The sequence below is a fragment of the Metarhizium acridum genome (assembly GCF_019434415.1).
Source record: "Metarhizium acridum strain ARSEF 324 chromosome Unknown scaffold_356, whole genome shotgun sequence".
Classification (NCBI taxonomy): Eukaryota; Fungi; Ascomycota; class Sordariomycetes; order Hypocreales; family Clavicipitaceae; genus Metarhizium; species Metarhizium acridum.
Genome location: NW_027094030.1, coordinates 142,516 through 213,784, shown reverse-complemented (window position 1 = coordinate 213,784; position 71,269 = coordinate 142,516). Strand labels below are relative to the sequence as shown.

The window sequence follows — 71,269 nt, the reverse complement described above, 5'->3', positions numbered from 1 at the left end:
ATTATATAAAAAGAATATAAGCTAGAATTTTAAGGGAATATTTAATTACTTATAATACCTTATAATAATTAATTACTAGATATAAGATTAATATAATTATTAAATACTTTAAAGTTATAAGAGATTAAATAAATAAGAAAGTTATTAATCTCTTAAAAGTCTTAAAAAAGATTAAAAAGAATATTATTATATTAAATTTAAAGAAAACACTTTAATAATAAAGTTTTAATAACTTTAATTAAAAGAGTAATAATAAAGAGAAATATATTTAAAGTCTTATAACTTTAAAGCTTTTAAAATTAATATTAAGAAAATTAATAAATTAACTTTTATTATTTAATATTAATTTATCTCTCTTTTTATTATTATCTTATAAAAGTTTTATTAAAGAAAAGAAGATAATAATATTAAATTAACTTTTAATTATTAAATACTTCTTTAATTACTTAAAAGACCTTAAAAAAACTAAAAAGACTAAGAAAAAAGTAAGGATTAATATTATATTATTAGTTATAAAAAATAAATACTTTAATTATAAAGAAAATATTTAAAGGGTAATTTTAAATATAATAACCTTTAATTAAAGTAAAACTCTTATAAATTAAGTAAAATATTATTATCTTTTTTTAGCTTAAAAAACTATATATAATATAATAAATCTTTTATATAAGTATATATAAGAATAATTAATATATAATAAATTACTTATAAGTATAAGCTTTATAAACTTAATTTTAAAAGAATTAATATAAAAAGAGTTTTAATATAATATTATTAAATATTATTAATTATTTTAAAAGGTAATTATTAAATCTATAAAATATTACTTTATAAAAGCCTTTAAGAGATTAAAACGCTTTAATATTATGAAGAAAAAAGAAAAGAAAATTAAGCTAATAATATTAAAGACTTTAAAGTTAAGTAAAAAGATAAGAGAGCTAAAATTATAATTAAATAATTAATTTATAAATTAAAGAATTATATAATAAATTTACTTAATTATTATTACTTATTATTAACTTATAAAAGTAATTAACTTTACTTATTTAAAAAGAAGTTATATAATAATATTTATACTTATAAGTTAAAGAAAATTAAATAAACTATTTAATTATAATTATATTACTAATATAAGAGAATAAATATACGCTTAAGTCTTTAATTTAATAAGTTTTACCTTTATAATTAATTTTATAAGGTCTTTTATTAATATTTTATTAAGTCTTTTAATTAATTTTATATAAGCTTATATTATATAATTAAATTATTTAAGTTATTTAATTACTTATTTATACTTATAATAAGCTATAGCTTATAATACGTATAATTAAGATTATAAGTATTTTAAAAGCATTTAATTACTTTATTTAAATTAATTTATTACTTATTTAAAAACCTTATTAGCCTTAAAAAGTAAGTTATAAGAATTAGAAAGTAATTAGATTATAATATTATATATAAAGTTACTAGTATATATGTGTATTACGTTTAAGCTAATAAAATAGATTCTTTAAGAAGCTAACAGAGCTAATTATACTACTATTAAGGAGACTATCTTAATTATCTTAAAGGGTTTTAATATCTTCTTATTTAGTTTCTTAACGGGTTACTTTATCTTAATATTTTAAGCATTTAATATTATAAGTTAATTCACTTTATATTTAAAGACTTTTACGCGTTATTAATTAAACTAGTCTTTTATTTATTATTAGCTTTATTTTAAATGTTTCTTAGCTTTCTTATATACTTAAACTATTTAATAAGAGTATAATTTACTTTTAGGGTTCTTAGGTTCTTCTTATAATATAAACGGGTTACTTATTAAAGGGTAAAAGCTATAATTCACGTAAAATAATATTATTTTAATTAAGGCTAATATAGAGTTATTTTATACGATTTTAACTATTAAGAGAAGGTTTTTTTAGTTTAATATTTTATAGTTTATAAAGGCTTAAAGATATACTTTAAGAGTTTGATTCGTACGCTTTATTTATTTATTTATTTACGAATAAAAGGTAATACTTATTTAGCTTTTAATTTCTATAAGCTTAAGAAAGTTAATTTATAAGTGTACTATAAATTATAAGTCTTTATTTAATATAATATCTTAAGGTACCTTATAATACTTTTAGTATATCTAGGTAAAGAATTAAGATACGAATTAGGTCTTTTATCTTCTTTTCTTCTATTAAAAGAGATATAAAGTAAGCTATTTTAATAAAGAGGTCTATTATAACTTAAATTAAGTTATATTTATTTAATAAGAGTAAGTTTATAATAAAGTCTATTACTATTAATTACTAGAGCTAATAATAGAGTTCTAGTAGTTAAAGAAGTTTAAAGGTTATATATTATAGGTTCTTATTTCTTTAGTATTTAAGGTAATTATATATATAGTTTTTAACTATTATTTTTATATTTAACTATTAAAAGTATCTTATAATTAACTTTATTATTTTATTTATATTAAAGTAGCCTATTATCTTAAAGTTATATTTTAACTTTAAGACTTTCTTTTAAATAGCTTTTAAAACCTAAAGATAACCTTTCTTATATAAGAGATTATTCTTAATTATTATTATTTTTATTAGCTTTCTTAATTCTTCTTAATAAATAAAGTTATTCTTTATTAATACTTAAAGCTATTAAAGAAAGTTAAGGTTTTATCCCTTTATTATTAGGCTATAAATTTAATTTAATATTAATAGAGTTATTAAGGGAAAGTTAAAGTATTTCTTTTATAAAACTATTAATATTAGCTAGTTTATTAGCCTAAACGCGACACACACACACCTATAACTCTATACGCGGTATTACGATCTAGTTACTCTTTAATTCTTATAACTTACTTCTTAAGAATAATAAGGTTCTTAAATAAGTAATAATTTAAATAAACTAATTAAATGCTTTTAAAATACTAGTAATTTTAATTACACGTATTATAGGTTATAGCTTACTATAAGTGTAAATAAGTACTTAAATAACTTAGATAATTTAGCTATATAATATAAGCTTATATAAGGTTAATTAAAAGACTTAATAAAATATTAGTAAAAGACCTTATAAAATTAATTATAAAGGTAAAACTTATTAAATTAAAGACTTATACGTGTGTTTATTCTCTTATATTAATAATATAGCTATAATTAAATATATTATTTAACTTTCTTTAACTTATAAGTATAAATACTATTATATAAATCCTTCTTAAATAAGTAAAGCCTATTACTTTTATAAGTTAATAATAAGTAATAATAATTAAGTAAATTTATTATATAATCTTTTAATTTATAAATTAATTATTTAATTATAGTTTTAGCTCTCTTATCTTTTTACTTAACTTTAAAGTCTTTAATATTATTAGCTTAATTTTCTCTTCTTTTTTCTTTATAATATTAAAGCGTTCTAGTCTCTTAAAGGCTCTTATAAAGTAGCGTCTTATAGATTTAATAATTACCTCTTAAAATAATTAATAGCGTTTAATAATATTATATTAAAACTCTTTTTATATTAATTCTTTTAAAATTAAGTTTATAAAGCTTATACTTATAAGTAATCTATTATATATTAATTATTTTTATACGTACCCTTATAAAAGATTTATTATATTATACGTAATCTCTTAAGTTAAAGAGAGATAATAGTACCTTACTTAATTTATAAGAGCTTTACTTTAATTAAAGATTATTATATTTAAAATTACCTCTTAAATATTTTCTTTATAATTAAAGTATTTATTTTTTATAGCTAATAATATAACGTTAATTTTTACTTCTTTCTTAGCCTTTTTAATTTCTTTAAGGTTTTTTAAGTAATTAAAGAGTTATTTAATAGTTAAAAGTTAATTTAATATTATTATTTTCTTTTCTTTAATAAAGCTCTTATAAAATAATAGTAAAGAAAGAGATAAACTAGTATTAAATAATAAAAGTTAATTCGTTTATTTTTCTAATATTAATCTTAAAGGCTTTAAAGTTATAAAACCTTAAATATTATTCTCTTTATTATTACTCTTTTAATTAAAGTTATTAAAACTTTATTATTAAAGCGTCTTTTTTAAGTTTAATATAATAATATTCTTCTTAATCTTTTTTAAGACTTTTATAAGGTTAATAACTTTCTTATTTATTTAATCTCTTATAACCTTAAACTATTTAATAATTATATTAATCTTATACCTAATAATTAATTATTATAGGTTATTATAAGTAATTAAGTATTCCCTTAGAATTTTAAGTTATATTCTTTTTATATAATATTATATCGTAAATATAATTATATTCTTATTAGTTATAATTTATTTAATTAATCTTAAATAATTATATCTTTATTAGTTAATATAAGTATTTTCTAAAATAAAGCCTTTAATTAACGTAATAGTATTTTTCTTTATTATAAGTATATATAATTTACCTTTACTTTTATAAAGACTTTAATTTAAGAATCTAAGGTTATTATCTTTCTCTCTTATTACTTTAAGGTATACTTTAAGCTTATTTATAATTATATCTTATAGAATTTATAAGACCTTATTTACTCTTTTATCGTTTATAATATAGCTTTTCTTTAATAAATATAATTAATCTTTTAAGTATAGTTTATAATTACTTTTAATTAAGGTTTTCTCTTTAAGTATTATTATTTCTTAGGTATAAATATTCTTTAATTTAGCTTATTTTCTTATTATTTTATTTAAGTAATAGCTTATAAGTTCTTTAAAGTAATTAATTAAAAATACTAGATATATATAATTATATTTTTAGTTTTTAATTTATAGTATATATAATATTAGAATATAGTTAAACCTATAGGGGTAATTTAATAGTTCAAGTATTTATTATTATCCCTTAATAAACTACTTAAACTATTAGTTTTTACCTCTTATAAAAGAGTTAAATATATATAATATCTTACACTTATAATCAAATGTAAAGTATACTTAATAGCTTAAAAAGTATATAAAGCCTATAAAGAATTATATTTTCTTTTAGTATATATAAATATCTTATAAATTATATTAAATACTATATATAATATTTATTAAAGTGTTATTAAGTCTCTTAATGTAAGGTGGTTAGGGAACCCCGCCCACCTGTAACGCGATTAAACCCTGCCTACCTATAACGCAATTAATAACGTTACGTGAAACGGGGGCTTTAGGATTATATTCCCTATATCTTGTATAACTAGAAAATAGGATAAGCTTTAATTATTATAATATAGCTACCCTTACTTTAGCTACCTAACTTCTAGTCTCTCTTATAGTCTTATAATTTCTAAAGCTTCTTAAAAAGTTACCTAGTTAAAATAATAAGAATAAGCACTTAAAGAACCCCTATTTTATAGGCGCCTTTACCTTTAATAGTAGAGAATCTAATAGAATTATTAAGTAACTAGAAGAATATAGTAGCCTTAAGTAAAGAGAAAACACTTAAATAATTAAATAAGGCTATTATAGCTCTTTAAAATTAAATCGCTTAATTAAAGAAGCTATAAAAGCTTTAAGAAAAGGAAAAGAAGCTATAAAGATTAATTCTTAGAACTACTTACTTAATAGTAAAAAAGAGGTATAACTTCTATAATTTAAAGGGGAGTAATAATTAAGAAGTATAGGTTAAGAATATTAACTCTCTTTATTATTTAATAAACCCATAAAAGTATAAGATTTAAATAAATAACTTAAACTATACTTTTAATAAAGCGAAACGTAAGTATTATAGGAATTACTAGAAAATTCTCTTTACCTTAAATTATATAAACTTAGAATATAAGGTAAGATAGAATTAATACCTTAATAAATAGCTAATAAATTAAAAGAAAGACCTTAAGAATAATTAGAATACGTTTTAAGGTTAAACCCTTATACTTTTAAAAGACGCGAAAAATTACGAGGCTTAAATAGCTATATAATTAGAATAAGTAAAGTAACGCGAAAATTAAAGCCTTATAAACTTTAATATCTACCTAAATTTATTAAAGAAACACCTAAAAAGAGCTAATAAAAAGTTATAAGTACTTACTCTTTTTATTAAGCTATAACTTAAACTTTAAGATTATATAAACCTATATACCTTTATCTTTAAAAAAACCTAGGAAAAAGTAATTTAAATTACCTAATAATTCTAAGATATTATATTAAAGAGAAATAAGCGAAAGGCTAACTTATTTTAACTAAGAAGCTCTTTAAAGATATCTTAATAAGAAAGGAGTAACTTATTAAAGGCTCGCCTTAATAATAAGAGGTTCTTATAATTAAATTACTATAATTAAAACCTAAACTTAATTAGGTAAGAAAAGCTACGTTATTATAATTATAATAATAAGAATTACCTTTAACTCGCTTATAATAAACCACTTAAAAATAACTTAAATAGTTAAGAAAACGCTTAAAGGTTAAAGTAGTTACTTTTACTTTAACCCTAAGCTAAAAAGTATTAATAAGCTAATACTTTAATGTAAAGGTTATTATATATAAGCGTAATATTATAGAAACCTACGCTAATCTTAATAGTTATATAATACTTAATCTTATTAATATTAACTTTATAAAATAATAAGAATTACGTTAAGTAAAGGTAATAGCCCCTATTTTATAGTTAATTAAAACCCTTATAATTCCCTAATATAATATATATAAAGTACTCGTTTAAGATACTAACTCTTACAAGTGTAAGCGTACCTTAAAACTACTATACATTATTATTAAGAGAAACTTAAACTTAAAGGGAAACCCTATTTTAATAGGGATATATATACTAGCTAAATAAAAGATATATATAGTTATATATAGCTAGAAATAGTAATATAAGTCTTAGAGAAGGGGTTTCTTATTAGATAATTCTCGTAGATTTACTAAGAAGTACTAGAACGTAGCTTAAATTTATACTATTATTAGTATACCTAAGAAAGACTTTCTTACTCTAAGAGGTAAAGAGCTAGTAAAAGGGTATAATTTTATAAATAATATTCTAATAAAGCTTTATAGCTTTAAGAATATCTTTATAAATAGTTATTTTAAGACCCTACTATTATATAAGAATATTAACTATAATATTAACCTTTTACCTAGTATTACGCTACCTTATAAACCTATTTACCCGCTATTTTAAGCTAAGCTAAAGGAACTTTATTAGTATATTAACGAAAACCTAGCGAATAGACGAATAAGACCCTTAAAAAGCTTAGCTAGGGCATTAATTCTATTTATACCTAAGAAGAATAAAACCTTAAGGTTATATATAAATTATAGGGGATTAAATAGGGTAATCTAAAAGAATTATTACGTATTACCCCTAATTTTAAAGTTATTTAATAGATATTAAGAGGCTAAGTTCTTCTTAAAGATTAATACTAAGAATACCTATTATAAAATATAAATAAAAGAGAGAGATAAGTAAAAGATAGCCTTTTAAACCTATTATAAGTATTATAAATACTTAATTATACCCTTTAACCTTATAAACGCGCCTATTACTTTTTAAAACTATATTTATTAAGCCTTATAAGGGCTAATTAACACTACTTATATAGTATATTTAAATAATATTTTAATCTTCTTAAAAATAAAAGAGAAATATACCTCTTATATTACCTAAATATTAAAATAAATACGAGTAACTAAGCTATTTATAAAGCTATTTAAGTGTACCTTTTACTAAATCTTCATAGAATTTCTAGGGTTTATTCTATTAATTAACGGCCTTTTAATAGATTTAAAACGAGTATAAACTATTTAAGAATAAAAAGAATTAATTACGTATTATAAGGTATAAGTATTTCCAGAATTCTATAACTTCTACTAATAATTTATATAGAGCTACTTTAAAATAATAGTACCTTTAAACGCCTTATTAAAGGGGAGCTAAAATAGTAAAAAGCCTAGTTACTTAACCTTTATAAGTAAAGAATAATTAGCGTTTAATCGTTTAAAGAATACTTTTATAAGAGCCTCTCTTCTCTAATATTATAATTTAAGTAAGGTAATTTAAATTAAGATAAACGCGTTTAACTTTATAATAGCTAGGATTCTCTTATAGCTAAATAATAAGAGATAATATTACCCTATTACGTTCTAGTCTTAAAAGTTTACTAATATAAAAAGAAATTATAAAATATTAGATTAAGAACTATTTATTATAGTAGAATTATTTAAATACTAGTAATATTATATAAAAGAGGTAATAAATCTAGTTAAGGTTTTATTAGACTATTATAATCTCTAAATATTTATAAGGTAGCTTAAGTTAAACGAGCGTTAGGCTTACTAGTATATATTCTTATTACCTTTTAACTTTATTATTAAGTATTAATTTAATAAGAGTAATCTAATAAATAGGCTATTAAGGTAACTTAATTATAAAGGTAAAGCTATATTTAATAGAAAGCTATTACTAGACTTATAAAAGAAGCTAATAATTACCTAAAAAGAAGTAAAGAATACCCTAAGAAACTATAAAAACTATAATAAGAAGCTAACGTTTAATTAAATATATAAAGCTTTAAGGCCTTTAAGAGAGGGGTATTTAGCTTATATAAGCTAAGTAACTACTATAAGTCTAGTAATTATTACTTGTTTTATTAACGAATTTAGGGAGAAAGTAAGTGTAATAAGTATAATTATATAAAGCTAAGTAAAATATATTATAAGATAATAGTTAGTTTATAAGAATAAATTAATTATACCACTTAAAGAACTCTTACTTTAAGCTTAAAGCTATAACTTAAATATATAAAAGTAATTTACTAGTAAGCTAATAGTAAAATAAAGAGAAAAGAAGAACTAAATAAGAGATAAGAGTAGTCTTTTATTATATAAGAATAAAGTAGCTATACCTTAAAATCTAAAGATACGTTAAAAGTTACTTAAGTTATATTATAATAATTTACTAGTAAGTTACTTTAAAATAAAAAGAATCTTAGAACTATTATAACGTAACTTTTACTAATTATATATATAAGATAAAGTAAAAGATTATATTATAAGCTATATAATTTACTAAGAGGTAGTAACCTAATAATATTACTTATATAGCGCGCTTAAATTACTATTAATTTCGTAGTAACCTTAAATTAAAATATTAATAGACTTTATAATAAGGTTACTTAAAACGGAGTACCTTAAGTAAAGCGTTAATATAATACTAGTAATAGTAGATTAATTTATTAAGTATTCCCTTTTTCTAGTAATTAATACTACTATTAACGCTATAAAATTAGTAGAACTCTTTTACCGTAAGCTTAAACTTTAATTCGGCGTATTAAAAGGTATTATCTTTAATAAAGAGCTAATATTTGCTAGCTAATTTTAATTAAACCTTTATTACCTATTTAAGATAAAAAGAAGGCTTTTAATAGCTTTTTACTTGTAAATAAACGGGTAAATAAAAAGAATAAATTAAACTATAAAGTATTACCTATACTATTTTATTATAGGTAATTAATTAATATAAGTGTAATTATTATTATAAGCCTAATTCGCTTATAATAACACGAAGAGTAATATAATAGATTACTTACTTAGCTATAGTTTAATAGGGTATAATCTAAAGTTTTACTTTTACCTTAAGATTAAAGCTTATTAAAAGAGAGTACTTACCACGAAAACCTATATAATTAAGTTTAAGAAAGTATAAGAATAACTTTAAATTAACTAGTAAAAAGCTATAAAATTCTAAGTAAAGTACTATAATCAATAGTATATACCTCTTACCTTATATAAGGGAGACTTAATAGGCCTAGCTATAAAGAATATTAAATTTAAGGTAAGGAAATAAAAGCTTATTCCCCGTTATATTAAACCTTTTTAAATCCTAGAAACTATTAGGAAATAAATATACCACTTAATACTATTAGAATAATATAGCTACCTTTATAACGTCTTTTATATTAGCCTATTAAAGTTATAAAAAAGGTAAGAAAATACTAGTAAAAACTTACTTTTAATACTAGACTTTAAAGAGAATAATAAAGAGTATAAAGTTAAAGAAGTTAAGGATTAAAGAGAGTTTTAAGAAGGTACTTATTACCTAGTAAAGTGAAAAGAATAGCTCTTTAAGTATAACTAGTAAGTAGCTATTAAAGATATAGTTAATATATTTAAGGTAATTATTACGTTTTAATAAAATAAAAGTAAACGAAAAGCTAATAAAACGTTATAAGAAAACTACGAGTAAGGGATTATTACACGAAAACTAAACGGTTATACTCTTAATACTATTAATTTTATTTACCTTAATCTTTAAGCTAATAAACTATTAAATAAAAAATAAATGAAATAGCGCTTAAAGCGTAGGAAAAACTAATAGAAAAGCACTTAAAGCGCCTTTTTTAAGTAGGTTATTATTAAATTTATTAATAATAATTATCTTCTTTACACTATTATAAAGGTAGTAAATTACTATTATTTAAGTAGTATAACCTAGGTTAAACGAGCGTAAACGTAAGACTTAAGTCGCTTTTTATTCGCTAAAAACTTAATTATAATTTACTTAATAATAATTAATAAGCGAAATAATAGGGAGTTACTAGTAAAAGAGTTTACTTATATTATTAAATTATAAAGAAGAAATCTAAGTAATTAAAAGCTACTCTTAGGCTACTATATACTAATAATAGGTACTTTAAGCGAATTAAAAGAAGAGGATTAATTAGTAAATATATCGCGATAAATTAAGGAAAAACGCACCTATAAGCTCTTTATTATACTAGTTAGCTTATAGGTAATATAGTAGGCGGTTTTAGTATAGTTAAAGCTATAAATAATTCCTAGTAAAAGCTAGGTAAGACGTATATAAGTTACGCGTAAAAAAATATAACTAGTATTATTATTATTATTATTATTCTTATTCTTTAAGACTAAAGCAATTATAAGCTACTAAAGGTAGCCTAAAAGGCGTAAGAGATTAATTATATTTTCGGCTATAATAGGGATAAGCTATATAAACGTTAGTAAAGATATAGTAAAACTATAGGGAAACCCTTTAAGTTATAAATTAACTAAATTACACGTGTTAGCGCGCGTAATACACTATTAATAGCGCTTAAAGAGGCTAGTATTTAGGCTTAAGTTACTATTAAAAGTATAAGGAATAGAAAGGAGTTTAAGCTTCTTTAAAAAGCTATAATAGTAGGCGTTTACTATTATACGTAGGTAATACATATAAAAATAACGCTTAATACTAATATTTTCTATTTTAATAGTAAATAATAGGCGATTAGCTTAATAAAATAAGGTTTCTTAAGTGAAAAAAGGGGGATTAAATAGGTAACGCAAGAAAAAATAAGGTAAGTAATAATATTTAAGGGAGAAATAACTAATAAAAGTGTAAAGAGGCTACATTAATTAATAAACCTTTTCTCCTTATTAATAAAAGTGTAAAGAGGCTACATTAATTTATATATATAGCTAATTACGCGATAATATAATTAACCCTAACTAAACGTTTAAATTATTTATATATTAATTAATAATACATTACCGTATAGCTAATAAGCGAGTGTTAAGGCTATCTAGCACCCGGCTAAAGTGGGGGGGGATAGTTGTAAGGTGGTTAGGGAACCCCGCCTACCTGTAACGCGATTAAACCCCGCTTACCTGTAACGCGATTAAACCCCGCTTACCTGTAACGCGATTAATAACGTTACGTGAAACGAGGGCTTTAGGACTATATCCCTTATATCTTATACAACTAGAAAATAGGATAAGCTTTAGTTATTATAATACAGCTACCCCTACTTTAGCTACCTAACTTCTAGTCCCTCTTATAGTCTTACACTTAACCTTATTATTAATTAATTTATATAGTTTTTACTTAATAAGTTACTTAACTTATATGATAAATAAGTATAATATAACGTTAAGAACCTTTTTAATTTCTCTTTTTATAATATAATCTATTATTATTAATTTAAATTAATTTAATTAATAGTTTAACTCTTTCTTAATATAGCTTTTAATTATAAATCTATAAATTTCTATTAAGTAATTATTTTATAACTCTTTAAATATTATTATAAATATAAGTAATAGTTCTTTATAATACTTATTAAAGATTTTTAAGTTCTTATAAACTTTACGCTTATAATTCTATTACTTTTAAGGTTAATATAATAATAATTAAAAGAGGTAAAGGTTAATAAGATTTTACTTAATAAGTAATTTCTCTCTTTTTATATAGAACTTATTAGTATATATAAAGTACGTTCTTTTATATATAATAATAGTTATATTCTTAGTCTTTAAAAATAAGTATACCTAATTCTTTTTTAATTTAATAACGTTAACTTATACTTATATTTAAGTAATTATAATTAAATACTTTATAAGTTTAATTTCTTTAAAGATACCTTTCTTAATTAAAAACGCTTAAAAAGCTTAAAAACTTAATTTAATTAATACTTAAATATTTTCTTATAAGGTTTCTTATACCTTATAAGTAAAACTTAAAGGGTAAGTAAGCTAAAAGATTTAATCTTTAATAGCTTAAACCTAATATTATATAAAATAATAAGTAAAAAAGCTTTATAATACTTTTAATAATAATAATATTAAGGGTTATAAAGCTTTAAGAAGAAAAGATATAAAAGCTATATTATATTAAAGAGAGAAAAAGATATTAATATATATAAAAGATAAGAAAATTAAATACTTAAGAGGTATAAAAAGTACTTTTTTATACTTATAATATATAAAGCTATAGCTTTAAGTGCTTTATTTAAACTTTATAGTAAATTATTATATAGTTTCTTACTTAATATTACTTAATTATTAGTTTTTCTCTTTTATAACTCTTTTCTTTTAATATCTCTCTTTTTTATCTCTTAATTATTTAATTATAAGTAATTAAGTTTATTATATTTATAAGAATCTTTTAAACGTTATTTTAATTATCTTAGAGGTAATTCTTAAAGATAAATTTATATTCTTTATTACTATTAAAATCTAATAAAATTATAATAATAAGCTTTAAGTTAATTCTCTTATTATTTATTAGGTACTTTACTTTTCTTTATTTAATTAAAGTTTCTTTTAGGTATATATTAATTTTCTTTAACTTAAATACGCCTTTTACTTTTAGGTTTATAATAAATATAACCTTAAATAAAATAATACTTTTATATATATTAAGATAATTATTTATATAAAGCCTTTAAAGAGTACTCCCTTAAATAAAGCTAGCTATTAAGGTAAGATAAGACTCTTTAATTATTTTCGTTAATTTATTCTTAGTAAACTTAAAGATAATAATCTTTTATACTAGAAAATACTTTACTATTAGCCTTATAATATAGTTTTTATTTCTATTAAAATAGCCTATTTAAACGATTAGTTTCTCTTAGCTATAATTAATTACTTTAAGCGCGTTTATACTTTACTTATTTTATTATATAAAAGATTAAATTATATTTTATACTTTAATTACTTTAACTTCTTTAAGAAAATTATTATTATATTTAAAGAATACGTTATAACTTCTTTTTATAATTATATATTCTTTAAGATATATTTATATAAGTCTTATAATAATTACGTTTAAAATAACTCTTATATTACTTTTTATAAATAGTATTTATACTTAGCTTATAAGCCTTATAATTTTAATTATAATTTCTTATTTAAGCCTTTTCTTAGAAAGAATTACTTATCTTTAACTATTAAGATACGTATTAATTTAAATATCTCTTCTTATATTACTTTAAAGAACGCTTTACGTATTATAATTAATACCCTTATTCTTATAATAATAAGAGACTTATTAAGGCTATTACTTATTATATAGCGGCATTTATACTTATAAGTTAAAGAAAGTTAAATAGTAGATTTAATTATAGCTATATTATTAGTATAAGAGAATAAGCACATGTATAAGTCTTTAATTTAATAAGTTTCGCCTTTATAATTAAGTTTATAAGATCTTTTACTAATATTTTATTAAGTTATTTAATTAGCCTTATATAAGCTTACGTTATATAGCTAAATTATTTAAGTTATTTAATTACTTATTTACACTTTTAATAGGCTATAGCTTATAATACGTGTAATTAGAATTATAAGTATTTTAAAAGCATTTAATTACTCTATTTAAATTAATCTACTACTTATTTAAGAACCTTACTAGCCTTAAGAAGTGAGTTACAAGAATTAAGAAGTAACTAAATCGTAATACCGTATATAGAGTTACTAGTGTATGTATATATTGCGTTTAGGCTAATAAATTATAAGGTAATTAAGAAACTTAACGAGAAGATAAAGAAGAACGCTAAATCTAAGGTATAGGCGAAATAAGCTATATTTTACTAATACTTTAGCTTTACTTTATATAATTAATTAATTTACATCTTATTTTATTAACTTTTATCTCTCTTTTAAGTGCCTATATTATCTTTTCTTAATACTAATATCTCTTACTTCTTTTAGCTTATTTAATTTACTTTATAGTATCTCTTATTAGTTATAATTTATAAAAGGTTTAGGTAATATTAGGCTTCTTAATAAGAAGTTCTATCTTAAGGTAATAAGACTTATTTACTTCTCTCTTTATAATTAATATAATAGATTAATTTAATAGTTATCTTTTTAGCTTATAACTATTTTTATAATATACTAGACTATTTAATCTCTTTATACTCTTAATTATTTTAACTTTAAGTACTTATAATTAAGGTTAATTATTAAATAATTAAGTCTATTAATAGTTAATACTATTAATTATAAATAATAATAAAATAGCTTTTATTTTTAAGCTAAAACCTAATACTCTTAGGCCTTATTTAATTATAAAGAATTAAAACTACTTATATTAAGGTTATACTTATATAAGTCTTATATAATAATTATATAGTTTTTAAAGTAAAATTATATATTTCTTATTAAACTTTTATAATTTTTAATATGAATTTATATAAGTTAAAATAAAGGTAAGTTCTTAGGTTTTTAAGCTATTTTAATAGTTCTTTTATTAGCTTACTTAGATTTAATATAAGTGTTATCTCTTATCTCTTATTTTTAGCGTTTATTTTTTCTTTAATTAACGTTTTCTTACTTTTTAAGAGTACTTAAATATTATTAGTATATTTATTAATCTTTTTTCTTTTAGCTTTTATCTTTTACTTTAATTATAACCTTCTCTTTAAGATAAAATAATTAAGAATAATAGTTTTATCTTTAAAATAAGTATTTTTAACTTTAATTAATTAATATATTTATTAAAATAAACTTATCTCTTTTTTTAATTATAATAAAGGGTAATTTAATCTTAAAGTATTATTATAAGTATTATTTAAGTGAAAGTATAACCTTTACCTTCTTATTTTTAAGCTTTTTTACTTAATTCTTAATTAAATTAACCTTATCTTTAATCTTAATTATTTAATTGCTTATATTATAAGTAAATTAGCTTAATTAAAGTCTCTTAATCTTCTTATTACTCTTTATAGTATTTAAGTTCGTCTCTTTTTATTCTTTTAATAGTTAATTATTTATTATAAAGAACTATTAACCGTTTTTATTAGGTGTAAACTTCTTTAAATAATTACTTAAGATAATTTTACTTAATATAACCTTATTTAGTATTTTAATTTAATAAGCTCTTAAAGTAATAGTGTAATTAATAATTTTAAATAAGCTATTTTATCTTATAATAAGCTTTTTAATTATAAATATATTAATACTTCTTTAAACGTTATAAATAAGTATAAGATTATTTAAATTTAATTAATCTTTATCTCTCTTAATTAATTTAACTTATAAGCGGTTAATTTACTTAATTAGTTTTCTTTTAAACTTATATACTTTTTTCTTAGCTTTTATAATATCTTTTACTTTTTATTATAATAAGTATACCTTTACTTTAAAGAGATCTTATTTTAATTTTATTTTATTTTATTTAATTAGCCTTTAAATAAGAAACTTAACTTTTAAAGGTAATATAAGCTTTTATTTATAAATAAAATAAAACGTAGATTTTCTATAAAATACTTAAGTAATTATTCTATTTATTAATAGTACTCTTATTAAATATTAATACTATTTCTTAATTAATTCTCTTATCTTAAATATAATTAAAGCTAAAGATTAATACCTAGCTTTTATAATTATATTAGCTTTTAAGTTATATTTAAATATTTAAATTCTATAAGCTTTAATATTCTTAAAAGCTTCCCTTAAATTATCTCGTATTTTTAAGCTATTATTATAAATAATATACCTATAAACTTTAAACTTAATAAGTATTTTATTTAAAAACTTTCTTATTATTAATATATTTACTTTATAAATTAATTTTACTTTAACCTAGCTAATAAAGTTATACTTAGCTTTAAGTAAGTAATTTAAATTATAATTAAATAATAAATATTAAGTATTAATATATATTTTACTTATAGGGTTTTTAAAGGCTATTAATATTAATATCTCTTATAGCTATTATAATATAAATTACTAATAAGTCTTATAATACGCTATTATTTCTTTAATTATATTTTATATTATTTACTATTAATACTATTACCTAGCTACTTAATAAATTATCTTAGCGCTCTTATAACCTATAGTTTTATAGATCTTTTTAATTCTTAATTATTAATAATTTACTTTATTAATTACTAATATTAGTCTTTTTATTATTTTTATTAATCTCTTTTAAAGTTAATTATTTTCTATAAAGAATTACTTAACTCTTATTCTTAGCTTTTTATATTTATTATTCTTAAGATTAATTAATCTTTTTAAAGTTAAGAGAAATTTTATAATTTAAAGGTATTTTAATAAGTAACCTTTATATTCCTTTAACTTAAACGCTAATACATTTAAATAAAGGTTAATAAAATCCTTTATATTTCCTTTAACTTTTTAATTTATTTAATTTAATAAGTTAAGCTCTTTTCTTAAGAGTTTATTTATAATTCTATTAATAGCTTTAAAGATATATTAAATTATAAAATTAAATTATAAAATATAGCTAATTTATCTAGTAATTAATAAGCTTAATACGTTATTAATTACTTTATTAATTTAATAAACTAGAACTTAAAAGTTAATCTTTAAAATAAAGTAAATATTATATAAATATATTTTAAGCCTTCTTAAAGTATAAATAGTAGCCTTATACTTTTATTTTATAGTATTATACTTCTTTTTAGGTTTTATTTACGTTTTACTTTTATATCTTATTAAATAGTATTTCCCTTTAATAATTTATAATAAAGCGTATCTAAAGCATTAACAAAAAAACTACACTACATGTAGTTTTTCAGTGTAGTTTTTAGTGTAGTGTAGTTTTTATAGTTTTAGTATAGTTTAACTACACTATAATTACATTTATAGTGTAATATATAATTATAAGGGCTTTAAAAGTAGACTTATAAGCTTATAAAAATAACTAAAAAATACTATAATTTTAGCTTATTATAATGCTATAAAAATATCCTTTATAAGTTAATTAATAAGTAAGAAATTAAAGTTTAAAGAATTCTAAAAATAAAGATATTAACTTGATTTATTTTAAGTATTTAATAAGAAATAAATGCTTTTTAAATGTTATTTATATATATATAATATATGTAGTTAATATAAACATTTAAAATATATTTTTTTTTACTTTAATTATATGTAAATAATATTTTAAAAATATTTTTAGTTTTTATTTATATTTTATTTAATTAAAATAAATCTATGAAAATAAGTAATAAGTATTTTTATATTTTATATAAGTTATCTTAATAACTTTTTAATATAAAACGTATAACTTTATTTAATATATATTTAATAAAATTTATATAAATTATTTTATATATAATTATATATGTTTTTTAATTTAATTAATATATATTATTTATATTAAAGTAAAATTATATATATTATTAATTTATATATTATAAAGTATTTTATAAGCTTAAATATATATTTAATATAATTAATCCTATATATATAAAGATTAATATAAATATTAAAAACTTTATTCTTAAGTTTTTTTTATTCTATATATTAAAACTATTATAACTTTATGAAAAAAAGAAGTTTAAAAATAAGAGTAGTATTATTTTAAAGCTTATAATCTTAGCTATTTAGAAATATTAACCCCACTTAATTTACCCGTTAATTATAAAGATAATAGCCGCGGTATTTAATAGGGTAAGTTAACTAAGGTAAAACGCTATAGCGTTTTACTTTACTTTAATAAAAAACGCTATAATTTCTATTTCCTAATATCTCTACAAATACTTAACTGAAATTTATAAGCTTATAACTAATTAATAGCCCTTAAAAAGCCCTTTAATTTAATACTAGTTATATAATTATAAGTCTAGTATTCTAGGAGTTATATTCGGTTAAAGTTTTAAGATATAAAGATTTCCTATAAGCTATATATACATGTTTTAAGTAATAAAATAGCATATTATTACATAATATAACGCCTTTAATATATTATAAGCACACTAGCTTTTTTAACTGTTTTACTATAATTACATTTTCTCGTAAAACTATTCTATTATTTTCCACACGAATATGCATGTTTAAGGGGTAAGTTAGGCATTAAAAAATGCCTAAATTTTAAGGTTTTTAAAACCATTTATATTATAAATTTATTCTATATATTAACTAGGTTCTCTCGCTTTAAAGTTCAGAACCTTTCTTTTTTATATTAATCTTCTTACTCTTATAACTTTATAAATACTTAACTTTTATTTAAACTTTTTTTATTATTAAATAGCCTTAAATTTAAGCTATCTTATAAAAACCTTTTATTATTTAAAACCTATCTTTATAATAGATTAAAACCCTCTTAGAATTACACCGCTTATTATTACGAATAATTTAAGCTTTTCTTAGTAAACTTTAACTAAAAAAGACTATATAAGTAATAAGAGCTAATAATTTCGCATAAAATTATATATTATTTAACATAACCTTTTTTCTTATAAGGTTTTAGTAGTTAATTTAGAAAAACCACGAGAAATCACCTTTTTTTATAGCTAGCTAAGCTATAACTTTACTTTTACCTGCCTAGCTAGCTGTTTTTAGTCCTTTAATAGTTTAGCATATTATAGGAAAAAATATCCTACTATTATAGTATTAAAAGTCGAAGAAAACGATAAAATAACTAGCAAGCTACTTCTTTTATTATTTTATATCTTATTATATTATTAATTTATATATTTATAATATTATAAATTTATAATCTACTAATATACTTATAAATAGTCCCTGTTATTACAGAATCACCTTTAATTTCTAACTTTTCAACCGAATCTAGCTTTTCTAGCTTTTTAAGAAGTAATAAAAGACCTAAAAATAATACTATTACTAGTAATAGTAATAGATTTTCTAAGGATACTACTCTTATATTAGCTCTTAAATTTATACTTTAAAATAACCTATCTTTTACTATTATAACTAGTAAAAGCTTTAAAAAGCTTTTAAGTTATTATTACAAGTAAGTTTATATTATTTTAATATATAACTTATATATTATACTAATATTAAGTTATTTTAGTTATAATATTAGCTTTTTTCATTATAAAGGCCTTATATCTCACATGAAAATATTACATTTAAATATAAAAAAGAATATAATAAATAAAATTTAAAATCAAGTTATTAAAATGGGTTTTATATCTATTTAACTTAATATTTAGACTTCTATTAATTCTAAATTATATTTAGGGGTTATAGCTAATTAATTAAACCCCTAATTTAACTTAGAATATTATTTAATTAGTAAGTATATTTATATTGATATTATTATTATTATTATTATTATTATTATTATTATTATTATAAATTTAAAAGCTAATTATATATTTAGGATTTAAATATTTACCTACTAGCTATACCCAGAGCATTGACAAAAAAACTACACTACATGTAGTTTTTTAGTGTAGTTTTTAGTGTAGTGTAGTTTTTGTAGTTATAGTGTAGTTTAACTACACTACAACTACATTTGTAGTGTAATATGTAATTATAAGGGCTTTAAAAGTAGACTTATAAGCTTATAAAAATAACCAAGAAATACTATAATTTTAGCTCATTATAATGCTATAAAAATATCCTTTATAAGTTAATTAATAAGTAAGATATTAAAGTTTAAAGAATTCTAAAAATAAAGATATTAACTTGATTTATTTTAAGTATTTAATAAGAAATAAATGCTTTTTAAATGTTATTTATATATATATAATATATGTAATTAATATAAACATTTAAAATATATATTTCTTTTACCTTAATTATATGTAAATAATATTTTAAAATATTTTTAGTTTTTATTTATATTTTATTTAATTAAAATAAATCTATAAAAATAAGTAATAAGTATTTTTATATTTTATATAAGTTATTCTAATAGCTTATCAATATAAAACGTATAACTTTATCTAATATATATTTAATAAAATTTATATAAATTATTTTATATATAATTATATATGTTTTTTAATTTAATTAATATATATTATTTATATTAAAGTAAAATTATATATATTATTAATTTATATATTATAAAGTATTTTATAAGCTTAAATATATATTTAATATAATTAATTCTATATATATAAAGATTAATATAAATATTAAAAACTTTATTCTTAAGTTTTTTTTATTCTATATATTAAAACTATTATAACTTTATGAAAAAAAGGAGTTTAAAAATAAGAGTAGTATCATTTTAAAGCTTATAATCTTAGCTATTTAAAAATATTAACCCCACCTAATTTCACCCATTAATTATAAAGATAATAGCCGCGGTATTTAGTGGGGCAAGTTAACTAGGGTAAAACGCCATAGCGTTTTACCCCACTTTAATAAAAAACGCCACAATTTCTATTTCCTAATATCTCTACGAATACTTAACTAAAATTTATAAGCTTATAACTAATCAATAGCCCTTAAAAAGCCCTTTAATTTAATACTAGTTGCATAATTATAAGTCTAGTATTCTAGGAGCTATATTCGGTTAAAGTTTTAAGATACAAAGATTTCCTGTAAGCTGCATATGCATGTTTTAAGTGATAAAACAGCATATTGTCACATAATATAACGCCTTTAATGCATTGTAAGCACACCGGCTTTTTCAACTATTTTACTATAGTTACATTTTCTCGTAAAACTATTCCATTATTTTCCGCACGAATATACATGTTTAAGGGGTAAGTTAGGCATTAAAAAAATGCCTAAATTTTAAGGTTTTTAAAACCGTTTATATTGTAAATTTATTCTATATATTGACTGTGTTCTCCCACTTTAAAGTTCAGAACCTTTCTTTTCTACATTAATCTTCTTACCCTTATAACTCTACGAATACTTAACTTTTATCTAAACTTTTTTTATTATTAGATAGCCTTAAATGTAAGCTATCTTATACGAAGTTTTTATTATTTAAAACCTACCTTTATAATGGATTAAAATCCTCTTGGAATTACACCTCTTATTATTACGGATAATTCAAGCTTTTCTCAGCAAACTTCAACTAAAAAAGACCATATAAATGATGAAAGCTATTAATTTCGCACAAAATCATATATTATTCAACATAACCTTTTTTCTTATGAGGTTTCAGCAGTTAATTTAGAAAAACCACGAGAAATCACCTTTTTTTGCAGCTAACCAAGCTGTAACTTTACTTTTACCTGCCTAGCTAGCCGTTTTCAGTCCTCTAATAGTTTAGCATATTATAGGAAAAAACATCCTACTATTGTAGTATTAAAAGCCGAAGAAAACGATAAAATAACTAGTAAGTTACTTCTTTTATTATTTTATATCTTATTATATTATTATTTTATATCCTATTATATTATTAATTTATATATTTATAATATTATAAACTTATAATTTACTAATTTACTTATAAATAGTACCTGCTATTACAGAGTCACCTTTAATATCTAACTTTTCAACTGAATCTAGCTTTTCTAGCTTTTTAAGAAGCAATAAAAGACCTAGAAATAATACTATTACTAGTAGTAGTAATGGATTTTTTAAGGATACTGCTCTTATATTAGCTCTTGAATTTATGCTTTAAAATAACCTATCTTTTGCTACTATAACTAGTGAAAGCTTTAAAAAGCTTTTAAGTTATTATTACAAGTAAGTTTATATTATATTATTATATTATTTATATATAAGTTATATATTATACTAATATTAAGTTATTTTAGCTATGATATAAGCTTTTTTTATTATAGAGGCCTTACATCTCACATGAAAATATTACATTCTAATATAAAAAAGAATATAATAAATAAAATTTAAAATCAAGTTAATAAAATGGGTTTTATATCTATTTAACTTGATATTTGGACTTCAATTGATTCTAAATCATATTTAGGGGTTATAGCTAATTGGTTAAACCCCTAATTTGACTTAGAATATTATTTAATTGGTAAGTATATTTATATTTATATTTATATTATTATTATTATTATTATTATAATTTAAAAGCTAATTATATATTAGGATTTGAATATTTACCTACTAGCCATACCGGCCATTTAATTAATTCAATTTTTAATGAATTATTAACTGAATATAATATAAACCCTAAAAAGATTATAAGGTTAGTAGTTTATAATTAATAATTATATATAAAATAATATTAATTTACTAACTTTTTAATTATTATAGCTTTACTAGAGATAACGGCTCTAATAATAACACCTTTTTATCTTCTTTTTTAAACTTATATTCTAAAAGGCATAAAAAGCCTTTAAATATTCGTTGTACAGCCCATATTTTAAATATAGTAGCTAAAGATATAATATCTATATTTATTAACGAAACAACAAATACCGAAAATATCGAAGATTATATAAACAGCGAATTTTTACATTATTCTACCGAAGAATTCAACGATTTATCTGCTAAAAAAAGAACAAAATTTAATAATTTAATTCCAGGTATTTATTATAATTTATAATACTTATTTTAAGTTATTTTATATAATTTAAGCTAATTATAAAATAGGAATTATTGGAAAAGTTAAAAGAATAGCTATTCTTATTAAAAATAACTAACAACTTTATTTACAATGGTTAGAAGCTTTAAAAGAAGCTAAAGATAAAGGATTTATTACTAGAAATAGTAATCTTATAAAAATACCATTAGGTAAGCTATTAATTCTATATTATAAATATTATTTAAAGCTTTAAAAGCTTATAAATATTATTATTAATATTAATAAGTTATAATAACTAACTTTACTTATATTAGCAAACGCAATAAGATGGAATTCAACCTATAAAATGCTTTACACAGCTATTTTATTAGTAGAACCTATTAAAATATTACAAAAAAAAACGAATTTAGCAGCTTTTAAAGATGCTAGCTTAACTACGTAAGAATAGGCTGATTTAAATACTTTAACAAGTATTTTAGAGATTTTTAATTAGCCTACAACACAATTACAAAGCTAATCTTATAATACTATAAGTTTAGTATGTTTTTTTCTAATAAGAAGTTATACTTTACTTTAAGATATATTAAAAGATCAAAAAAGTTGGCTTAAAAATGTAAGTTTTATAATATTTATAATATTTATAATTTTATTTTAAATTACTAACTATTTTATAGTTAAATACTTATAATTCATTAGCTAAGGTCTTTATTTCAGCTTTAGAAAAAGGCTTACATAAATTAAATTACTATTTTCCTAAGAATATTAATAGTAATTATATTTTTGGAAGCCTTATTTATTTGCTGCTATATTAGACCCTAGGCTTAATTTACAATCAATTAAAAATCAATTAAGTATTAATTCTAATACTATTAATCAACTATTAAAAGACTTAAAAGCCGAATATAAAGAGTAAGTTATAATTTATTATATATATATTTTAAATCCCTTAATAACTATTAACTAATTATATAATAGAACTTATCAAGAATATATAAAAGACCCTAAAAATAAAGCAATTCCTTATATAGAATTAGAAGAAATTTCTTCTAATTCTAAAAAATCGACTAAAAATATAAATAATACTCGAATCGAAGTTAATTTACAATAACCAGCTAATTTAACTTCTTATAATAATACTAAGCTTCAACCTAGCTTATTTAATAACTTATTTCTAAAGCAAAAAACTAAAGCTATTGAAAAAACTAGAAAAAATGAGATTTCGAGTTATTTAAAGCTTGATTTTGAAGAAGATACGGTATTTTTTATCTTTATAATATTATTTATACATTTATAATTATAAGCTAACTTTTAATAGCAAGATATATTTATTTGGTGGGCTAATTCCACTAAATCTTTCCCAATTCTTTCTATAATAGCTCGAAAATATTTAGCTATTTCAGCTACTTTGGGAGCTATAAAAGGGAATTTTAACTAGGGAACTAATATTATTACTAAGCGAAGAACTACTTTATTACATGAAAATATTCGAATTATTTTATTATTAAAAAACTGGGTTAAAAATAAGAATAAAAGGGTAGAAAATAAGAGATATTATAATTTATTTTCATATTCTAGTGGAAATTTAGAAGAAAAAGAAGAGGAAGAGGAAGAGGAAGAAGAAGAAGATTAGAATAAAGTTTTAACTAATTCTAATAAAAATAAGGATATTTCTAAGTCTAATTATATAGATATTAGTGAGGATATGGAAGAAGAAGAAGAGGAGGAAAATATTTATGATTCTAATACTTAATTTAATATTAAAAGGGTTTTTTTATTATTATTTTTTATTTTATATAAAAGAGTAAAATTTTAGCGTTATAAAAGTCTAAAAAGTAATATTTGAAGTTAATTATATAAAGAGTTATTTAAATTTATATTTTATATAAATTTATATATATAATATAACTAAAAGAATATAATCTCTTATATTTATAATAATAATTATATTACTTATAAGGCTAAAGCTAATATACTTAATTAAGAATATTATTTATTACCTTAATATATTACTTATAAGCTTTATATTTAATATTTTTATATTTAAGTTATAGGGTAATAAGTTAAATCTCTTTTTTTATAAAATATTTATATATAAGTAATAGGATTTTTTTCCTTTATTAAATTAAGTAAATTATAATTATAATTATAATATAAAATAATACCTACTTACCTAATATAAATCCCTTAAATTTCCCTTATACTTTCTCTTATTTTTATATTTTTATTAGTTTTTTAATCCCTGTTTTTAGCTTATTTAAGCTAGCTAATCCCTGCTTACTAATACTAATATTAGTAAGCAAATTTAGCTTTATTTTAGCTTACTAATTATATTAGCTAATAATAGCTTATAAATTAATTAATACTATATATTACACTAATTTTTAAAATGTAATGTAGTGTAGTAAAACTATACTACACTACATTACACTAAAATTCACTAAAAACTACAAAACTACACTACTTTTAATGCTCTAAGCGTATCCCTATTTTATATTATTAGTATTAATTATTAATATAATCTCTTTATAGTTCTTTAAGAGATTAAGTGTTATAAGAATAAAAGCTTTTATTATTATATCTTTTAAGGTTTTTATTATTATTTATTAAGCTTTATCTTATTCTTATTTTATATTCTTTTTTAATAGTTTAATAATTAAGCTTATTATTTAAGTATATCTCTTAATCTATATCTTATAATAGTTTATTAACCTTTAAAAGAACCTTATATTCTTTTAATTTTTACATGTTTTTTATTTTAAAATCTTAAGTATTCTTACTTTAATAGGCTTTTATTTATATATTTTATAAATAGATTCTATTATAATAGCTATTTAATAATAAAACTTTAATTTTAATATTAATATAATATAATCTATTAGCTTAAAGTTTATAAGTATTCTATTAATATTAATTAAATATTTTAACACGAATTTTCTTACTCTTAATAGCGTCTCTTTATTATTATAAGTAATTATAGGTTCTCTTATTACTACGTTATTTATAAAAGAGGCGTATATATTTAATATAAGGTTATATAGAATTCTTCTTATAATTCTTAGAAATTAAGCTATTAAGTTTATAGCTTCTTATAATAATATATATAATTATAATAAACCTATTAACGTAAAGATTATAGTTATATTCTTACTTACTTTTATAAGAGTTACTTAATTATAGCTTAAAAGTAAGTTTATAATAAAGAGAATCTTATACATATTAAATCTTTTATTAAATTCATTTACTTTTAATAAAATATAAGTATCTTATATTATAATCTTATTATAATTTTATTATTAAGAGAAAAAGATATACTCTTTTATGCTTCTTTTTTATAAGAAAGTAAGAATTTTAATATAACTTATAGCTTTCTTTTAAATACTTATACTTTATCTTTTTCTTTAATAATTTAATTAATTTAACTTAAAGTCTTAGTAATATAGAAATTAATTTTACCCTTTATACTTTATATTTAATTACCTTAATAACTTAAAAGAGCGTAATAATAGAATTTACTTTATTATAATAAAATAAGTTTTATATAAGAGTTAATTTATAGTTTTTAAGAATAGTCTTAAAAATATAAGCTTTCTTTAATTATAAGAAGTTTTTAACCTCTTTAAGCACTTAATTAAATATCTCTTAGCTTACTTTAAATTCTCTTAATTATTTAAAGAATCTTTTTATAATATATTTTAAGTTTTATTATCTTTTTTAACCTAATCTTTAACTTACTTTTATTTCTTAGTTTTTTAATTATAATTACCTTTTAAGTTTAATTTATTTAATAGAATATTATCTTTTAATTATACTTTATTAGCTTTTCTCTTATATATAGTATTTACTTAAAGATTAATTACTAATATCTTTTAAAGCTTTTTTATTATTACCTTTATTTACTTACTTTATTTCTAGTATACTTTCTTAACTATTAAGGCTAGTATTTTCTTCTCTTTCTTAATAAATAAAGAAATAAACTCTTCTTTAAGTTCTTCTCTTAATAGCTTATAAAATTTATTATAAGTATTAACTTCTTTATTAAAGGTTAAAAACACGTAAATAGCTCTCTTTTCTCTCTCCCTTAATACCTTCTTTAATATTATTATATTATTTCTTTAACTATAAATTTTTATCTCTTTAATCTTTTTAATTAAGTTATTAATTAAGATTTTAATAATATTAAGTTTATAATTATAATAATTAAGCTATATATTTACGTATATAAAACTATAAAATATATTTAATAGTTTAACTTTACTTTTATAAAGTTTTAAATTTAAGAATAAGTTTACCTTATTATTTATAGTTTATATAATGATATTAATTACTTATAAATTAATTAATATAAACCCTTTTTCGTGTATTTTAAGTTTATTTTAGCTATTAAAAGCTAAGTAAGTTAGCTTATCTTTGATATATTTAACTATTATTAGATTTATTTTAGCTTATATTATAGCTATTTAATTACTATTTAACACTTATCTTAATATATTTAACTTACTTAAATTAAATAAAGCTAATATTTTATTATATATTTCTTATATTTAACGTAATATAAGTAGCGTTTAATTATATTTAACCTTATTTAATACCTTAATATTAGGTAAATAATAGTCTTTTACTTACGTGTTTTCTTACCTTTTTAATATCTTTTAATTATTAGAATTAAATAGTTTAAAAAATTTTAGTATTTCTATTATAAGTAAGTAAGTTTTTAATTATATTTTATTAGCTATATTTAACACTTCTTATATAATTAATTCTATTACTTAAGATATAATATATATAATATTAAATTTATATTAAATAAGTAACTTTTTACTCTCTTTATTATAATTAAATAATACTTAAATAAGTCTTATAAATAATATACCTAAGATTAATAGAATATAAATAATATTTAACGTAATATATAAATAAATTAAAGTTTATATATTCTTAAGGTAAAAGTAAGTTCTTACCTTTTTATATATATATATATAGTTTTATTAAAGAATAAGGTTATAAATATATTCTTTATAAGTATATATATCTTTAAACCTACTTAAAGAGTAAACTTTATACTAATAATATTTTCTTATAAGCTATTATTTATTAAAGTATATATAAGAGATACTCTCTTATAATTAAGTTATATTTATAGGTATAATAACTTTTATATATACCTAAAAATCCCTTTAAATTATAAAATTAAGTTTACCTAAAAGTTAATTTAATAATTAATTAATTTAAGTATATCTTAAAGCCTTTTTATAAGTAATACTTAAAGCTTTACGTTTACGCTTATTAAGAGTATATTATTTCCTTTATTTAAGGTTTTTATTATATTTTAATTATTTATAATTAATACTATATTAAACATTAAAATCACTTAATTTAATTTTAAAGTATCTTTATTTATAAATTTAATAGGTTTTTTTAAAAGGGTTATTAATTTTTTATTATACTATTTAACGTTATTAATATTATTAGTATAATTATTAATTTCGTTTTTTATTAAAGTTATAAGGCTTAAAAGTAATTAATATAAGTCTTTTAATAAAACGTTAATTTTTTTAAAGAGTATTTCTTTATATAATTATATTATAATTCTCTTAATTAAATAATTTCTCTTTAATTATATTATTTACGCTTACTTATTAGCCTTATCTTTAATAAGTTTAATTATTTTTAGCTTAACTTTATTATTTTAAGCTATAATTTCACTCTTTTTATTTTTATTCTTAGTATTATTTTAATTATTTTTAAGCTTTACTTACTTACGCGTATTTATATTTATTAAAAGGTTAACTTTAAATTTAAAATTATAAGTTTAAGCGCTTTTTATTATATATATTTTAAATATTATAATTATTATAATAAACGAGGGTTTAATTAAAGGTAAATTATAAGAATTACTCTTTTTTAATATTTACTTAAATATATTAATTTACTTTAACTTCTTTTATAGTATTTTAATCTCTTTTTATAGCGTATTTTATTTCTTTAATAGGGTATCTTTAAAGCGTTTTACTTAATTTAAGTATATATAAACGTATACATTTAAAAATAATTTAACTTAAAGTATAATAAGCCTTCTTATATAGCTTTTAATAATAAAAAATTAAAATAAGAGTTATAATAATATAATATATTTTTATACTTTAATATTAATTATAAGAATACACGCGTTTACGTTATATTAAATAAAGTTAAGTATTTAATTATACTTTAAGTAAGAGTATTTCTTAAGAAAATATTTTATATTATTATAGTAATAATATTAAATCTTTTAATATTCTTTTATATAAATATAATTAATTTTAAAGTAATTATTAATACTATTATTATTTAATTCTTTATTCTTAAATTAAATATAATTAAATTAAATTAATTTTTAATTACTTTAATTAAGCTTATTACTTTTTTAAGGTAAGTTCTTTTAATATTACTTAAGTTATTCTCTTAAATTAATTTACCTTTTAACTTACTTAATTAACGCGATTTTTATCTCTTTAAGTTACTTTATAATTTTATTTATTTAATTAAAAGAAAAACTAATAATAAAGCTAAGTTCTTTACTTTCTTTTTAATTTTTATTTACTCTTTTAATTATAAATTTATTTTAATATAAGCTTTACTTCTTATAATTATTTAAGTTACCCTTAAAAATACCTTTTATTAGTTTATAAATAGTCTTTAAGGTATACTTTTAATCTTAAAGTAAGTACTTTAATTCTAATATAATTAAGTTATAATTTATAAGTTTAAGCTTAACTTATATATACTTATTTAACTTACTTTAAAGTATAATATACTTCTTTAAGATAATTTTACTTTATAAATACCCTTTTTTATTTATAAAGCTTATAATTAAATAATTAAGTATCGCTTTATATAAAGTATTTAATTAAAAGATAGATTTTATTTACGTAAAAGATTTAGCTTTACTTTATAAGCTTTAATAAAGGTATAACTAATAAAGAGTCTTAAAAATCTCTCTTAAATATTAAGTATTAAGACTTTTTAACTTATTTATTATAATCTTTATTTAATTTTAGTTAATTATATTATATTATAAGAGAAGTTTCTTTTTAGCTTTATTTTAATTATTAATAATTATAAGGGTTTTAATATATATTCTTTTAAGAGAAGTAATATTACGTTTTAATATCTTTATTTACTTCTTCTTTAAAATAATTAAGGTAATTATTTTCTTCTTAAATTTCTTTAAGAAGTTAAAGATATTCTTTTTATTAAAGAGTTTAACTTTAAAGGCTTTTTAAAATATAATTAAAATTTCTTATTTACTTAAAGCTTCTTTAAGAATTTTAATAAATCTCTTAAAGTTAAAGCTTATATTAATAAATAAAATAAAGTTTTATTAGCTTATAACTTTAAATAAGTTTTTATTATAGGTTATAATAAAATTAATTAATCTTAAAATATTTAACTTTTTAGCTATAAGCTCTTCTTTCTTTAAGTTAAATTCTTAAAGAGAGTATTATTAATAAAAATATAAGTTCTTTTTAATAACTTCTTATTAATTAATAATAAATAAATTAATAAAATCTTTTCTTTTAAATTCTTTTTAATTATTTAATTAATTATATTTAAGAGATATTTATATTAGTTTACTTAACTTAAAAATAATCTTTTATATCTCTTTTAAAGATAGTTTTATTATAAAAATAATTTTATAGGCTAAAACAATAAACGTTATAATACTATTTCTTATAATTAATTATAAGATTATAATTACTAGAGATACTATAAGAAATATTATATTCTTTTAATTAATTAATTAATTCTTTCTCTCTTTAATTCTTTTTTAATTAATTTAAGCTATTTTAATAAGAGTCTTCTTTTTAACTATAAGTCTATTAATATTTAAAGAGTAAGTGTATTCTTATTTTGATTGAAAACTTTAAAATAACTCTTCTTTTTTAGTTTAATTATAATAATTTTCATTTTATTATAATTTCTCTTTACTTAATTAAATAGTTTAAATTATCTTTATAATTTACTTATAATTTTCTTCTTAATTTTAGTTTATTTTATTATAATTATAATTCTTTTATATTCTTTTAAACGTAAATATTATTAGGCCTTTATACCTATTTAAATTTATTTTTATAATAGCTAAAAAGTGTCTTTTATAAGAGATTAAATGATTTTTCCTTAATAAAAATATTACTTAAGCGAAACTATTATTTTTATTAGCCTAAATGTAATATATATACACCTATAACTTTATACGTAATATCGCGATCTAGTTACTCTTTAATTCTTATAACTTACTTTTTAAGAATAATAAGGTTCTTAAATAAGTAATAAATTAATTTAAATAAACTAATTAAATGCTTTTAAAATACTAGTAGTTTTAATTACACGTATTATAAGCTATAGCCTATTATAAGTGTAAGATTATAAGAGGGACTAGAAGTTAGGTAGCCAAGTAGGGGTAGCTATATTGTAATAACTAAAGCTTATCCTATTTTCTAGTTGTGCGAGATGCAGGGGATATAGTCCTAAAGCCCCCGTTCCACGTGACGTTGTCAATCGCGTTGTAGGTAGGCGGGGTCCCCTAACTACCTTACAATAAGTGTAAATAAGTACTTAAATAACTTAAATAATTTAATTACGTAATATAAGCTTATATAAGGCTAATTAAAAGACTTAATAAAATATTAATAAAAGATCTTATAAAACTAATTATAAAGGTAAAACTTATTAAATTAAAGACTTATACGTGTACTTATTCTTTTATACTAATAATATAGCTATAATTAAATATACTATTTAACTTCCTTTAACTTATAAGCATAAATGCCGCTACACACTAGTCTTTACCTCTCTCTTTATTTAGCTTATATTATAAGAGTTATAAAAGAATATTTACTTTATTATTAGACTTTCTTAGTTAATAATTAATAATAAATTAAAACTCTATTAGCTTTTAAGCCTATTAAGCCTAATAATAATTAAGAACTTTAACTATTATAAAGTAGCTAAGGTTCTAGTAGTTAAAGTAAACCTTAATAGGATAAGTAATATCTTTTAAGTATTAATACTAGTATTTAAAGGAAGTCTATTATAGCTAAAAGCTCTTTATTATATATCTTATAATTTATTTTTATTAATAATAGCTTTCTTAAGTAAAATACTATAAAATATTACTTTTTATTAAAATCTTTTTAAAAGAGTATTACGCTTAGAGTAAAGTTTAAGGCGTTTACTTTAACCTAAGAAGATAAAGTTAAGTTAAAATAGGTTAAAATTAAGGCTATATAAAAGGCTACTTTAAGCTAATTAAAGGTATTTTATATTTTTATTATTTAAGCTTAAGGTTTTAAAACGTTTATAAGAGGTTTAATAATTTTTAAAAACCCCTTAATAAATTATTAGTAAAAATTAATAAATCCTATAAATTTTTAAACGTTCTTAGTATTCTTAGGCGTTTTTTATACGCGAATATATTTAACCTTTTTCTTAAATATTAAAATGCTTTTTATAGAGATAATATAGTTAAGGAATTTTACTTTTAATACTCTTTAATAGTATTTTTAAGGGGCTATTATTAAATTATATTAAAAGAGGTAAGTAAGTATCTCTTTAATTATAATATTATATTCTTTAATAAAGCTTATATAAATAAGAATATTATTTAGGTATATTAAAATACTAGCGTCAATTAAATCTTAGAAAATACTATTCATTATTACTTAAAAGGTAATAGGGGTATTATTATCGTATTAATAAGACCTAATAGTATTACCGTATATTTAAAGAGATTATATTTACACTTAAAGGCCGTTTTTTATTCGTAGCCTTTTATTATATATATAAGGTTAAATTTAATTTTAAGGTTAATTTTTAAGAAGATTATAGCTTCTTATAAGCGGTCTTAAAGCTTATAAATAAGTGGTATTAGGTATTTAACGGGTATTATAACTTTATTTAAACCTTTATAGTTAATAATTAATTAAAGCGAGTCTTATAAGTCTTTTTTATTTATAAATATTAAAGAGATACTATAAGATACTTTAGATTTTTTAATTTAATTAGATTTAAGTATTTTATTTAATTAAAGGTAAAGAGCTTTAAGTTCTTAAGCGAATATAATAAAAAGAGGTTTTTATAATAGAGATTTCCCTTTTATTAGTTTAATTTAATAATTCTATAATTAATAGTTTAAAAGATAAAGAGTAACTTTAATTAATATAATAAGAATAAACTCCTTAAATTTCTTAAATACTATATTTAAAGCTACTTATATTATTAATTTTACTATTATAACGCGATTTTTTATTTATTTAAGTCTTAGTAAATTTAAGCTTATATAATTCTTTTTATAGAATTTTAAGGCGAATTTTATCTTATTTAACTTATTATTTTAAAGGTTTATTAACTAGTATTACTTTATTTATTAATAAAAAAGAATAATATTATAATTAATTCTTATAGCTTTTAACTTAAAGTTTACACTTATAAAGTAATCTTCTTAATACCTTAAAATAATAGAGCTTATATAGTAGTAATTATTAGAGTTATTAGGCTTATTATTAAACCCGTATAAGGTCTTCTTTTAAGGTTACTTATAGATTAAAATTCCTATAAGTATTTTATTTAATTAAAGGTAAAGAGCTTTAAGTTCTTAAGCGAATATAGTAAAAAGAGGTCTTTATAATAGAGATTTCTCTTTTATTAGTTTAATTTAATAATTCTATAATTAATAGTTTAAAAGATAAAGAGTTACTTTAGCTAATATAATAGGGATAAACTCCTTAAATTTCTTAAATACTATATTTAAAGCTACTTATATTATTAATTTTATTATTATAACGCGATTTTTTATTTATTTAAGTCTTAGTAAATCTAGGCTTATATAATTCTTTTTATAGAACTTTAAGGCGAATTTTATCTTATTTAAGTTATTATTTTAAAGGTTTATTAACTAATATTACTTTATTTATTAAAGAATAATATTATAGTTAATTCTTATAGCTTTTAACTTAAAGTTTACACTTATAAAGTAATCTTCTTAATACCTTAAAATAATAGAGCCTATATAGTAGTAATAAGGTATTTTCCTTTATTTTATAAGAAGAATAATATAAGTAGATTAAATACCTTTAATAATAATAATTAAGTAAGTTTAAGAGATATAAAGTAATAATCCCTTAACTTAAGATTATAATTCTTATTATTATAATTAAAAGTATAATAAATATCTTAATTAATAATAATATTAATTAAAAAGAAGATAAAGAAGTAATTTAAGAAGTAATAAATACTTACGCTTTTATAAGATAAACTATTATAAACTTTTTAAAGGGTATAAGATAGCTAGGTAAAAGCTTTTATAACGTTAAAGTATTTTAAGAATAAAAATAATAATAATTCTTTTAATAATAATTTTTATAAAGCTTTCTTTAAGGCCTTACTTATAAGAGAGAAACTAGTAATAAAAGGTTAAAAGATATTAAGAAGTAAATTATATAACTATAAATAAGAGGTTTATCTTTAAGAGTATAAGATTATTTATAATAAGAGCTTAATAGAGAGCTTAAAGTAAAGGCTTAATTTAATAATAATCTTATAGGATATTAAAGGTTCTTAATTTCCTTTAAGCTAAAAGGCGAGGGGAGACTATCTTATATACATAAAAGGAACGGCCCGTGCCTAGTATACCCTATAGTTCTCGTGATCTCTTTGTGTAATAAAGGGCTTCTAGTCCTTGCTTGACCTAATCCGTGTAACATATATAGCCTGGGTAGGCTCCAAACCAAAGTCAGTTTCTAGTGTTTCTCGCAGGTCGACGTGCTTCTCGGCAAACACTAAAAAGAAGCCTAGCGACGCAGACAAGACCTACAACCAAACAATCTGCATAGCTTCCCTATAGACCTCGGGAGTCTCTTCCAGCCAGACGTTCGGCCTATTCCTGATACTAACTGCGTAGCTATAGGGCGCCTCCTCCAGCTAGCGCGCATCTAACACTAGTCTGTCCACTGTTGCCTTAACGCCCAATGCTCAAATGACCACGTAGTATTGATGTGTTTGTTTACTGCTGCACCGTCCACAGTCAACTTGGCAGAAGCAGGGGCCTGACGTCCCGGCCTTGAATTGTTTTAGATGTGAACCTACGAGGTGAGTGAAAAAAAGGCATTTCGGTGTTTGCATTCGCACTTCTCAAGTTGCAGCTGACATGTTATGCTATAGTGAAACCGCGGGCCGGGTGCATCCTCACCCGGCGATGGTGGGAGGGCTTTTATCGCACGTAAGTAGGGTACCTTAGTATTGAATAACCTATAATTTTTACTAGATTCTATAAAATCCGTGTTTAAACCTTCTTAAAAAGTACAACAAGAGAAACATTTTTACAAGAAGCGCAGAGATGAGACGACATTATGAATTTGCATGCTCTCACATGCTCGCCGCCGTCTTGGGGGCAAAGCCCGTGAGGGTTGAATTTTGATGAGTGTAGAAACTTTTAACCGCCAACTTGACATTGAAAAGTACAGAAATTGGTCTTTTGCCTGAGATGCCAATGTTCTTAATAAAACATTTTTTTCAAGTAGCATAGTGCGGCACGAAGCTCTTTCTTTGCACAAGGCAGTTCTGTAGGCTGACTGGACTAGGTTTGCATGCGGAGATTCTGCATCTCAGCGTGGCAGTGCGAAGCGGGCATTGCTTGCGACAGCCCAACTTTCTCGACATTTGACCTGCCCGTGTGGTCTAGGCCGAATGAAAATTGTTGTGTGAGTGAGCCCCGTGAGCTCCTGCGCCGGAACGCTCGACGTATTGGTCTTGGTGACTATGATTATCGGCAATCCCATCCTCCGAGCATGTCAGAGCGTTTACACCCACGGGCCTGCTTCTGAGGAGAATAAAGGTTAACTGAATAGAAGCCGTCACTGCTGGCAGCGGCTTCATGAAGTTGAGTCTATAGCCGGATGCCGGGATGGGACGGTAATTTTTTTCGCAGGGAACGAACGCCTTACTGTATTCCTTGGCAGTTTGAGAAGCGCTGTCTAAACCAAAGCCGTGAGCAAGGAGAACCCCGAGGTCATCATCGAGGAAAACAATTCGGCTATCCCGTCAACAAGGGCAGGATACAGTCTTGGAAGTAGCTCGTTATGGGTGAGTGCAAATTACCTTGTTGACAAGGCAGAAGACACAGCCGTGGAGACTGCCATGGTGCTATGCTATTATATTAGCTGCGATGCTGATAGATTTAATTTGTCAAGGCTCATACTTAATCCCTACATCCAATGAGTGAATCCTTTGTCAACTAGTGGTCAATTTGGCAATCGTGGTAGAGAGGCCGAATTCGTAACGAACGGGCCCATCAAAAGGCAGATATTAGTGATATTTTAAAGAAGACTCGTATGTGTGCTCCGATATACAAGCGTACGCTGATAATGACAATCAATTTGGACGCTTACAAATCCCGAAATCTCTGCATTCAAGTTGCATTCGGCATGTCTCGAGAGGATAGCTCCCCATTGGTTTCTTTATTGACTATTATAGAGAAAGTCCAGACCCAATGGCCAATTCTCAAAGTCAAATGCCTCATCCATCGACGGCCAATTTATACCAGTGTTGTATGGACAGTCCCCCAACGCATCTGTCTTCAGTTTTGCTTTGGCTTGGGTATTGTCTCTGGACAGGGCAACTAACTGCTGAGCGGTGCACAAGGCTTCTTTTGTAAGATGCGTGTCTAGCTTCTGCGAAAGATTGCGCAGAACCCCCATAGCCGTCGGTAGCAAGGACAAATAGCTGTCTGTATCAAATTGCAAGATGATGCAAACAGTCTGAAACGGAACACTCAGCAAGTTCCACCAAAATTGGTGCGCAGATAATAGTCCATCGATGCTGTCCAGGGCCTTCTCCAGTATAGCAATGGAAGCCTTGGTAATTGTTTTGTTGGGGCGAAGAGCTGCAGATACGTACCGCCTCAAAATGCCAACACAGACCTCTGCTTTGAAGATGCAGACCAAGGCAGACTCGCTGGCTATGCTCTGAAGTTGCAGGAAGCGGTCGGCCATGGCTTGCGTATCCAAACAGTTGTCCACTTCTGCCTCGACCGAGTCTAAGACCCGCGCGATGGACACGAGGTGCTCAATATACACACCGGGGCTAGATGAGGGGGGTGAGCACGTAGCCAGCGAGAGCTTCACCGAGCCAAGTCCGTACTCGACACTCAGAAGACAATTTAAGCACCATGCCACCCAGTAATGGCGTCGACGGCTTTCGAGCTCGTCTTTGCTGAATAGAGCCTCGCGAGAAGAGGTGGTGGTTGCATGTCTTTCGGAAATGTCGCGATGCAGGCTCAGAATCTCAGCAGCATGCATGGCCGTCTGACTAGCAAGACAGGCGACGGCAGGTCGGGTGGTGAGGCGAATATAGAGGGTTCGCAGTATCCATCCTGCAACAGAGTCCATATCTACCAAGGATATGGGTGTTGATAGTCCCATATCCAAAATGGAGAATGCGTAGTCTACCAAGGCTTCTTCCTTGGAGTGACTAGGATTTGCAAAGAAGGACCCGAGTGCGGCCACAGCTGCGGCGACGGCAGCAAAGTTTGGTCGGGACTCTAGCGAGTCCCAAAGACTGGATAGTCTCTGGGAAAACGTTTCCTCGGCCAGGAAGGGGAACATGGGATGAACAGCATTGAAGTAGACCGAAGACAGGCGCTGGCAATCAGCCAAAGTCATGAAGCTTGACAGGGCGGTAGGTATGGCCCATTTTCGCTCTGGTCGAGTGCCCAGATTCCACGCAAAGGAGTGAAGGCGTGGTGGCACCTCGGCACCGAGACAAGAGCCGACAAGATGAGGTAGAGCAACGGCGCTATGGGCGTTGATGTATCGACCCTTTTGCTTGCTGACAAGGACTTCTGTTGAGCGAGGCTCCTGCGTCGGCGGCAGCTTAGACGGTGGTGGGCGTGATGGGTATGGAGGCGGAACCGAATCATGGACAATGGAGCGGCCAAGGCTTGTGTGAGTGAGGTTGCTGTTGCTGCTGCCTTCAATGCTGCCACTTGCGTCGTCCACAGAAGGCGCGGAAACGGAAGCGACGTGATAAACGCAGGTATAACCGTATCCGTGACATGATGAGCACGGATCTTTGCCGTCACACTTCCGCTTGCGCCGCCGGCATTCGGTACAGGCTGCATATGCCCTGAGTCGGTTCTTGGCCGCGCCCTGTTGCACAGCGCCGTAGCTTCGTTTTGGCATGGCCGACACTTGCCGCAAACCTCATCAGCTGGATTGACGTGTCGTGATGCGGCGGCGAGAAGTAAGACAACCAAAAGCTGGCGAGGAGACATCAAGTCGGACTGGGTGAAAGGGCCAGTGGCTGCACGTCAGCAATGCAAGGAGTCACTGGTCTGGTCTGGTCTGGCTCGTTCGTTGGGCAGGTGCGATCGACGTCTGGTGTGTGGGCCTCGGCGGGTTCCATGTTTCTAGAAGCTCTTCAAGTTCAACTGCCTTTTCAGATCATCTCAAACATTCAACATGTTCGTATTGTGTTCTCAATCGTAAGCTATCCATGTTTTGAATGGTCATCTCACTGTCCGCCTCGTAGCATATCCACCAGCTCTTTAAACATATTCTGCACCTGTGCTTCCATTCCATCCTTGCGCCACCGTTCTGTGTCTGTCCCATTGATCTGATTGAGTCTTAGACAGTCTTCCATAGTTTTGGAAGTCACTGTCAATTGCGCCGTGGATTTTGCAACACGCATCTGCAAGCCGGTCAGGATTTGTCGCAGATGGTCAGCTGCCTTGCCGCCGCCTCTTCCACCGTACGTCACCACAGCCGTTGGCTTTCCTTTCCACTCGTAAAACAGATAATCAAGAGCATTCTTCAAGCTCGCAGGTATACTCCAGTTATATTGAGGAGTGACGAAAATGAATGCATCGTACCCGCCGACAGTCTCTGACCACCGCCTGGTGTGCTCGCTCCTGTAATGCCGTGTCGGGTCATCCGGGGGTAAGTGAGACGGGATCTCGGGCTCGTCGTATAGGGGCAATGCCTGGTCCTGTAGATCTATTATATCGAGTGCGATGCCAGTTTGGGATGGCGAGATGGTGTCGCGAACGTATTGCGAAATAAAAGGGTTGAGCCGCCGTGCTCGCACACTGCAGGTAACAGTTGCAATGCGGTAGACTCGGCTGGTGGTTGTGGACATCTTGATCGGAGCCTCTGAAGATCTTACCCCCATCTCTTGAGCATGTAATTTATAGAAGAAACACAATGTGCCCTTCTCAGCATTTAGAGTCAAATGCGGATACTGCGGCGGATGCGGCGGATACTGCGGCCCTGCTCATGTCACCTCCAGGCCAATATCGAAGCTTTGTAAAAGCCGGCACATTGAAGTTAGCCACTGAGTCTTGAGATATCAATCCTCTAAAAGGTTAGTACGAATAATTCCTCTGTTGACCGAGTACGCAACCGTTTTGCCGCCTGAGTGGCATAGTTGTATTCCGAGTGTATTGAATATCTTGGGTTCGTGCGGCGTAACAATGGAGCTAGCAGACAGCCAAGGAATAAACAACTTGAAAGCTGGGTCGGTCTCATACGTTTCGAGGCACTTCTGTGTAGTTTCGTATCCCTCGTTGGTCCTCTGGCGCTGGAACTCATGGCTGACCAAGTCACGGTAAAATTTGGTTACCATAATGATGGTAGTAGACCCAATGCTATCATGGCAGTAGGACTCATTACTGTCGTCATATGGAATCCAAGGAAGCTTTATGATGGCTACGGTTCTTGAGCATCAAAGCATTCTTGGTAGTCCGGAACTTCCCATTGGGTCGGATATCCATGTTGAGTGCGTTGCAGTAGAATAAAGTACCACAATACGATTGAATAGCGTAATTGCCAGTAAATGTATATGACTAGCTTTTGAAGGCCCTCCTTGAGCAGTCGAATCTCAGCATTCAGCCTTTTGGCTGTTGTGTTCGTAACCTTCATAAAAAGGGGTCAAATCCGGCTTGCTAGGTGCGAGCAGCTTCCACACCCAGCCCAACTGCCCAATTCCGGTACGCAACATGGCAAATATCTTGGCGCGCAGCTTTCGTCAAGTAACGAAGGTTATTTTATGGGGCTTGAATGAAATTTTATGCTCGGTTTCAGCTTGCCCGTCAGTGACCAAGTGGACGAACCACTGACTCGTCCACTTGGTTGCCAACTGAGAGTTTTTTCACGACCCTTCGATGTGTAGCACACGTAAAAAACTAACAATTAGTGAAGTTCAAATAAAGTGCCAAGTAATAAAGTATTTTCGGCTTTACGTCTTAACAATCTTCACAGCTTCAAGCGACAGCAGTATTAAAAGACCCTTGAGTCTCTATTAAAACAATAACCTCATCCTTAAGCACTGACGATGCCGATAAATAACGCGGGTCCCACGCGATTACATGGAAAATGTGAAGTATTCAATCAAAGTGGGGATGTGTGCGTATAGATGTGTGGGTCACAGCTCCCAGTAGGCTTGCTCTCTTTTCATGGGCTGAAGAAAAGCGCCAAGTGCTTGGGTGGAGTGTTATTTATGCGACCTCTAGGAAATGGCGCGACAATATGCCCATGATGGCTTGTAACCAGATGTTCTAGACATGCCTAGAAGCTGGAATTAAGAAAAGAAGTGAAATAGCAAACCCAACTATTGCAACATTAAAATTTCAGGGTGCTTGTCCACAAAATTCACTCCATTTTGGCCTTGGGTCTAGGCAGTTGGTAGCTGACAAACCGGGTTAAGATGACATCAGACACTAGTTTACAGCTTGTGAGTGAGTATGTGGGTTATTTGCCTACTTGCCTTTAAGTGGTTAACACGTACTTACTTCATCGAGGACTACAAGGCAAATGATTCAGCCGCATAAATCTCCAAATACATGTGGAGTAAGGAAATTTAGGAATTCCTAAACAGTATAATAATATAGATGAAGACAATGCGCAATTTCCCCAATTCAAAATGCGAGCAGCAGGGACACATTACACCTTTGGCCAAGATACTGTAGGTAAACACTGTATGCGATATCGCCCAAGCATTTCAATAATATAGATCTACCAAAGTCTTGAATATATTTAGTCTAGTCCCCCGTTCTGGTCCACGCGGTCTGTATTTACCTGTAATAATTCTTGTCTCTCTTTTACACGTCTTACACTCCTTGATCTCTAACGTTCTTTCAACATGCGAGTCCCTCTTCTTGTTGCCGCGCTGCCTCTTGTCAGTGCTCTGCCTCGAGGTTCCCTGGCCAAACGTACTACAGACACTGTTGATCATAATCGGGGGAAATCAGCTAATGTGAACTGGAATGGACAAAGTGATTATTCTACTTGGCAGGGACGAGATCGTCATCCTAGCTGGCAAGGGCCAGACAGTCATCCAAGTTGGCAAGGTCCAGACAGTGATCCGAGTTGGCAAGGCCCAGACAGTGATCCGAGTTGGAACGGACCAGCCTGGCCTGAAGATCCATACTTTCCTCCAGGTTTTCCCAAAGATGATAGTCTGCCAGAAGATAATAGTCCCCCTGAAGACGGTTATTTACCAAAAGATGCTTGTCCCCCTGAAGACGATAGTCTGCCGGAAGATAATGGCCTGCCTAATAGTCCTAATGACGAGGAAAAAACTGACAATCCCGAGGACAATACACCGCAGAAACCAAGCACCACCATCATTGCATCGCACAAGCCCGTGGCTACGCAAACCCGGCCTGTCGTCTCACCCACTCCATCAGCTACCAAGGTCCCGTCAGGTGGCGACGAACCTTTCTATATGGCAACTGTCAACAAGTGGCTTGGTGATTTAAATTTACGCCCACTCAAGTACGATTCTAAGCTGGCACAGAATGCTCTTCAATGCAGTGAGGATAGCAAAGGAGCTCTCAATCACAAACTGTACCCTGGAAGCATGGGACAGGTTATGGCACAAGGCAAGGAGAATGGGTTCGAGAAAGTCTTTGTAGGCGGCTGGCTTGGCGAGCGACCAAATCTTTTCCCAGACAATGCCATCTGGGAAAAATTTAGCCGGGGATGGAATCATATGGGCCAGACTGGACATGCGGACATTTTGTCTGATCAAGCCAAAGCAGATGACGGAACGCCGATCAAGGTGACCATGATTGGCTGCGGCTGGGCGTGGAACATGTGGACATGTGATGTCGCTTAGAACCACATGGACGCCCTAGTTTCATGTCCACTACTTGTGGGAATAGAGCATTGTTAGCTTTCAAAGGCATCGGCCTGTTATGGAAGTAACACCGTAGCTCGCTTGCTTTCCCATGTTTTCCTTCTCTGTACTTAGTTTTCTCTCCCTTTAGCTTAGATATATACTAGAAATAAGAGGAGATTAGGAAGTTGCCGGTGTTACAGTTAAAGTTGCATCCAAATAGTTGAGTGAGCGAAGGTTGTTGAGGATGTAGTTTCGAGTTATTCTGCCTTGGCCCCAAGTCTCTCACACACTTGGCTATTACTTCTAGGTAAACCTCGAGAACTTTAAGACTATGGTGAGCAATGTATACCTATTCAAGCTTGTTTTCCTTTACTTGACGCTTTATGCATATTTATTATAGAATATATTAGTGTTAAGGTAATGGGAATAGCTAGTGGTGGAAAGCCTTAAACCTTGTGGATTGTTGATGTACACGCGTTAAGTATTTCAGGTTATACACGCTTGCAATCTACCGCATTCGTCTAGAAATAGAAATGTGATTACGTTTTATGCAGCCATCTATTGATGAATGGAGACTTCTTTTCTTCCTAGGTGGCTGGCTAGTTATCCGCAGAATTCAAGCTCCATCTGAGTGGCCATGGAAGCAGGGACATCCAGTAATAGCAGCCCTTGGCCGAATATCCCCGATATTCAGCTTATCCGCCTGCGGAGAATAGCCGTAGCCAGGCAAATTCTTGCAGGAGTCTATCAAGTACTGCAAAAGTCAACAGCTACATCAACCATTTGCATTCGGTCGAGCACACAAGACTTTATGAAGCTAGCAAGAAGTTCATCACCAAGTCTTGACGATATGGGGTCTAGTCTACGATTGGGCAAAGGAGCTTGGATTCCAACGACTCACCACCAACTAGCTCGGAGCACAGTGTACAACACCAGAGGCATGTGAGCACACTTATGAATGCCGACCAGCAAATAGGCCTGTCAATAATGATGGGTCTCCTCGAGAAGAGCACGAAGAGATTGAGGCAGGCCGACTATGAATAGGACCAGCGTGACCGGCTAGACGATCCAAGGTTCCAAGCAACACACCCGCAAACCCTACATGATGCAACATTGGACATGTGACGCCAGAAATAACATCCAAAAGGAATAAAAGCACATCAATATCATCCCAGACAGCATTAAGACGAGTGGCATTTTTGGATCGGCCCGTCAGCTTCAGGTTATTGCGATGCTCGTAAAAATCCACATGACTCGCGAAAAGCCCGCATATCACGGCAGTTCATAGCTTATTGAGAGCCAGCAAAACGAGCATATTCGGGTCACAGCCCTGTTCTACGTCGATAACGAGAGAAGTTCACCGAGTCGCGCCTCGCGTTTTGCGCCTCCAGCTCAGAAGATTTGACTCTGAATTTTGGCTATATGCTACGTGATGTACGCTCCATTGCCAGAACCATTACTGTGGACGAGGCACATGAAGCAACAACCCAGCAACACATTGGTTCAGTTCTCACTCGACAGGCACGGCCGCTTTTTTCTTCCCCAACCTGTTGCAGCACCAAGCTCGGCCATTCTCACTCAAGAATCTTGCTCGTCCATGACATTGCAAGATTCTGGCATTGTTCCCCGTTGACCCAGCCATTCCTGTCATTTCAACCTCAAATGTTCCCCCCCCCCCCCCCGGGTCAAAATTGCCATGCGCGGCCTTCAGAAGACTATATTCGTAATGGCAACCGACTTCCGCCGGAGCTGGCGGACATGGTATTCGAGGATGCAGACTACGTGATTGGCCAAGAAGAGGCAAGGAAAATTGGTAAGAGACCTCATGTCAGAGAGGAGGTTGTTGCAGGAGAATTTAAGTGGCGCGTGAGTCTGTAGAGTTTAGCTTCTGCACGCATTGAGATCCAAGTCTGATCATTGCTCACGTATTTCTAATGCGAATCCATCAGATGGTGCTTACTGTTTCAAGCAATAACTAAGACACTACCAAAGCCAACACTCTATTTCCACCGCCGATTGATCTGCTTCCTGCTGACTGAGACAAATGATGCCGGAGTTGCTAGTGGAAGCAGAGAAGCCAGCTCAGTAGCAAGCAGGTCAGACTCGAGCGAGTCCCCGAGTCCCCGAGTCCCCGAGTCCCCCAAGGCACGACCTGCATCTATAGTAGAACCTCGAGCAGCATTCCTTTTCGCTGTCGAACAACGCGTGATTCTACAAGCTTGAGCGCCTTTTTAAGATCTGCGACTGTCCTTACTCGCAGACCCTTCATCCAGGCTCGATCGTCCTCGGTCGAGCTTCCCCAGCCAGCCTCCGATCCAGCTGCTGCTTCGGCCAAGGCGGCATAGTTTGGAGTAGGGCGGAAGGAAATGTTAATCTCGTCATCGGTTGCGCTGGAAGCAAGGCCGCCGGGGTAGACGAGTTCCGCCGAGTTTCGAGGAGCCTTCCATCCTACAGGTTGATTAGCCGGACGGTCATGCAGGGGTTAGTTTGCCATCACAAACAGACTCACCTCCATTATTCAATACAATTGTGAGAACAGGAATCTTGTATTTGCTTGCGACCCATAGCGCACTCGAGGGTGCTGCGCACATGAAACTTCCGTCACCGACAATCTGGCAAACAAGACTTGGCTTCCGATCCTGGTCTTTTTCTAGATCCATCAGAGCCATCTTGACACCCAGGGCGGCACCGTTGCTCCAGCCAATTCCCGTCGCACCACAGTTGATCCAGCTTCCAGGTCGGCTGGGCTGCAACTGGTCGGACAGAGTTTGGGCGGCTGTAACAGCTTCAATCACAAACGTCGTCGAGTCTGGAAGTGACGTCTTGAGAAGGCTGCCGATATTAGAAGCATTGAGAGGTTCGTCGTCGTTTAGACGAGTCTGAGAAGCAATCTCCGCCAACCGAGATGCGTGGACCTTCTCACGCGCTGCTCGACGAGCGGCATACTTGGGGTCTCGTAACCGCTTGCCAAGTGAGGCGTCGTTTTTAATATGCTCAACAAGCTGGCTTAATGCAGTGAAACTATCCGCTTTCCAGCGCCCGTGAGCGGGGAAGAAGGAAACCGGAATCTGCTGGTTGAGGGGGTCGCAATCTACGTGATAGATCCTGGCATCCTTGGGGGGCGGATTCCGAGATGGAATCCAGGGCACGTCACAGTCGAGGAGGAAGACCATATCCGCATCCTTGGTGCACTCGTCGAAGCTCAGACGGAAACCCTCCGAGGCACTATGAGAAAAGGGGAAACACATGTCGCTGCCGCCGGTGTCGTGGACTCGAATTCCAGGGACGAGATTGGCCAAAGCAACCAAGAGGTCCGGACAGCGATGGTCCCGGCCCGAATATCCAGTGACGATGAGCGGACGTTCGGCTTCCACGAGCGCTTTGGAAATGTCGCGAACAGCATCAGCCGGGAGCGCACTTGGTCCGATCGGCACCCATTGCGCCTGATGCAACGAGTACGGCTGGATCTCTTGAGCCAAGACTTCACGGGCGCTCGCCACGTAGACCGGACCCTTGGGGGTGCTGTTTGCGAACTGCAGCGCGCGCCCAATAGTCTGCTTGACGTTGAGTCCTGTGCGGACTTCCCCCGTGTACCGGCAATACTGCCGTACAATGGCCTTTTGATCAGGGGCTTCTTGCAGCCAGTGCATGTATTCCGTCCGCGAGCCGGCAAGCTCACCGGACTCGGTATATGGACACGTGCCGGCAAAGATGAGGACTGGAACACGGCCGACGCTGGCATTGTGGACGCCTTGGCCGAGAGCTTGCGTCCCGACGTCGACATGGACCAGAACAGCTTGTGGCCGCCCCGACACGCGCGAATATCCGTCGGCCATGGAAATGGCAGTGACCTCAGCTGGGCATGTGATGATGCGCGGCCAAGAGTTGGGCCGCTCCCGCTTGCCCTTGACGATGGCTTCGAGAATGGAGGGGTGATCAGACCCAACATTCACAAAACATGCCGTGACGCCGGCCTTTTAACAGTGAGCTGTTCGGTTTACAACCAGTGAGCAGGGACAATCTCGTACTTCCCAGAGTGCCTCGAATAGGGCGAACGCGGTCGTGTACCTGGGAGGAAGTGAGCCTGTCTGTCCCCGAAGCATGCGGCGGTGAAAGCTGGCACTCACGACCCTTGCGTCGACTGCGAGGCTGCCATACTTGCACGGTTCGAAGCTTGGAGCAAATGCCGGCTTGTTGAAAGGGGAGCCGCGGGTGGTGGTGGTGGAAGACGTGCGAATGGGCGAAAACGACGCGACGCTGCAAAGTGAGAAATGGAGCGGAAGTGAAATTCGCGTCCCAGGCGAGTCCGCAATGCCATTATAGCATCTGCAACGGTGGCTCTTCAACGGAGAAGGTCATGCAGAGTTCGCATGAAGGGAGGGGGAAATCGGTGGAGGTGGTGTTGGTTCGTGTAACGTCGGCTTTAAGACGAGGCTGTTGGTTGTCAGAAACATATGTAGTTACATGGTTATTAGATGCGAGCACAGACGGGCAATCTCGAGCGAATAAAAAGAATCTTGTATTTACACATAGTACGGTCTTTTTTTACTACATGATTGCAGCATGGAAGGATTCCCACTTGCAAAAATATGTTGACAGGCAAAGCCTAATATACAGTTCCCACACTGAGACACTCTCCAAACACGCCACGACTGACGAGACACAGTCAGGCCGCAGTACATAATGGCGCTGGTGGACTTCCAGCCCTGGTTCTAAATTTCTTGGTGTTGCTACGATGCTTTGTTACTTTCTCAACGGTATGGCCTGGTAGGGGTCGCTTTGTAGTTGGGTTGGTCTTGCAGCTCGACATACTGTGCATCGCCGTCTGTGCTAAACACGGTGCTCATGAGACTCTTGGTAAAGTAGGGATCCGACGGCGCTCTTCTCCCATGGTTCAGCTCTTGAGACTCTTTGAGTTGCGAGTCTGTCGGTCGACGAGGGCCACTGCGCGTGCGATTCTTCTTGCGGAAGAGGACGGCAAGTTCGGGGAAGCAAACGCACAAGTTGCCCGAGGCGAGTTCTGCCGCGCCCCAAAGGAGGATCTCGGGCTGTTTCCACGACGTATCCGGATTGCCGCTGTTCCTGAGGCGGACAACAAAGCCAATTGTCGCAAAGATCGGGGCGCTGCTGGGCGGTCAGACAGACTTTCCATTGCCACGGCAAGGCACACGTACCATAGGCCGAACGTAAAGGCGAGTACCACGAGGACTCTCTTGAACCGGTCCATCTGAAGCTTCCGTACGGCGTGGATCGGCAGCAATAGGATCAAGTAATCCGTCACCGTGTTGAAAGCACCACTCACGTTCAATATGATGTGTATGTCGACACATTTGCCGGGTACCGAGGGGTTCCAAATCCTTGCGCGCGGGTTGCATTCGAATATCTTCACCAGAGACGTGGTGCTGTAGAATCCAAAAATAATGACAATGAGCGTGACGATTGTCATGTCAAACTTGCTCCAGCGGATGGGCGAGAAGACGCGGCGGTAAAGCCAGAGGACCGCAAGCTTGGTGACGCCAATCATGACGCCGTATTCGATGGCGGCAACGTTGAACCAGTACGCGGCCTGGTGGACGTCGTCGATGGTGATGTCCCAGCCATGCTGGCCTCCATGATGGGACATGGTGGCTCTCATGATGCCGCAGTAGGCAACGGTGCCGGCCCAGGCCGTGGTCACCAGCGCATCCTCAAACACCCAAACGCGCTTGATGAAGATGCGGACATAGGTCCGCAAAAGAAAAAAGACCGTAACCAGTGGAATGCATATCCCGATGGTGATGTCAGCAAGATACGCCAACGAAGCTGGATGGTCAGGACTCGAGACGACTCCGGGCGGTGGCTTCAGGGCCGGAGTGAAGGTGGGCAGAGGGCTTGTCGAAACTTCTGACAGCTGCGGCGCCATAGAAGCGTTTCAAGACAAATGAATCTGAGAAATGGCGGTCATTACAAATTACGCGGCGGAGCAATCTCTCGTCTCGTTGTTTCCGGAAGTGGACGGGGGAGCAAACACAGCCAACCAGGGAGAAAAATAAAAGTGACCAACACCAATATAGATATCTTTGAACTGGGCTCAGACTACGGAAACTCCATATATTGCCACTGGTTTCCTCCCTGAAAATCCTTGGGCTTGAGATCCCAGACAGCTGAGAGGCTGAGGTAGCAATAATGTATGCAAAACGCTCCAAGCTGCCGTGTGTCGTGCCATGGGGAAGTCTTGTCCCCCGTAACACGAAGTATCAAGGGGAGCATGAGCTGAAAACAAGGGCATGCCTTCTGGTACACCATTCGATGGGCATTTGATAGTGCGCCGTCGACGTATTGACTCATTGGTGCGCATATGCACCCTTTACGACTCGACTTCTCTCATTGGCAAGGGCTGCGAAACAAGCTGCATCCGGGGTTGCAACAAGCCGTCTGCCCTACATGCTTTGGTAGTATTTCGTAAGCCTGCATGCCGCGCAGTCAAGACAAGGGAAAACACCAGGATACATGCGGCCCGGCCTGCTCAGTCCGTCCTCACGCGAGCGCCAGGAAGGTAATTAATTGTTGGCCACGCCCCCACGAGACCACGGCCCGTGTCGAGCTTCTTTGCAACATTGCACCACAAGTTCAGCTCAGGCCATGCTGGGGGAACGTGTTGTGAAGAAATGCCCTGAATATTGAGCTAGTTCATCCTTCTGAGCAGCGTATTTGAAGGCCACTGTGTCTTGGCTTGCCTGTTCCGCTTAAATACCAAACCAACACATAATCTGTACTTGGGTATGACACCCTACATTATTATTATTCTTGTTATTCTTGTTATTATTCTCATGGTTGAAACTCTGCAACAAATCTTGGTCTACATACGCGGTGCCACCCGAAATCAAGCTCGACGATGCATAGCCCAGACAAACCACCTCATGACCGTCGTCACTCGCAGCAGGCACCAAGTGACTCAGACTACGCGGCGACTGAGCCCACAGCGATTGCAACGCTGGCGGACGACGACATCCTATCAGAGGCAGAGGCAGCCAGGCTGATTCGGAAAATCGACTGGCACGTCCTACCAATGCTATTTTTGATCTACGTTGTGGCGTTTCTCGACCGGTAAGTTGCCCCGAAAAGATGATGCTGTTGATGGCAGCAACGTATCCAGGTTTGACACCAAACGACTGCCTAGGTCCAATGTTTCCAACGCACTCACCATGAGCATGCCAAAGGAACTCGGCTTGACAGATCAGCAGCCCAACATCTCACTGGCTGTCTTCTTCGTTCCCTACATTGTATTCGAGATACCCTCAAACCTCTTGATGAAGAAGCTCTCTCCGCATGTGTGGCTCTCCCTCTGCGTGCTCGGCTTTGGCGTCACTGAATTGTGTCAGGGGTTTATTCAAGACTATAGTGGTCTGCTTGCAACCCGTTTTTTCCTGGGCTTCTTTGAGGCGGGCATTTTCCCGGGCAGTTTCTACCTCATCAGCTTCTGGTACAAGCGGGATGAATCTCAGAAGAGGTTCACAGTGTACTTTTGCTCCGTCATCCTTGCCTCGGCATTCGGCGGACTGCTGGCATCAGCAATTGCGAATATGGATGGCGTCCGTGGCAAAAGCAACTGGCGGTGGATTTTCATTTTGGAAGGCATTCTCACCGTCCTGGTCGCCGCCGTGTCCTTCTTCTGCGTCAGTGATTTCCCCAACGAGGCCTCCTGGCTTTCCGAGAGGGAGAAACAGGCGGTGCTGAGGAGGACGCGCGCAGAGGACGCCCAGCTGGAGGGAAAGATTACCCGGCGGGATGTCTTCAACTTCTTCACTGACCCCAAAAACTACCTGGGCGCCATCATGTATTTCTGTAAGTCCTCACCCCCAGACTGCCACGAGATGTGGCCGCTAAGCCCTACCAGCGGTTGTAGTCCCCGTCTATGCATTCGCCTACTTCACGCCAACCATCGTCAAGTCGCTCGGATACGACGTACTGCAGACGCAGCTCCGCTCTGTGCCTCCGTTTGCAGCCGCGTTCGGACTCTGCCTCGTCCTGGCCTACTTGTCGGACCGGACAGATCTGCGTGTGCCCTACGTGCTCGTCTCGGGCGCCATTCTCATCACGGGACTCGCCATCCTGCTCACCATACACGCCAACTTCTCGCTGCAGTATGCAGGGATCTGCTTGGTCTGTATGGGCGCCTTGGGCGCCGGCCCGAGTGTCATCTGCTGGTACCTCATGAACCTGACGGGGCACAAGGAGCGAAGCATCGGCTCTGCATGGATGATTAGTTTCGGTAACACGGGTGGCATCTTGGCCCCATTCGCTTTCCTACCGCACGATGCTCCATACTACCGCCTCGGGTACTCGCTGTGCATGGCAATCACCGTGTTGGGGATCGTTGCCACTGGCTGTTATGCCTTGCTTGTTCTCAGGGAGAGGCGCAGGCTGAGCAGAGACGGTGGAACCAACAAGGCCCATGTCCCGTCGCTGTGAAGAAGCAACTTGTGAGATGGTCCGGTTCCGGCGGAGGGGGAGCAATGATATGATGGCTGGGACGTAACAGAGCGTTGCACTGCGCGCGTGTTGTGAGGCGAAAAGTTGTATATATCAAAGTTGCCGCCAAGTACTTATGCAGGAACTATTCATAATGACCCGGTGGGAGTCTCTCTGCCACAGCAAGCACTACTTGCAGAGTCACACCTGTGCTTTTTATCTTTGGTGGGCGAGGTTGTTTGTACTGTGTGGTGATATTTTTTCCCATTGTCTCTTGCGACCCGCATTCCCAATGGCCGTCGAAAGCGGAAAAGATGTTATATCTCGGGATATCGAAGGTACATTGGCGTAAAGGACTAACCTGCAATATGGGCTGGACGTTATTGCTGACATCGTATTGTGCCGAGCATAGATGGCAACTTGGTAGCCCCCGCCGAAGTAGCATCAAGCTTGTCCAAGGCAAGTTGTCGCCCCTTGTGTTTGACTACTGGCCCAAAATGGCTGACCTGGGTTTTGTTCCGTCTCGACGGATAGGGTCGAAAAATATTCATCTCGGCGACTGTCATTCTGCTCAACTTTAATGTCACTTTGGGTTCCTCCCTCCCCAGCGGCGCGGCATCTACCCTGAATGACCATTTTGGCATCACGGAAAAGCTTCAAAAGCCGCTGCCTGTTGCTGTGTTTCTAGTGGGATATAGTGAGTGACCACCAAGAAGTAGTCTTTTTTTCCCTCACATCACGACCCCGTCACTCGAAGCCGTCCCCAAGCCAGAGCATGACTGAAACTTTCGTGGGCAGTTTTTGGCCCCATCATCTTTGCTCCCATGTCCGAGTCATGGGGGCGTCGACCGGCCTTTTTGATTTCCTTTTCCATTTACACAGCGTTTACTTTGGGATGTGCTCTGGCACCCAACTGGCCGGCATTTCTCTTCTTCCGCTTCATGCTGGGCTGCGGCGCGGCGGCGCCCCAGACAGTCTCGGGGGGACTGTTCTGTGATATCTACTCGGACCTCGGGCCTCGCGGCCTGGCGGTGACATTGCTTGGCCTGACCAGCAACGTAGGACCCCTCTGCGGGCCCATCATCTCGGGCTTCACGTCGACAAGGGTCTGGCAGTGGCAGTTTTGGTGTGCCCTCATTCTTGCCGGCGTCAACTGGCCCATGCTGCTGGCCATGCCCGAGACCTTCCCCCCCGTCCTCAAGGCTCGCAGCATCCAGAACGTCTCGAACCATCATCCATCGGGCACCCCTGTCGTTGGCAAAGCACCCTTCAGCCTCCGGAAACAGGCTAGAATCCTTGCCCGCCCGATTCGCCTCCTCTCCGAGCCGCTCGTCTTCTTCACCGACCTCTTCATCCTCTACCAGTACATCATCTTTTTCCTCTACTTCGGCGCATACCCCGTCATCTTCCGCGGCACATATGCCATGGCGGATGGCGTCTCTGCCCTGATGTTCATCCCGACTGGCATCGGCGCCGTTCTGGCCATCGCCATCTTTGTCGCCTGGGACAGGTTTCACAAACGCAGCGTCGAGAGGGGCAAGCCCTGGGCCTTGCAGGAAGAGTACAGACGGCTGCCGCTCGCATGCATCGGGGGGCCTCTTTTCGCCCTCTCCGAGTTCTGGCTGGGATGGACCGCTCGGCCGAGTATTCCGTGGGCTGTGCCCGCGCTGTCAGGGATCCCCCTGGGCATCGGCATCGACCTGACCTTTATGGCGCTTAACAACTACCTCACTGATGTCTACGGCATCTACAGCGCGTCGGCCCTGGCGTCAAGCGTCTTTACGCGCAATGTTTTGGCCGCCGTCATCATTCCTCTGACGACGTATCCGCTGTACGAGAATCTCGGCACCAACTGGGCCTGCACCTTGCTGGGGGGCCTGTGCGTGCTCTTGACCCCGATTTCGTTTGCATTTATTCGCTGGGGTCCTGTATTGAGGACTCGCAGCCCCTTTTGCCAGAAACTGGCTCGGGTGGACAATGGCAATCATCGTGGCAGCAACTTGGTGGCGCCTTGTTGACGATTGGTACTGAGAGCATGACAACCACCCTGTTGGTTCCCGCCAATTCGACTCGCCTGACTCCCAAACGCCTAACCAGCCATTTCAGTTGTTGGTTGTGTGGTGCGGTAGACGAATTCAACCGATGCAGAGAGGATACAATACGTAGTGTAACCCCACAATGATACGGCCCTGCCTCTCGAACGCTTGCAATGATTTCCTGTTTCCTTTTCCGGAAGACTGCATATGCGAACCAATGGCTCATATGTTGGGGTCGTGTGAGGGGACAGGTTAGAGGACTCGTGGTTGGATGGAGTCTCTGGTATTATCAACGCCCGATTTGCTGTACGAGTTGTCGCGCCCAACGAGCCATTGCCAACGGCCGGCGATTCTGTCACGGTTGCAGTTGCAACCCCAGACGCGGAGATGACCTGTCAATTGTTGAAACCACCACTCGCCTGCTTGGCTTCCCGAGTAACTGGTACTTGTGTCGGTCAAGCCCATGTGGAGGCATCATTTCCGACCCGTCACTTAAACTCCGGACAAAATCCACGACGCACGAGATGTCATCGGTACCAAAATGTGCAAAGCTATAAAGAACAAGGCCACAATAATACTACCGACGCCGCACTCTGCAAGCACCTGTCTGTAAACAAGTGTACCATGGGGCTTTAATGACGGATTGTCAACTCGGCACTTGTAACAGTGAGTGTGGCCGGGACAACTACCACGGCCACTTTGTGCAAGGTACTCATTATACCAATAAATTGAATATTCTAGGCGGTTGGTAGCCATCGGAGAATCCAAGATTTTGATGATGCGCGCCGGGCCGGTCAGCATGACTGGCTTCCAACGTTGCCAACAACTGCTACTGGGCGGTTGCAACTTTGAGCACCATGTACTCTGTACAATACAATACATACACACGGACAATTAGTTTCTGACCCATGTCCCTGCTTTTCGCTTCGACATTGTCAGCAGCCACGGCTCGCACAATCACTCGATCGTTTAACCTCCGAGATCGTCATCCTGATGTGCTATGGGTTCTCGGGCAGCGGCACAGCATCGGGCGGCTGATGCCACTCGAACCCGTCAGGGACTTGCACTGCTCGTTTCTTCAACCAGGACTGCAAAGCGTCCCAGTTGACGCACTTGTGTCGCGTGTTGCCGTCTGGGGTAGGCTGGTTGTGTTTCCTCACCCAGTAGTAAGGGATGATGCCCGGATCAAAGTTGCACATGAGCGTCTGGCGAATGTAGTCGATGCAGTGCTCGTAGTGTCGCTCATACATTTCCGAGGCGCCCTTCTTGTTTGCCTGCGTCGTGGGAAACGAGGCAATGTGGTGGTCTTGCCAGACAAAGTGCAAGCAATGTATCTGGTGCGTTCCCATTGCCACGGCGAGATAGCCGCCCCCAGCGGCCTCGGGAAACTGCACCGCGGTGAGGTTGTGCCCGATACGGGTGATGTCGTCGGCCGTGACGCTAATGGTTCCGTCTATGTGCATTGGACAAATATTAGAACCGGATGATTCTTTTGGATCGCGGAGGTAGGCCGAGAAGCAACTTGTGCGGCCGATATGTTTCCTTACATGCCATGAGATCTTGCCACGCTTGTTCGACCTCGGGAGTTGGCGGTCCTTTGTAAGGCGAGTCGTACCATAGAGACCCGTTGAACCTGACGTGCAAGTATTCCTCTTTTATCGCCTCATTTATCGGTGCTGTGTGATTCAAAGGTTAGTACTTGTGCACAGTAGCCATTTCGACTTTGTGGCATGAGGAGTTACAGTAGTAATTGAACTTTGACACGCAGCTTTGTCGACGTTGAATATAGGATACGGGCAGGATATATGGAATAAGAATAATGTAGGTGGCCACGATCGCTCCGTGAAACAAGAGCCATGGAGCCATGCGTCTCCAGTGTTGCGTAGACTGAGCCAGCTTTCGGAGTCGTTTGTCGAGGAGATAGCCATTGGCCTCGTCGTTATAGTCGTCTTCCTCGTCAAAATCTTGTTTGCGACTTTGCTCTGGTGTGTATTGTCGCCACAATGAGAAGAAATGTTTCATCTTGGAGACTTGGAGGCACAATCCCGAGGGGGGCCCAAACCGACTAGTAGCACAAAGGACAATGTGAAATTGTTTCTGATCTCAACATTGTCGACAGCCTGAACACGCACTTTTGGGGAGATTTTTCGGCATCGTTCTGCTTACACTTGGTACATGCATGCCGGGACGGGGTCAGCTAACAAAACGCATGATTCCAACATGTATCTTGACTTTGCGACTACAAAGTTCTGGGTCTTTCTGCTCCATGCAACCAGTCGGCCTGCAATGTAACTTCACAATGGGAAGGTCACGCAGTTGCCTGTTTCCGGCTGGCCATGCTACGTAAAAAAGGATATAAATGCCGTGCCTGGACGGGTTCTTGTGCTATGGCCCAGCATACTGTCGCTCCCCACAACACAAATAACCTTAACTCGTGTGCATAGCCCCAAACTGGTCTTTGCTTGTTGAGCTAGAGTCATTTCTTTACAGAATATCAACGCTAGCGACTATGCGCTTTATACTTCCCTTGCTCGCTACTCTCGCCGTGGCTGCACCAGCAGGTACGACACGCCCCTTCTCCGCAAAACTCGTGCATGGAAAGCTCTTGACTGACCAATATTCATTCAGGTGTTTTCGAGAGCGATCAACTCTTGACCATTGACAGAGATGGCAAAGATAGCTCCTACGATGTCAATAAGCGCGGCAATTTTGTGGCGGACCCTTTGCTCCATATCTCCGACGATGACACTGCCAGCTCATACGAACGCAGCAACTTCAAGGCAGACCCTTTGCTGGAAATCTCGGACGATCCTAATGCTTCGTCTTACAACTAGGGTCGCAATGGGTGTCAAAGCGGGTTCACTTGAACTATCCGAGGGGATGATTTGATGCCTGATGAAGACGTCTCGAGTTGACAAGCTGGTAGTAGAGCTTAGTGTTTATGAAGATTGAAAGAGAGAAAGAAAAGGTTGTTGAACCTGTTATAGGGGGCTCTCTTACTGTATGCAATGTTGGGTACATGAATTGTTAACACTCTCCTACAAATAGACGGCCCTCTCCTAGACGTGACACCACAAAGGCATCATTCACTACCAAGGTCTCGCCCAGTCTACAGCACATGTTTGTTACTGAGCACAGTCCTTTATCAACAGCTGGTACTGTAGTTGTGTCGCGCGCAGCAACTTGACACCACCAATCCAATAGAAAGTGAGTTGCTGCACGCCACTCGTCCATCACTGGCCGGAGGCAAAAAGCTAGCAGCCATCACCACATGCGACCTATAAAGCTCTAGACACCTCCGCATTGTTATTGAGGACACCCCACACGGCACTCTACATTGCAACACTTGAACAGAGAGAAACAAGGATCAAAGCAACCTCTTCCATCATGCCATCCTCGGCCACGATCAAAGCAAAGGAAAAGTACGAGGCGATGCTTGCCGCGGCAAAGGGCGACGGGGTTTCTCGTAAGTGCCATCGAAACCAAACCACCGTGGCTGCAACGGTTACCTATGATTTGAGCTAGACATGCCCAACCGCGTCGTCGCAACGAGGCTCCCGTCGACTGGAGGCTGCGAGATGACCAACTCCATCACCCGCAGGTCAAGCCAGAGCAGTGATGCCTCGCGCGCCGGCCGCTTTCGAACCATGATCAGAAACATGCTTTCGCCTCCCGCCTACTAGGATGATGCTGCGTACGGGTGGTGTAATACAGTTTGTTAATATACATCTCTCGAGATGGTTTGCTCCGATTCGGGATTCTCCATGTCACCTTGCATCGCGCCGTGTGTCGTTTGGCCGATCATACTACTACTAGTTTGCAAGCAGTCCCACCAACCTGCCATGGTAGACACGTTACGCATAGCATCTTTTGGCTGGACTTACCAGGGGTGACCGAGACACGCGTGGCGCCGGCGTGGGCACGCCTGGAATGAATACAGACTGAGACCATCCCAGGAGAGCCTAGTGAATGCCTGGAATTGGAAGGTGTAATGGCACTGTTGATAAGAAACAAGAAACTAAAGTCGTTTCCCCAGCCTCGGATAGGCATGTGGTATGCGTGCAAAATGGACCCCATCGCTGCTTGTTGGTGCCTGTGCTATTGCGTCTTCAAAGTAAATAGCCTGCCAGCCATTCTGGCAATCGCGGCTGCGCTTGGAGTTGCAAAAGCTTACATACCTTCGGGTGGTTGCCAGACGCAAGGCTGTGATTCTTGGTGCAACTAGCGCTGTTTCTCCCTTTTTAGAGTGGACCAACTTGACCAGATCAGGTACCTGGCTAGCGCGCTCTACACTCTAATATACCAAAGCATATTAGTGTATACTTCTCGGCGGGTAAAATAGGTGACTGTATTTCACCACCTTGTCCACGACTCCACGTGGCCCCGTGGCAGGAGGAACTCATGACTCCAACTCACTACGCTTGATTGTGTGCCCCGAGATGAGACGTCAACTGGTCAGATCCTCGTGGCCGACGGGGCGAATGAAACAACTCGAGCTGACGCAGGAACATTGAACGCTCAAGGACGCTTCGGCTATTCCCTGCAAAATCCCCCCACCAAACGGCTGAGGCTTACAAGAAAAAAAGCGTCTACGGCTACTCGGCATGTCGTGTGCCTTGTCACTTGATGCTCCTCGGTCTTGTCACGCAGAGGGAAGGGAAGATGGATGACATGACTTCATTCCTGTCCGTGTAACGTCTCCTCCTAAACATTGTGCTGTTTGGCCTGTATTTCAGCTGGTAATGCCATTCCACGTGCCGGGCTGAGGGCCTGGTATGTGGGAGGGCTCTTCGTGGGTTGGTTTAATGAGTGTGGTGAAAATCATATATAACGTGCCCAAATCGACGGCTGATCGACGGCCATGTATTGCGGTGATTGTACGTCAAGTTGGTAGTTTTTCCCTCGTCTGTATATACTACATCCTTCACCGTCTTCATTTGTATATATTATCAATATGCATCATCTACGCGCACTCGCCGGTGTTGGCCTTGTTGGCCTGGCGTCCGGAGTGCCCTTCACTGACAACATATCAATCAAGCCACGACAAGCACCCGGAGCGCAAAACATCGTCTACTGGGGACAAAATGGCGGTGGTACCATCGAGAATAACGACCTCGCGGCGTACTGCCAACCCAATTCCGGAATCGACGTTTTGGTTCTTGCATTTCTCTATCAATTTGGAAATGGCGGCAACATACCTTCAGGCACTATAGGTCAGTTTTTTTTTTTCTTTTTTAAAAAAAAAATTAAAAAATTCATTGCTCTCATGCAAGCCTAAGGCTTCTACGTCTCTATCTATTTAAAAACTACACCCATCAGTAGGCAGCAGGCTAGTCCTCTGTCCAGCTTTTCTATCCAATTTCCTTTTCCTTTGTTTTGTGCTTCCAATCTACTTTTCCCACGCAATGGATATTTCTCTAGCATACAGCGTAGCTAGAATGTCTGAGTTCTAACCTTCTATAGGTCAGTCATGCTACATCAGCACGTCTGGCCAGGGCCAGAACTGCGAAGCCTTGACCGCGGCCATACAAACTTGCCAGTCTGCCGGTGTCAAGATCATCTTGTCCCTCGGCGGTGCGACGAGCTCTTATTCCCTCCAGACGCAGGCGCAGGCCGAGCAAATTGGCCAGTACTTGTGGGATTCTTACGGCAACTCTGGCAATAAAACTGTGCAACGGCCGTTCGGTAGCAATTTTGTCAACGGATTCGACTTTGACATTGAAGTAAACGGTGGCAGCAGCCAGTACTACCAGTACATGATTGCCAAACTACGCTCCAACTTTGGTTCGGACGAGGCCAACACATACTACATAACTGGTGCGCCGCAATGTCCTATCCCCGAGCCAAACATGGGCGTCATCATCAGCAACTCCGTCTTCGACCATCTCTATGTCCAATTCTACAACAACAACAACTACACCGTCCCCTGCGCACTGGGAATCAACGGCAACGCCCCCTTCAACTACAACAACTGGACGTCCTTTATTTCCAATACGCCCTCGGCCAATGCCAAGGTCTTCATCGGCGTGCCGGCCTCGCCCCTGGCGTCGACGGGGACGCCCAGCGGCGCGCAGTACTACGCCACGCCGGACCAACTAGCTGCCATTGTTGGTGAATACAAGGGCGACGCCCATTTTGGCGGAATCATGATGTGGAGCGCTGGCTTCTCTGATGCCAATGTCAACAACGGGTGCACGTACGCACAGCAGGCCAAGAATATCCTCGTCAACGGAGCGGCTTGCGGATCGTCAGGACCTCCCATTCCTACTCCAACAACTACTCCGGCCACAACCACTCCCACGACGGCATCCTTCGACTTTCTCTCCGACGGCCTCGCCTACCGGCGGCACAGTTCCCCAGTGGGGTCAGGTGGGTTTGACACCAAAGTCCCGTCTATGCTCTTGGAGGAAGAAAAAAAAAAACTTGCGCGGTAGCTCACGCAGTAGTGACGTCTAGTGCGGCGGCGAGGGCTATTCTGGTCCCACCCAATGCGTTCCCCCTTACAAATGTGTCAAGCAAGGGGATTGGTGGTCGTCATGCCGGTGAAGTTGGTAACCAGGCGGGTCAAATCTATAAGGCAGATTCGATCGTGATGGAGTATGCTGCAAGGATCTCCCCTTTCACAGCAGTCATGTTCTGTGTACCTTTACATTCGCACATATAAAGAATTACAAGTACAAACTCGTCAATTGACTTTCCGATTGGACGCTCTACCCTATCTAGATGCATCTACGCTTAGGTGTACACACAAAGGAAAACTGCTTTTGCCATTGAAATTTGAGATGCTCGCCCGTCCCTTAAATCTTGCCCTTGACCAACTCGTCAATTTGAGTGGTGAGGTCCTCGAGCTCAAACTGGGTTCGGTTGCCAGCGACGGTGCCTGGAACCTTGTTGGCGGCATCCATAAAGTACTCAATGACGCCGTAGATCCTCTCCTTGATCTGGACAGTGGCCACGGCAAAGCCCTGCTTGCTGATGTACTTGCTGGGGATGAGCTTGACAAACTCGGCCGACTTCCAACCGTCCTTGGACACAAACACATTGGTTCCCTTGCCGCTGAGCTGAGTCAGGAGAACCTTGCCGCCATACTTCTCGGGCAGGTAGACGCCGTCGTCACCGGTCTCTCCGGTCAAGCCGCTGACGGGAATCTCGACGCGCTTTCCCTCACCATCGCGCTTTTTGAAGCTGACCAGCTTGTTGGCCTGCGCGTCATTGACGATGAAGAGGTCGCCGCTGGCCACAATGCCGGTGAGACCGGCCTTGATGGGCTTCTCACCAGGCCTGGTGTAGTTGCTCTGGTACCAGAGTTTGGCCTCTTGGCCGTTGGAGTTGACCTTGACGATGGCACCGGGATACGTGCAGACAACAAAGGTGTTGCCGCAGTTGTCGTGCGCCATATCCTGGCAACCCGAGTAGGCTCCCTTTGTCACATCGTTGAGGTTGATTTTCCACAGTGTCTCTGGCTTGCCGCTCAGGGCGACCTTGTAGAGGAAGTTGTCGCCGGTAACATTCTCGCCCTGGGTATCAAAGGCGATGCCAGCGTTGATGGCAACTGACAACTGATTCTGCTTGGGGTCAACCTCGACGCCGCTTGCGTGGAACTCGGGCTGCAATGTGCGATCAAAGGTGATGATGTCTTCGATGCGGTTCTGGTCTGCGTTGTAAACGGCAACAGAGGCGTTATACAGTACGCTAGATGAATGAATTCTGTTAGTCCCACTCACGTTCCCAGCAAGCAACATGGGCAATTTTTGTGCTCTAGTAGACATACCTCATGTAGGTCTTGCCATTGGCCTTGTTGAAATCGGCACTCTCAGGGTAGAGCTGGAAAGAGTCGATGATGACATCGCCGTTGGCGGCGGTGTTGGCGTTGTTGGCGCAGTCGGTAGCTGGCAAAGCATTGGCGACGGCACCCAGCGCTGTCAACGAAGGAAGGAGTCCGGCGCGCATTGTGAATGTATGGTAATGAATGAGGAGTTTGGGCTAAAGAAAGTAATGAGTGGAATGATGGTGCTGAAGTGTTTTTCAGAGTCGGTGTCGTGATGGTGATGTATTAAGCCCCTGGGTTAGGAGGAGACATTCTCAACAATATATATCCATTCTATAGTCCATAATACAGCATTCATCTTCACAAGGCAGCCTTCCTTGAGTCGCCAACCTGGCTGTGTAAGCCGAGTGGGAGCCAAGAACCGCCAGGCCAGTCGAACTAGTTATGATCCGCGCCCAAAGCGAGTGGCTTGAGTCAGCACGGTACTTGAAGATTGCTGTGCCACAACCCGAATCAAGCAAATGGCAGCTCTGTGGGGTCCATGCTGCGTGATGAAACCTTGTTCAATCGAGGCAGTTACAAAAAGGTGGGATGAACAAATGCGGCTACTATCAATCTTCAGCCCCTGTTGCCAAGCAGCCCGGGTGCTCGCCCTTTGCTCATGGACCATGGGTGCTCCATGGTCTACGCGTAATGCGTAGCCTCTCTACTATGGAGAATCTTACGATTATGCCGCTCGCATAAAGTGCCTCATTGCGCCGAAATGAAGTACGCTGCACAGATGCCATGGCTATACGCACCTTTATGACCAGTAGCTTCGCCCAAGGTCAAGAAGGAGAGTGACGTTACAAGGGTAACACGTTGCCATCGTGCATAATACCCAGGATTTAAATACAAGACGTGTGGGATTCACTTACAAGAGATGTCTTTTCCTCTTTTCAACCATACATTCATCAACGCGAACATGCTGATCAATATACCAGATACAAGCATGCTTATACGATTCATCAAGAACACTCAACATTAACCTCTCGTCCTTTTTCGAGTCAGGTGCCAAAGTCTCAGAATTTGCCCCCAAGTGGGCGCGCGAGTTTCAATATGCGGCCCGGTTGTGTCGGTCGCGCCCGTTGACTAATGATGAACATGTAGTCCCGGTGGGATCAGGCGGGTACTTTCTCTTTCTGTCGTTCTTTCTTCCGTATTTTTGCAGGGAATAACATAACCATAATTCTTAACCCCCAACTCAATCACAACCCCGGAGGTTGACGCGTCGCACAATGCATCTCAATATGGAGTCCGGAGTAGAGTCTGGCAGATTGTCTGCCTACCAAGAAGTATTACACTAAGATACTGTGGCATTTTATACTATGGAGCGCGATAGCTAGGTACCTGACCTGGTCGACTACTTTTTGCCTCCCAATGTATGTCATCGCGTTCTGCTAGCATGCTCTTCGCGATCGACGAAAAAAGTTCCAAATTTGCGAACCCCTACATCGTCTTGGTGTTGACTATGCTGCCAGCTGCTCCTTAGGGTTGTATCGAGTCAAGTTGCAACAAATTAGACGACGGACAAGAACCACATGGAGGTTTGGAGGACTCCGCTTTGACTCCATAATCTTATCGACTCGCCACGGCGCTTGAGATTAGGGAAGGATGACTCGGGCCTCCCGGACAGGATCAAAGAAAATTGCGCTGCTCAAACACAGGTCTTTGGCATCCCGGGGCTCCATCGTCGACTCCGTGGTTGATCTACCACCTTGAACGCTGTACGGAGCACTCCGCACCCAGACTGGAATAAGCAGGGCTGGCCTTCTCCCAGCATAATTGTGACGCCGCGGCTAGTAGCACTCAACTACCAGGAACACCCAGTCACTGTTTGAGTGAAGGCGAGGCAGTCCCTGCTTCGGCCATCGACGGATCTACCGAGCCTATTAAACCCAGCTGTAACGTCAGCGCGTTCCGATAAAGTCAACTGCCGTTTGCGGACAAAAGCCTTGTCTACCCTATGTATGAACCCTATGCTACACAAACATTGTCTTTTGTCATCACGAGGACTGAAATTATGCCGACTAGTTATCCCACAAGCAACGCCGTTGCTTTTCACCGGCAACAGCTTCCTGTTTCTATCATGATCGCCACATTGACTAATGGCTTCCCACATATTCCGAGGCACAAATTAGCCTTGTACAAGCACGCTTTGTAAACTAGACGCCACATTATAACTACCACCACAAACACCATTCATCCTCCAATGCTGCCTCTATGCCATTCCCCAAGGTGTATTGGGTGACGTCAGATTCATGGAGAGTACAGTTTGGTACCTTCCCCGCAAGGTGACGCATCATGACGATTGGCGCATTCTTCATATGGGATATGTGACGTCTTCAAGCTGCAACCCCCAGTCGGGATCTGATAAGATCTTGGCTTCTTCAACTGCCGCTGTGGCTCCCTGCGCGAACGGCTCAGCCAACAGTGTGCGCACGAGCTCATCAACCCGACTAGTCAATTTAGCATTGTCATGGTTGTGGATCGAACTGTGAGCCATTGATGGCTCTTCCTTCGACCCTGCGACTGGGTTTCCGCGACTCTTTCAAGGCCTCGAGCTTCTTTTCAAGCACCCGCTTAACCCATCTCCTTTGCAAAACCCACCGCACGCTGGCAACCGTTGCATTCAACACCATCTCAAGCCCGCTAGGCCAGTATACGGCCATGAGGCTCGCAAGACGTCGGAACCACGTCATATCATTGCGCCCAGCTTCCCAGTTTGGACCGTTTGCGAAAAGTCCCACGCTGGAGAGCATCGTGCTGGGTAGAGCATATGCCGTGGCAAGTGCGTATGGTCCGCCGCCAGAGAGTCCCATGACGGCGAATCTTTCGATGCCTATTCTCTTCGAGAACTGCTCCACCTCTCGCGCCCAATCAAGCAGCCTCCGACTTGGTTGAGGTGACGACCACCCGAAACCCGGCCTATCGATGGCGATGAGTCGAATGCCTTGACGCTGTGCCAGGATCTCTATTTCTTTTGGCTCCAGACGGGACGACGGGTACCCATGGATATACAGAAGTGATTTCCTCCAGGTGTTCCGAATTCTGCGAAACCTAGGGTGCGGCCATCTGGAAGCTTGAATATCTGGTTCTCGCGAGCATTGGATTTGCTTGCCAGTGTACACAGCCGAGAGCGCGTCATGACTTGGACGGGCTTATATCCGGCAAACATTCTGTGAGCCATTCTCGCTGTCCGTGGCATGTGACAAGAGCAAAGAAAAAAAAGGCCTTCATGTTTCATCCATGAGCCAAGACAATGTACTATTTAAATGTTACTTTTTCTGGTGCAACAAGGCTGGATGTGACCTCGTCCTGCGGAGTTGTGTTCAAATCGTGTAATACATCGCGCCATGTGACTATCGCTCAAATACTTCATCTTCAATATGAAACTTACACCCACAGCTGCATTTCTCGCTAGTCCGACCATCTCCCTGGGCCCACACAAGCTGACGGCGACGTCACAACCAGCATGCTGCTCCTTGAGTCCCTGAAAAACACTACGAAGGTCTGGCCGGCCTGGTGAGATAGTCCACCACGCCGGCATAGGTTCAGTCTTTACCGCACTGCCCACTTCCTCTTGTTGGCTCATGGCTAGTGTGCTACCGGTTTCTGTGTGATACAGCGAGGTCGACAGTCTGGCTGTTGACTCTGGCATTGATGTTACGTCATGGAGGGTTTGAAGTTCGTCCTTGAACCAGGCTGAGTGCTGCTTTTGACCACCCAGACAAGGTGAATGTTAACAATGCCTGCCGGAACAGCGAACCTGCGTCTGTTCAAAGAATGCCTTGCGGAAACGATCGATGGAATGATGCCAACAGCAGGGGTGATGCCGATCCCACCCGCTACCAACACGACAACACCAAAAGAATTTGATGCCAGTGCAAACGACCAACCCCAAATGGATCGTTTAGCTGAAGCTTGACTCCGCGGTTCGCCGACTGATGCGCCTCACCCACAGATGGCTTGCGCTCGCTGCATCTGTCCGTGTCGACGTATTGGACCGCATTGGTGTATGTTCCCAGGCCTCTAATTGCAAGTGTAGCTGTATTATTGAAGTCCCCGAGTGGACTCACCGCTGTGAACGGATGCGAGTTCCAAAATGATACCCCAGGAAGCTGAACCCAAACCATTTGACCTGGGCGAGTGATGGTTATTCCCTTGACAGTAAACTTGGTTACTTGGCCCCCAAAGTGCGCGATATCTGTTACCTCAATGGATCGGAAGCTGTGGTACAAGCCAAGGATGCGGTCAATGACCCAGAGCGAGAAACCAGGCAGCAGAAACTCCGGTCCGTTTATCGTATGTATCAACGCGCCGACCATGAACACAAAGAAGAGAAAATGCGCATAATAAAATATTTCGAAACCCTTGCGACGGACTATTGGCAAGTCCGTTAGGAGAATGATTGCAAGGCACAGTCATGCCATTATGTCAATCCGAATTCGTGTGTTGACGAAGCTGCTCGCAATCTGATCGGTCTGGGCGTAATGCATTATGTTGAAGGCGAAATGCGCCGTTCCATGGGCTACTGTCGCCATCCCGATCCAGCGATGGTACTGTAGCAGAACACTACGAGGGATCCTCAATAAGAGAGAAAGTAAATTCTCCCGTGGAGCTAGGGTCAGCGCAAGACCGTCGTTTGCGATTGTCAGCCAGCCGTGTAACTTGTAGTCGGTCATGAATTCGTTGTCATTTATGCCAAATGCAATGTTGAGCCCGAGAAAGACCAAGAATCTAACAAGGTCCGCGACATGATGGTCAAAGACGAATGGGATAGTTGTGTGGTAATTGAGAAGTTTGTGGCAAAATACGGTCAGCCTCCAGTGCGTTCCATCACGACGAGCGTTGCGACCTTAAGGGGTATGAGCGAATTCTATCACCAACGCGGGTTAGGAATGTTCTTACTAACTCGAAGTGTATCTTGTGTGTAGATTTTGTGACAGCCGAAAAACACTTTCGACTGGGAAAACACCAAATACAGACGCAAAGTGCACCCGGGCAGCGGTGTATTGAAAATCGATAACTGCTTTCGCCATGTTTAAGACCCAACTGCTTGGTAATAGGGATGCATAGATTGGTTACGGACCTGATATTATTCACCGGGGGATATTTTCGGGTTTATTCAAACTCTCGAATGATATAATATAGCACAGATACTCGTTATTGAACTGGCTGGTCAGCTACTTCTCCGTCAAGATCGAACACATTGGTCGCGCGTTTAGCCTGGTCGCCTCACTTTTCATCATGTTTCCACATCAATCAGCCAAACGAATTACCGTAATTTTAATTGGAACCACACCGTCATGATTCCAAAGGCCTTCTGCAGGAGTGTGTCGGCGTAGCACCTTATCACTAAGTGTGGTCTGATTGGCCTGATAACCTTGCAAACGGCCAAGTGTATTTTCCATCTCTTCAAAGGAAGAGAATAGACACAAGTAAGCCAAACGATAGGTCTTTCTTTGCCCTTGTGACCCCGGCCTCCTTAGCGTGCGGCCACCTCTCGTGCACGGGGCCTTATTTTTTCCTCTTTGAGACCAGACAACCAAGGTGCAGGTGACCAATAAAAGAGGCGGGACTTCTGGTTCCAAATTATGCCTGGTCAAGGCACACACGAGTTCAGGTCACCGCATCCTAGCCCGTTAATCCCTGAAATAGTGATGATTGTTGCTTCGTAGACACTGTTATGCAATGTGTGGAATCAAGAACACTGTTAGGGTCGGCACTATGAACTCGGTAACAATTTTGGTCTTGATAGCCTCGATTCTTATATATACAGCAGACGTTAGTCGCCGCAATTCCGAGACTACTCAGATATATATTTGACGATTCAATCATCTCTGTATCCTATTTCTCCTTGTTGAAACAGTCAGGACTCAGGATTATTTGGTAAGTGGAGTCAATTTGACATCACCGCCTTCGATGCGGACCATCAACCTACATTTCAGTACCACCAACCCTGGTCAAAATTGTATACTAATATCCAAATGTACAGTACGGCAAACCCTTGTCTCATAATGTGTTACCCTGCAGTTATTCTTAGTCTTGTTGCTGCCACTGCTATGGCAGCAGAGGTTGGCTGATCCGGCAAATTGTCGTCGTTGGATGGCGGACGCGGCGGCACGGTCAAAGTCTTGAACCACAGTGCGCTCGACACCTCGGGATATACACTTAAAGATGCCTCTGCGCCAGCACTGTACTGGTGGGGTTCGACGACTGACAAGCTCTCGGTTGGCTTCCGAATCAACAACGAAAGAGTCGACAAAGCGGCGACAACCAGCAACATTGTCATAGCCCTTGACGCGGGAAAGAAACCTTCCGAATTTTCAACTATTAGTCTATGGTGTGAAGAGTTTAATGCCAACTTTAGTCAGGCGGCATTGACAAAAGACGGAACTGGATCCGACTCTGGGGCCACGCTTAGTGCCATGCCCAAAGCCGGAGCAGCTGTTTGCTCAGGAAATGCTCAGCCGATTGCTATTTTCGCTTTGGTTGCCGATATTGCCTTCGTTTCTCAACTCATCTAAAAGGGAAAGAGAAAAGTCCTTGTAGATGCAGGTAAATACGAAGAATTGGAAGCAATAAAACTCCATTGCAAAACACCTTATAGTATTGCAGACTCCTTTTTATGTGACTTTTGCACCCGGAAGAACTCCATACCATGAAATACTCCGCTCCATAAGTCAACGGTTAGCTCTTGCAGCACTACAGGTCTGCGATGTCAACTACTGGTAGTTACTTCTCGCCCTAGCTATGCCCCGATAGCAGTTTAACTCGTTGATTGTACGCAATATGGCCGAACGCATGATCTTGAGTATATAATTGAATACGTACGTTTCAATGGTGTGCACATTTTCTCTTTCAATCCGCAATTCAAACAACTATTGTCTGCTTATTGCGGCCTACAGCGGAATATATTTGCCTATTAAGAAGTATACACCAAGATACCATAGCAAGCCTTCCCTCGAAGCTCCAATTCAATTTTTGGATCATGAAGACCCGAAGAACTGCAATCTGGAATTTCTGCCAAGTCACCTTTATTACATGGCGCACTGTTATATTCACGGAGGTCACGCCGACTTGTCAACCAATCCGCAACTCGCGAGGTCGTCTCCGATCCCAGTCCCCACGAAAGCTCGCCTTGCGGGCTTTCCAGCTGTATTAGGCCCTTAAACCTAGTTTGGATGTGCGCTGGCTTGAATAAGGATCGCATGCTGTGCTATCTTTAGCATGCGTTCGGTGATCGTACCACCTCGGTGCTGTTGGATGTTTATTGTTGCTCAGCGGAATCAAAACGCGACGTAAGATTAAGACATAGTCGGAATTGGTTGCGGATTGATAGACTACAATACCCTCGCCTAAACGGTCGGTTCCATTGCCGGACCTGGTTCAAGGTCTGAACGCCACTGAAGACGTGGCGTTCGGAATGCAACTAAATGGCATCCTACCTCAGTTATCTAGATGTAGACACCAAGACCATTCTTGCTTCCAATATGTTTTCAGGGCTGTTCATCATTGCATGTGAAACGTCCAGCAACCTCACGACACAGAAGTTGCATCACTCTTCCCCCCTTCGTCTTGCCAGTTTGGAAAGTCGTGCGGAGTAGCCCTAGTTCGACTAACCTTGGTTTGCGGCTGATAGTAAAGATCCACTCGAGCAACAGGAGGCCCCAGTTGGGGTACGGACGGTACTTTCAGACATTAGTGATATGGCTCCTTTTTGTTGGTAGCGGTACCTCGTCGGTATGACCAAGTCGAGTCCCTAGCCGACCCCGATCATAGGCCTGGAACTGGGAACTGGACGATCTTTGACTCGATTAGCCTACCTCTGCGAGACTAATTCACCTGATGTCTGGTGTCCTGTGCGTTATGGCCTGAATGTTGCAACGCAAAGATTTCTCGAACTGGCTCCAAAGTCGGAATTTTTTACCCTCAGAGTGGCTTGTATAATAATTCATTAGATCCAACATGTACTTAGGATAGGAAAGGGAGCCCGGAGAATAAACAAACTGTGGTCTTATTTGTTTTTTCGAAAAGAGGGCTTCGCAAGATGTTGAAGAAAACTCTGTAAAACCTGCCAGCAACCTAGGTGGGCATTGTATATCAAACTCTCCTGTCAGATTTCTGGCTAAGATGGGTAGGTCGGATTTACTGAAAGCCAGTTCCCAGGATACAGAAGAGGGGACCGAGTCGAATTATTTCGTCCTCTCTCGCGCTCAACTTCAACCTGTGCCTGAGTCGAGTCTGCAGTTGTAAAAAACCAAACTTTTGTCTATTTACAGCCGCAGTCGGCTCGGCTCATGGTTGAGATGTCGAATCACGACGACAAACCACCAAGCCATAGTCCTGGATTTGTCTCAGCAGTTAGCCCCAATAGGCTGGACCCATGTTACGATCATGATGCCAACGCTCCAAAAGTTGTTGAGCTAATGTCGCCTTCAGACGCCAGCCAGCTCAGTACAAGGCTTTCACTACGGCCAACAATGCTTTCAAATTCACACAAGGGCTCATTCCACAGAACAGAGTACCAACAACAAAGACAGTGGTAGGAATGCGACGGATAAGGTGGTAGTGCCCCCAGAGCATGGAAAATATCAAAATCTAGGGAGCGCAATAATGCGGCCGGGGGGCACGCCGAGCATCTCGTCGCATCAATCATCACAAGCGCAGGATGCGGCACACGCCCCGCTCCCTCCACCGCTCAACGAAGGAGGGAGAATTCTAGATTTAAAGCGCCGGGCCTTTTTCATCTGGCTCGGAATTTTTCTTACCGTTGTGGTGGCCGCTGTAGTTGGCGATGCTGCGGAAGGAGTCATTTTTTCAAAGTCGAAATCCTCATCGGCTGACAGTGCGTCAGACACACAAATCCTACCTCGACGTAAGTTTTTGCCCAAGTCCCTCGATTCGAAGAAAACTACGGCGATAAAAATATTTCATAGCCCGTACCTACGTCATCCACACCAACGGCCTCATCTACTGCCTCCTCCACAAGCCCATCTGCCGCCCCTTCAGCCACGTTTTTGTATAACGAGACGTCGTTTGATCAGGCGTTTGCTATCCAAGGATTTTCTAGGAATAAGTTCAGCGGCGGTTATTAAAATAGTTCGAGATAAAGAAGGTGGCACGGACTTTGACTTCGACAACGACTAGGTTGCCAAAACTACCAACTGCTGTGTTTCGTTTTGGAGCAATGCTATCAAGGAGGGATGGATGGGATACACGTGTGATTCGAGACACAGGGAAGCGGCTGAGGAATCCTTGCAAGAGCCTTTACTTGGTGCCCAGATAAGCACACAACACCATACGCACGGGGGAAGTGTGTGTAAAACAACCGACATCACTGCAAGATGGCTTTTATTTCAAAATATATACGTCGGCGTCCGAGAAAAGAGCAAATACCTTGACGCCCTAATTCCATACATGAAGACAGCCATTAGCAACAAGTGCCGCGGTTTATGCCTGTGCGTTTGGCTATGCACACTGTTGTTTTACATATGTGCAACTTGTGAGCCGTTTCAGGATGCATCTCACCAGTCACCACCCCAGTTGTTGCAGCCGTTATTTCCAGGAGCATGAGGCCAGCGCGAGTTGCGGATTGGGTCAGGGCCGGGCTGGGGGAATTCAACATCGGTTCCCTCATACGTGCAGATGCCGTTTCCAACGTTGGCGACAAACATGGGAGGACGGCTGCTGTAGGACTCTGCGGCGCCGCGTCTAGTAGTTCTGTTGCTGGCTTTGACCGTGATGGCAGCGCAGTTCATGTACATCTCGCGGTTGCCCTCGTGGTTGAACCAAGACCAGCCGAAAAGCATCTCGCCAGCGGGCAAGTCGTTGGGCAGAGTGAAGCTATACGTGGAGTCACCCATCACTGGACAGTTTCCAATGTACGAGCGAATGACTTTCCACAATGTGCCACGATCGTACGAAACCGAAGCTTGGCAACTTCCACCCTTGTGAGGAGTACCTCCGCTGATGGTCATGGAGTAAGTACCGCCAGCTGTCCAACTTGCTACTGGTCTGCCCTTCGGGGTGCCCAGATATTTCGCGTAGCCTTTGCAGGGGAAGTTACTACCGTCCGACTCCAGGGGCGAAGTGATGTCGTAGTCGATGTCCCAGTCTGTATAGGGGTTGAAACGGGAACGGAAGGGTGGAGGGTCTTTCATCTCCATGTGTGCTACGGCAAATGTAGCCATGCCCAGGCAGGCACCGATGACTTGGGAGGCTTTCATATTGGTGGTTGATACAGAGAGTGACCAGGAGTTATGAAGGACTAATTGGTTCAGAAGGGGAAGCTTTGATGGACTCAACCACGAGATCCGACCAGAAAGACAGTAGTGGAAGAGGCCTTTTATATCACTCCTGATACTTTATTTCTCACTCTCTTTTGTCTCCTGAGCACCGTCCAAAATGCAACCACTGTAATTTTCCAAAAAGGGGTCATCAGGATCAATGTCACTATCCCCCACGACCCATACTGTACCATTCATTGTCCATGGACCAACTTCAAAGCTTGGGAGCAATAAAGGTACCTTCCTAGTGCAGCATGTTGTCAACACCAAAACACGACGCATGAACTCAATGCGAACGGGAATAACGCGACGGAAATAATGCGGTCGCAGAAACATTGGCATCCATACCATGCCAGAAATGCGTCATGGACAAGAAGGAATCCCACATAATTCCATGGTTCTATTGAAGGAGCGCCATTTCAGGTTCCTGGAATGCGAAATATATCCACAGTCGTCATCCAACATACTGGGTGCGCATAGGCATATGTTCTTAACAACTGATCAACTATACCCAAGTTAGCCCTGGACGATTCTGCATCGGATGATTATGTTACACTGAACAACGGCGGGGTGTCAATCTCCTCCCACCCGAGCGGCTTCTTCAGATCAGGAGCCTTTCGCGCTGTCCAATGAAGAACTGCA

General features: G+C 35.2%; 14 protein-coding genes across 14 annotated transcripts; 6 read left to right on the top strand and 8 right to left on the bottom strand.

Moving 5' to 3' along the window:
- Positions 1-35,143: 35,143 nt before the first annotated feature.
- J3458_015458 (uncharacterized protein) lies at positions 35,144-38,170 on the bottom strand. The gene is made up of 2 exons (XM_066120773.1): positions 36,135-38,170; positions 35,144-36,068 (listed from the first exon to the last, which is right to left on the bottom strand). Exon 1 carries the CDS (start codon positions 38,102-38,104, stop codon positions 36,383-36,385), a length of 1,722 nt encoding a protein of 573 aa, XP_065974101.1. The 5' UTR covers positions 38,105-38,170; the 3' UTR covers positions 35,144-36,068; positions 36,135-36,382.
- Positions 38,171-38,435: 265 nt separating this feature from the next.
- On the bottom strand, positions 38,436-39,059 carry J3458_015457 (uncharacterized protein; the record flags this gene model as incomplete). The annotated part of the gene is made up of 1 exon (XM_007814720.2): positions 38,436-39,059. The coding sequence occupies one exon, from the start codon at positions 39,057-39,059 to the stop codon at positions 38,436-38,438; it is 624 nt and encodes a 207-aa protein (XP_007812911.1).
- Positions 39,060-41,060: 2,001 nt separating this feature from the next.
- On the top strand, positions 41,061-42,038 carry J3458_015456 (uncharacterized protein; the record flags this gene model as incomplete). The annotated part of the gene is made up of 1 exon (XM_007814719.2): positions 41,061-42,038. The coding sequence occupies one exon, from the start codon at positions 41,061-41,063 to the stop codon at positions 42,036-42,038; it is 978 nt and encodes a 325-aa protein (XP_007812910.2).
- Positions 42,039-44,199: 2,161 nt separating this feature from the next.
- J3458_015455 (uncharacterized protein) lies at positions 44,200-46,533 on the bottom strand (the record flags this gene model as incomplete). Its single annotated transcript, XM_066120772.1, has 3 exons — positions 46,169-46,533; positions 44,551-46,109; positions 44,200-44,489 (listed from the first exon to the last, which is right to left on the bottom strand). The coding sequence occupies exons 2-3, from the start codon at positions 45,875-45,877 to the stop codon at positions 44,200-44,202; spliced, it is 1,617 nt and encodes a 538-aa protein (XP_065974100.1). The 5' UTR covers positions 45,878-46,109; positions 46,169-46,533.
- Positions 46,534-46,707: 174 nt separating this feature from the next.
- On the bottom strand, positions 46,708-47,943 carry J3458_015454 (uncharacterized protein; the record flags this gene model as incomplete). The annotated part of the gene is made up of 3 exons (XM_007814717.2): positions 46,708-46,771; positions 46,854-47,165; positions 47,216-47,943. 3 exons carry the CDS (start codon positions 47,941-47,943, stop codon positions 46,708-46,710), a joined length of 1,104 nt encoding a protein of 367 aa, XP_007812908.2.
- A 972-nt stretch (positions 47,944-48,915) lies between these two features.
- Positions 48,916-50,492, top strand: TNA1_5 (transporter; the record flags this gene model as incomplete). The annotated part of the gene is made up of 3 exons (XM_066120771.1): positions 48,916-49,127; positions 49,201-49,865; positions 49,918-50,492. 3 exons carry the CDS (start codon positions 48,916-48,918, stop codon positions 50,490-50,492), a joined length of 1,452 nt encoding a protein of 483 aa, XP_065974099.1.
- Positions 50,493-51,316: 824 nt separating this feature from the next.
- On the top strand, positions 51,317-52,510 carry J3458_015452 (uncharacterized protein; the record flags this gene model as incomplete). The annotated part of the gene is made up of 1 exon (XM_007814715.2): positions 51,317-52,510. One exon carries the CDS (start codon positions 51,317-51,319, stop codon positions 52,508-52,510), a length of 1,194 nt encoding a protein of 397 aa, XP_007812906.1.
- Positions 52,511-53,526: 1,016 nt separating this feature from the next.
- J3458_015451 (uncharacterized protein) lies at positions 53,527-54,550 on the bottom strand (the record flags this gene model as incomplete). Its single annotated transcript, XM_007814714.2, has 3 exons — positions 53,527-53,981; positions 54,076-54,204; positions 54,271-54,550. 3 exons carry the CDS (start codon positions 54,548-54,550, stop codon positions 53,527-53,529), a joined length of 864 nt encoding a protein of 287 aa, XP_007812905.1.
- A 487-nt stretch (positions 54,551-55,037) lies between these two features.
- On the top strand, positions 55,038-55,362 carry J3458_015450 (uncharacterized protein; the record flags this gene model as incomplete). The annotated part of the gene is made up of 2 exons (XM_066120770.1): positions 55,038-55,089; positions 55,157-55,362. The coding sequence occupies 2 exons, from the start codon at positions 55,038-55,040 to the stop codon at positions 55,360-55,362; spliced, it is 258 nt and encodes an 85-aa protein (XP_065974098.1).
- Positions 55,363-55,915: 553 nt separating this feature from the next.
- J3458_015449 (uncharacterized protein) lies at positions 55,916-56,211 on the top strand (the record flags this gene model as incomplete). The annotated part of the gene is made up of 2 exons (XM_007814713.1): positions 55,916-55,994; positions 56,054-56,211. The coding sequence occupies 2 exons, from the start codon at positions 55,916-55,918 to the stop codon at positions 56,209-56,211; spliced, it is 237 nt and encodes a 78-aa protein (XP_007812904.1).
- Positions 56,212-57,482: 1,271 nt separating this feature from the next.
- On the top strand, positions 57,483-59,121 carry CHI2_2 (Chitinase 2; the record flags this gene model as incomplete). The annotated part of the gene is made up of 3 exons (XM_007816560.2): positions 57,483-57,741; positions 57,992-58,897; positions 58,985-59,121. 3 exons carry the CDS (start codon positions 57,483-57,485, stop codon positions 59,119-59,121), a joined length of 1,302 nt encoding a protein of 433 aa, XP_007814751.2.
- A 113-nt stretch (positions 59,122-59,234) lies between these two features.
- J3458_015447 (uncharacterized protein) lies at positions 59,235-60,762 on the bottom strand. Its single transcript, XM_007816561.2, has 2 exons — positions 60,300-60,762; positions 59,235-60,220 (listed from the first exon to the last, which is right to left on the bottom strand). The coding sequence occupies exons 1-2, from the start codon at positions 60,476-60,478 to the stop codon at positions 59,326-59,328; spliced, it is 1,074 nt and encodes a 357-aa protein (XP_007814752.1). The 5' UTR covers positions 60,479-60,762; the 3' UTR covers positions 59,235-59,325.
- A 2,050-nt stretch (positions 60,763-62,812) lies between these two features.
- On the bottom strand, positions 62,813-63,157 carry J3458_015446 (uncharacterized protein; the record flags this gene model as incomplete). The annotated part of the gene is made up of 1 exon (XM_007816562.2): positions 62,813-63,157. The coding sequence occupies one exon, from the start codon at positions 63,155-63,157 to the stop codon at positions 62,813-62,815; it is 345 nt and encodes a 114-aa protein (XP_007814753.2).
- A 6,708-nt stretch (positions 63,158-69,865) lies between these two features.
- Positions 69,866-70,567, bottom strand: J3458_015445 (uncharacterized protein; the record flags this gene model as incomplete). The annotated part of the gene is made up of 1 exon (XM_007816247.1): positions 69,866-70,567. One exon carries the CDS (start codon positions 70,565-70,567, stop codon positions 69,866-69,868), a length of 702 nt encoding a protein of 233 aa, XP_007814438.1.
- Between the last annotated feature and the right edge of the window lie 702 nt (positions 70,568-71,269).

Bases quoted from the DNA above. Each gene is read 5' to 3' on its own strand.
- J3458_015458 (XM_066120773.1), bottom strand. From the start codon at position 38,104: ATGCCAAAACGAAGCTACGGCGCTGTGCAACAGGGCGCGGCCAAGAAC.
- J3458_015447 (XM_007816561.2), bottom strand. From the start codon at position 60,478: ATGCGCGCCGGACTCCTTCCTTCGTTGACAGCGCTGGGTGCCGTCGCC. The intron at 60,221-60,299 runs GTATGTCTACTA...TCATTCATCTAG, and splicing joins AATGGCAAGACCTACATGAG to CGTACTGTATAACGCCTCTG.